This window comes from Haemaphysalis longicornis, unplaced genomic scaffold, assembly GCF_048455015.1.
Source record: "Haemaphysalis longicornis isolate Haplotype H1 unplaced genomic scaffold, Haemaphysalis longicornis Haplotype H1 scaffold_5, whole genome shotgun sequence".
Lineage (NCBI taxonomy): Eukaryota > Metazoa > Arthropoda > Arachnida > Ixodida > Ixodidae > Haemaphysalis > Haemaphysalis longicornis.
In genome coordinates this window covers 106,918,738-106,972,629 of record NW_027526385.1, presented here as the reverse complement: position 1 = coordinate 106,972,629, position 53,892 = coordinate 106,918,738, and the positions used below count along the sequence as shown (strand labels likewise).

Sequence of the window (53,892 nt, the reverse complement as noted above, 5' to 3'; positions counted from 1 at the left end):
CAGTTGTAAACTTCCGATGGACGCAACGTTTTTCTTCGAACAATCTGATAGGAAATTGTAGACGGTTGTTAATTGAACTGTCAGATATATTTTGTTGTTATTTTACACATCTCAGCAATCAGTTTGACCACCGCTGTCAGCACGCTAATTAAAGTGGTGAATGTAAGGGATTCCAAAGAACTGTAGTACTATACGTGCAAGTATTTTATTTAAAAAAAACATGACTTTTCGCATTGAATTGCCAGAAATTATTCCTATGCTGATGTTGTGGATTCCTGCTTAATAGTAATTGACCGCCGTTAGGGCAGCATCGCATCATTGTCACTCGAATAGTTGATGCACGTCCTCTCGCAAGCGGCCCTCGTCGCAAAGCGATTGGTTCCCACGAGGCAGCGGTGGTTTGCGAAACTGATCATCGAGGCTGCCAGGCAGCGCACGTGGTGTCCCACGCTGTCGGCGAAGAAGCGGTGACGCAGCTCTCGGACATCGCAGGCCCTGGCGTTGAACAGTGCTGGCGCTGTAGACCGACAAAGTCGTCGTCCTCCGGGGCGCTTGACGCAGCGCTCGATGCAGTCGTCGAATGTGGCGAACATTCCCGTCTGGTTGCCAGGACACTTGCCCATGGGGAATGTCCAAGCGGAGCACGTGTGGCCGTTGAAGTACCATAGCTTCACCGTGACGTCGTCTCTGCAATGGCGAAGAGCATAAAACATGACCCGATACTCCCTCATTAAATCGAGGCGACGCACAGGAGGCTTTAAAAAATGCGAAGTCCTGATTACGCCCCACATTATACCAGCTTAGCGACAGAGACATCACTAGAGTGTGGGCTTAAGGCATTCAAATGTTAAAAGCAAGGCTGGAACGAGCAGAACGTCTGCAATATTACTGCAGGGGTTCAGGCGTAGCTCGTGATGTTAAGTTCGGAGGGCCGAGACCGGTTTTTCGCTGTCCTCTTTACGTGCAGAGCACTTTGGGGGCTCGCCTTGTGGTCGTAGCTCGCTCACTGGGCGAAGTAGAGCCCCACGGCGTACTGTCGTAGCGACATCCCACAGAGGCTTCTAAAACCAAGCGGTTAATATAGTCGTAACCATGAGAAACCCGTGAACCGCTGGCTCTTGTCACACATCTCCCAGTTACACCTTAGGAAATAGCGCGAAATACTAGAACAGACACAGCGCAAACAGACACGAGCGCTCGTGTACGAGCGCTCGTGTCTGTTTGCCTTCTTTCTGTCCAAGTTTTTCTCGCTGTTTCTTAAGGTGCCATCTATACCCAACGCGCTCAAAGTCAAGCTTTAGTGCGTTAAATCTCCCCGTGTTTTAGCGTAAAGAAAACTGCAGGTGCATTTGGGACAAAATATACTTAATTAACCGGCAGCACCCGCGCTCATTTAGTTAGTAAAGCTCGTTTGGTTGGTTTTTACGATAGTAAGCAAAAAAAAAACTGGCAATGCAGAACAAAATGGCGCGTTGCAAACTTCGCAGTAAGGTGCCTACGGCGCCGGCACCTGCGGAATAAAATCAAGCACAAAAAGAACAGAAATACCTCTGGCGCTGCTTCGGGTAGGGGGCGCACGAGCACTGCGAAGGCGGGAAATTTTGAATTACGTTGGGCAAACTTCTATTCCATTCGTTAAGAGAGGAGTGAGACAGGGCGGCGAAGATCGTGCGGGAAGGGGGGGGGGGTAGCAGTGAGTGTATAACGGCGCTACAGCGCATTATGGCGAATCACTGTTGTGCACATCCTACAGCTTTCACGTTCTGCCCTCCCGACAGCTTTCACGACAGCGTTCACCCTATAACTAAAAATTGAAGCCCTTCCGGCTTCACTTTTTTGGGGTTATATCTTGGACGGCGCAGGTTGGTTTTGAATGTTTTACGTTATGCTAGTTACGACCCGTTACGTTGGCGGGAGCAAAGTACTGGAAGCAAGCCATTTTCTTACGAATTGCCTCCGGACGTCCCTTTGGTGGAGTGCTTATAGCACCGTCTGACGGCAATCTAGACGAAGCGTTCACAAAAGGTCTAAAGGGACACTGACGTGATTTGTAAACATTCTAGGATTACTCGCGCAAAGTGTAGTTTGGAGTCCCTGCACCTGGAGTCTCCGTGTGCCTACGAGACTTTATGTAGAACGTCAGTTCCAATGTGCTTTCCTTCTGTCTGTATCCTCCTTGCTGATGTCCTGTCGCTTTTCGTATGATGGTGAATTTGGGTCTGTTGTGGTTACTGCACTACTGCACGGCTCGCGGAACCTTCGACCGAGTCAGTTGGTCGACTGCCCGCGGTTCGTCGTAATTCATTCGCTGACTTGAAACCAAGCCAAGAAACGAGTTGCGCCTGAACGTGCCTTTATTTTCCTATTTTGTTGACTCATCGAGCCTATTAAAGTCTAAGAAGTCCAAATAGCTCCACACAAATGGACATGTGACGCTTCGCTGACTCATAAGCCAGTAAAAAAAATGTAAGGCTAATAAAAGCGGGAGGGGAGACTCCGAAGTTATTATAGGTACTAAGGAAATAAAATCAATCGAAACTTTTATCGTACAGCGTAAAAGCAAGGTTCTGAAAGCACTTTTGGTGCTAGGTCTACTAGCACAGTGGTCGGAAGCACGACCACACATTTGCGATTGCTTTTCTACCTAAGAAATGCGTACGCTTGATACAGGATAGTCGTGGGAACATGGGCGACCAGCAAAGAGTAGGCATTGCTTATTATCACCCATACGCAACTTCCAATTTAGGTTCTCTGTGTGGCCAGTATCTTGAACACATTGCTAATTTTAGAGAACATTGGCATTATATACTCCGCCTCCACACAAAACGGAAACTCTATGCTACAAATTTATCCATATGTGTTTAGGCATCGGTTGACATTTTCAAACAATAGGACCTGTTATTAAAGATACTCGGTACAACAATTCATGCCTTATGCCTACCTCACTGGGTGGTTAGGAATCGTAATGTACAAGTTTTTTTCGTGACAAAGCGCCTGGATATTGAGGCTTCGGCTTCCCCTTTCAAAATAGAACCAACTTTGATCACTTTGATGTTCATATGTTTCCTGGGAAGAGGGAGAATTGGGCAAACGCCGCTGTACAGAAAATGCATTCGTGAAGAGAGCGGATTTCGAACGAAGGACTACGTCACCAGCGCAGCTTTTTTGGTGTCCACAGCCTTTCAAATATGCGATATACCTTTGATTTGGCCCGACCCGGGAATGACGCCAAGACAACGAGACTATGTACGACAATGAAATAGTTCACTCAAGAACGAATAGTTCCTCATTGTATCTTTGCTGTGGCTTTAGGCCTTTAGCTCATGCTTCAATAGGAGCGGAAATGCTCGGTAACGTGTGGTTTCTTTACCGCCACTACCTGTTGTTTTGGCAAATGCTTACATGTGCGCAAAAATTAAGTTCACCGCCCGCAGGTTTCAGAGTACAGATGTTGCGCGCCGGCTCGTGCGTTCGGAGTCGATGCAACCAACGGAAAAAGAGCGACCGCAAAGTGCAATGGCTGATTAATAAAGGTGATAATGAAGAGTGTGGGAACAGATGACTGTAGGAGCAAACAGAAGATTTCAGGCACCGGAGAGCACATAGAAAGAAAAACGTGGACTTATTGCTACCCTCCTTTATCCTTGTTCTATCCCCGAGCTGACTTATCCCTAAGGTCATCACTGTCGTTAAGAGTACAGCACGTGGAGGCAAAGGCTTACAGGGTTCACTGCTCTGGTAATTCCGATAGTGAAAAAGAACGAGTGGATCTTGTCTGTGATACCTGTAATGATAACTGTACAATCAGTTGCAAGTGGGGTAAGGAGCAGGCATTTCTAAGTTAAATAGGCCCTTCAACCGCCGTTACAAAAAATCTTGTCCGAACTTTGTCGGGGCCCTTTTTGTTTCATCTTGATTCGAAACTATTCAGCATCGAAATAAAGAAAATATATTCGCAATAGGATATATCACAATCTGCCCGAAAATTCACATTCAATACGTGCGCAGTCGTCGACCATCTTTCCCAGAAGATTGACCCAACACTGACGCCATTAGGAATCGTAGCAATGCGGCTTAAATTTTTTTCACCACCACCGGCTATTACTTTTAGGAGCCCTAGCATTTTTTATCCTAATCCAGCATTTATGTGCGTTTTTATAGTACCAGAGTTTCTCCTTTCCCTACAGTACAGGGCCTTACCTCCCGCATGAGGAAAATATGGGAGTGTCGAGACATCTCTCGGCAGGCGCCCCGCTGTGAACGCAGGCTTTCAGGCAGGCAAACTTGGACACGAAACGGTTTGGACTGTGGTTGCATAGCTGCCCTTCGACATCCACGCCCTCGTCTGTGCCCCGGCACTCCCTGCTCCGTACGTCGTAGTGGAACTCGGGGAGGGCCCTCCGGCAATACGTGTAGAAGACGCTGTCACAGATTTTCCGCGCCTGGGAAAAAGCGGTCCGTGATAACGAGGACACGAAATGTGAGGTGCCGCCACAATTAATTTTTGCGAAGTACATGTGGCTGAAACAAAAGACATGCACTGCAGAAGAGAAGGATGTAAAAGAAAGAAATTTAGAATTTAATGTTGTGGGAATAATGACATTTCCGTCCTTCTTTGACGCTTCATACGGAGCGCAAATAATGCGCTCCAGCTGCCCTAAAAGAACTCAATGCGGCACACTCTTTCTTTTTGCAATGGCTAACATGCGTTTTAAATAGTACTCAAGGAGGGCGTTTTCGCGTTGCCTCAGGTTAAAGCTTCGCTTGTTCTCGTAGTCTACAGGCTCGATTCCCGCTTTTCCCTTCCATCGGACCTCTCACTTTATTCCCGAATCCCGGAGCACCGCTTTCACCACTCCCTCCATGCCTCTGTCCTGGTCTCATATCAGGTCGTGTGACCATCAGCAACGTGAGTGCCTTTCTTTGCCCGAAGGTCAGGGGAAAAACCTCAAACCTGCTTCAGACCAACATGTCGCAAGCCTTGGTGTTTCGTACAGATGTTTCACGAAAGAAAAATTTGAAACAGCAACAAACACTCACACATGCTGAGCTCTTCTTGTAATGGTTTATCCTTCGTGGTAAAAGAACTCAACATGACGGCACGCCACGCCTACAATTGCAAAGCATAGTTGCCTTGTCATGGTGGATGAGCTTGCCAAATTTATGAAGTCATGGTTATTTGACAGCATGGGCAAATATTGGAAACGCAAGCACATGAAGGTGTTCTACGGCCGTAACACCCATGTTTTCAGCCAGTTGGAATAAACACTGGTGCCACTGAGTTGATTTTTCTATGGAGTATCGAGGCGTTAAGAAGATTTCACGATAGAAATTCCATTTGTAATGTTTGTTTTCGAACCTCAATGTGGCAATCATTCCATAGTTTGAGGAAATGCCTTGAATTTAGGTGGCGTTTGGGTACCCGGATTCGATATTTCAGGGTTATGCAAAAATCAGGCAATCTTTTGCCCCATAGCAAAAAAAGTGATTCCTCGTCAATGTTATGCTTGTGGACGATTGGGGCCAGCCAGTCAGAGGCAAGAAGAGGTGTTCGGGTAATTAGCTCTCATCATCAGAGGTCGCACGCAAGTCTGGTGTCACTCTCCCTTTTTATGTTTTACAGTGCCTATATAGCTCTTTTAGCGTAAGTTTAAACACGTAAAAGCACTACTCGTGAACGGGTATTCATTCCAGGGAGAAAAAAAAAGGAGTGAAATGATATGGACAACTCATTACAACACAATGATAGTGCGAACACTAGGGGTGTATACGGAGGACGCGGTGCGCGCACTGGAATGTGCTATCCCGACTCCACCATATACCACGAAGAAAAGTTACGCCTTGGCAACAGCCTATGTCTCAGGCCCAACCGTAAAGGTTTGTTTTCGCAACAGTTCATAGGCCCACATCAAACTAAACCACAGTATCCTTACGATAAACTAACTTCTCACTTTTGCAGTATATGAAAAAGACAAATTAGGAGCTTAGCCTGAAACGGAGTTCTTTCACATGCGAAGTTAGATATGTAAGTAATAATTCTTTATTTGTGCCGGCTTACCGTTCTGTGCCGACTGTCACTGGAATGATCAGATATGATTGAGTCGGCTCCAAGAGCTTCCGCACTCGCTGACGTCAGCGATGTTTCAGCGGCAGCTTCTTCACTGCTAAGAGTACTGCTCTCATTCAGAAGCGCTTCGTCCTTGCCGGAAAACGTTGGAGACGCCGGTGGTTTCATCAACAGGGGAACGTTTATGGCGGCGTAGAAACGGCGCTGTTCTTGAATGGGCGCATGGCTGACTTCCTGCAAGTAAGATATGAAAACCGTGAAACAGTGTGTTAAGCAGGACACTGCATTTCATTCTAATGCAGCCTCGCACTACCAAGCTGCGCCAGTGACGTACGTCGCTACAGTAGGTCACTATTTCCTCACACTGCAATCGGGCTTACGCAACTTTGTGAGAAACTGGCCCGTGTCAGGTTCGGGGACAATAATAAAAATAGAATAAACTGTGGAAACGAGACTTTCTGTTTATGTAACCCGAAACCCAAGCAAATACACACAACAAACAGAGAAAAACTAAGGAACAGCGGGGAACTAATAAACACTGAAGAACAGTGAAAGACCGGTATAGAACACGTTCAAGAGTTCAAGCAAATGGGGAGTGTCCGAAGTCAGAGAATGAAGGGCAAGGACTAAGCACGGTGATGAAATGTCCACAATAAGTGTTTGCTGCCGGAACGGGGTTGCCCTACCTCACGTTCCAGAGGCGCAGTCGTGATGGTTCGGTGTTCAAAGGTCCAGCTGGCGTGTTCAGGCCGCAGGGGTAGGGCGCGCTCCGAGCTCCCCGTCGTGTAGCAGAGGACGCAGCTCTCTTGGGCGTCGTGTTCCTCTACCGCTGCCTGACGACCTGACTTGTTTGTGGAGAAGGTGTCCTTGAGGTTGTGGCTGTGGAGGACCTCTTGGGGCACGGCACGGGTCCGGTCGCCCGACCGCCGCGCATCCCGGTCTCGCTCCACACCGCGGAGTTCTTCTCTCGTTCCTTTCTGCCCGCCGGCCGCTGTCGCTGGCAGCTTCTCATTCGCCGGTGGCCGGCGCGAGCTCGTGCCGTAGTCGCAAGTCGATAAACTTAGCGCCGCGTGCATTGCGTCTTCTTCTTTGTCGCCGTTTTTTTTTTTCGTCTTTTCGTCTCGTGCTGGTTCTCTTTGCCGATGCGATTTCTTCGCATGACATGTCCCCCCACTTAAGCATTTTTCACAGAAAAATGTCTGCTCACTCATGTCCGACACACCATGCACATAGTCCTTGGGGAGCAGTCACAGAATATCTAGTAATCACGAATGCACTCGAAATTTCCAGAAGAGAAAATACGAGTTCACAAAACACTGATCATAGCACATGAGTCAAAACACAAACCATAGTTACACACGACATTCAAGTGAGATTTCGGACCAGACGTCAACCATAAATGCAAACCGGCAGGTGGTTCGTGCCTTTTTCGACAGTGGCTGCGGTGCCATCCCCTGCCTTTTCGATACACGCTACGGCATTGGTCGTGATTGGGTTCCTTCTCACTCTTACTAGCTGACAAGTTATATAAGCATTCAAGGGAAGAGTGTGAATGCGGTGCGGGCGACCTTGTGTTCCCACTGGCCGATTCTTCGCGTGAACTAAGTTTTGCCTTAGTTCTTTTTCTTGCCCCTCCGGGTTTTCTTTTTGTTCTCTTGTTTCGCAAGTTCCGCTGGGCTAAGCCTCTCCTTCGGTGCTTAGGCGGTCCATATTTTCTCCTCGACCCATGGACACTCTGGATTAACATATGAGGCGGTGGAAAGTCCCTGTCTGTGATGAGGACTTCTTTTGGTACAGAGCTTCGCTTTTGAGACGGGCTGTGCTCCAAACACGGTTTGTGGTCAACATTAACCTCATCAAACCCTGAAAGAGTCAAGTGCAATGCCGCCACTTGCGGACTAAGTGAAAGTGAAGTTTCTTTATCAGGTGATGAAAGGGCTGCCTGATGTTCTACAGTTACGTCAAGTTCCCTGTGTTCATTGGCATCTCGTGCCACATCAAGAGGGGGCGACAGTTTATCTGCAATACAGCGCGGGGGCGAGACCGCCTGTACGTTATCAAAGCTTTTCCCGCCATCCTTAGATAGACGGGCCTCACTTCGCCTAGCCTCAAGCTCCTCGAGTCGTTGCCGCAGCTTCAAAGTTTTGTTTTCAATTTCCGCGCGCTCTTTTTCTATCTCCGCTAGCCTTTTGGCCGCCTCGATATCTAGAACTATTTCTTCACGCCAGAGCCTTTGCTCCTCGAGTGCCCACTCTGTCAGCTCGTCGCCACTTAATCGCAATCGCTTCCCCAAATCAATTAGCTCTGCAAGGTCCATGCCGGGTGTTTAGGAGTATACACAAATGAACTAGCCTCGTCCTGCCGTGGACGCCAATTATTGTCAGGTTCGGGGACAATAATAAAAATAGAATAAACTGTGGAAACGAGACTTTCTGTTTATGTAACCCGAAACCCAAGCAAATACACACAACAAACAGAGAAAAACTAAGGAACAGCGGGGAACTAATAAACACTGAAGAACAGTGAAAGACCGGTATAGAACACGTTCAAGAGTTCAAGCAAATGGGGAGTGTCCGAAGTCAGAGAATGAAGGGCAAGGACTAAGCACGGTGATGAAATGTCCACAATAAGTGTTTGCTGCCGGAACGGGGTTGCCCTACCTCACGTTCCAGAGGCGCAGTCGTGATGGTTCGGTGTTCAAAGGTCCAGCTGGCGTGTTCAGGCCGCAGGGGTAGGGCGCGCTCCGAGCTCCCCGTCGTGTAGCAGAGGACGCAGCTCTCTTGGGCGTCGTGTTCCTCTACCGCTGCCTGACGACCTGACTTGTTTGTGGAGAAGGTGTCCTTGAGGTTGTGGCTGTGGAGGACCTCTTGGGGCACGGCACGGGTCCGGTCGCCCGACCGCCGCGCATCCCGGTCTCGCTCCACACCGCGGAGTTCTTCTCTCGTTCCTTTCTGCCCGCCGGCCGCTGTCGCTGGCAGCTTCTCATTCGCCGGTGGCCGGCGCGAGCTCGTGCCGTAGTCGCAAGTCGATAAACTTAGCGCCGCGTGCATTGCGTCTTCTTCTTTGTCGCCGTTTTTTTTTTTCGTCTTTTCGTCTCGTGCTGGTTCTCTTTGCCGATGCGATTTCTTCGCATGACACCCGACCAAGACAGAAAGAGCCACACAACATTGCAGCGCCAACCGTATTTGCAGCTAGAGGTACAGTGCCAGCCCGTAGATGTTTACTACACGCCTTTCTTTGTCCGCGGCACATGTTGAGGCAGGGAAACATGCGGGCAGTTCATTGACTTTCGGAGAGCCTTAATTATATCTAACTAAAGCGGTTCTGGTTGCCTGCATGAAGCACAAATATTTCAATACGCCTTCAGTTAATTGTTTTTAATCAACTCGTGCGCAGGACCCACGGCTCCCGTATATGTAAGCAATTTCTTTTTCTATTTGTCTTTAACGAGAAATGGGTCAATATTTGCACTTATCATATCAACCGAACTCTAGCTTGCGCTAAAGAAACTACACATTTTGTGAAATGTGCATGTAGTAGACGTGTTAAACTATTCCATCCATTCTTTCAATAAACGAGTGAGTGTGTGAGTGAAGGAGTGAGTGAGTGAATGAACGACTATAATTGTGTGCGAAATTTGTTTGTCCAGTATGGTGTTTTTGGCGAAGAACAAACGTTCCGCCAAAAAGCGGGGACTGGTGTTTCTGATTTTTACCATTTTGGTTGCCCTACAGAATGTCGCACGTTCGTGTAGAAAAAAGATGACGCTACTTCGTCAATTTTCTATCACTGTCCTACCTATAGCAAGAAGAATTTCTTCATACAATGTCGCGACAACTTGCATCATGTGCCTCAAGAAGACGCGTTTTGGTGCATGCAACAAGATAGAGCTGTCATTTGCGGCACGCATTTAAAAATATGGTCTCTTAGTGATCCTGTATTGCTGTGATAGTTGCGGTAAACTTTGCCAACTGCGTACAGTTGCGCGAAAGTTTTTGGAGGGTTGCAAAAAACAGAGGCCTCAATCACACCATCATCTAATATTTCTTTTATTACACATGCTTTACGTTCGCAATGCTGCTAAGGGGACCAGAAGCGAACTATCGTGTTTAAACACCGAAAGCCAATTACTTTGTGCCGATCCTTTTTCTTTGCCCCCACAAAAAATTCCGTCACATATCGTCGTTATGCGATACCAGTAATAAGCAATGACCATCTCGTTAACTACTGTGTAGGTTAGTGAGTGTAATGTAAATTAATCCTTTCATGAGAAGGCCGGGTACGTTATGCATTCTAGAGTTGCATTTCGGGATAGATCACTCATTGCCACGGTGATGGATAGGATCATTTCTCGTTCTTCCCTGTGTTGTTCTCTTTTACTGGTCTGGTAATATGTTGTGCTTGTAGCAATGAATATTTGTCGGAAGTTGGCAACAGACTAACAGAAATTATTTCAGCTTTCTTGATCCTTATGCCGTGCATAGACTTCAGAGATTACTTGCTTCGGAGCACCTATGACCAGGCTGTTGTAACGCCAGGAGCCCCGCCACATTGGCCACATTTACTAGTTTAGCAACAGTGTTTATATAAAAGTCTCAAGCATTTCGCAATTTCCCGCCTAGCCGCGACATTTGAACCCGTTACAAAATGTTCTAGCGATGTGGGGACAATGCTTTAGGTGGCATTCTTTTACATATACCCGGTTATCAGAATATACCAATGATTGATCTTTCTTGCATGTGACTTCCATCAATTACAAATCACCGCACCAGCAGTCGTGGTGACATCCCAGAGAAACCACCATCGTTAACATGAAGCCCAGATGCAGGATGCATCCATTCTCGACAACCTGCATTTTTTTTTCTTTTTCACTGAGGTGGTTCCCAAAGTTATTACGAAATGCTCATGCCTGCGATGAGGCTACTAATAACGCCGTGGCCAACTATCTCAGGAGCAGTGTGCTTTTTCTCCCCTTCTATACGTTTAAACTATTCGCCATTTTGTGAATGGGAACACAGAGGTTTGACGTAGCTTCTGTCTTTACATGAGCTTTTGACGCATTTCGAAGAGCCGTTTCATTATTGAGCATTTGTTTAACACCCGCACTTTGCTGCTCTAAGTACTCCATCCATTTCACAAATATTTCACTTTGTTGAATAAGTATTCCATATGTATGCACAGGTAACAAAATACAGACGCACACCACTTTAATTTTTCCAGCAAGCAGAACAATTATAACATCAGTGAAGTGGTCAAATGTAAAAGAAAGAGCCAGGGAAGCAGACGAGGTGGCGGGAGACGAGTACCGCTCCATTATTAGTCAACTTTCCTCGTTAGCTTCCTCTTTCCCATCATAAGGTTTTCGCCCTCACCTATACGAATAAATTCATTCATTCACTCTACGGTCTGTGCCCTTGCCGCTACTTCGTTTGAAAACGATCCTAAAATACACCAACATGCATACTTAAAGCATGTTTCAAACAAAGAAAGAACACTAATGGCACATTAAACCCTCCAAATAATCTGCAACAGACCAGGATCCTTCATTGCCTCTTCGTAACCGTTTTCTTCAAGGCCACCGTTTGTCTCCGTCTGTTGCACGCCAAATTTCTTGGTGGAGTTTTATGCTGGAGACATCAAATCTCGCAAATTTTAAGAGAAAGCCGTGTGAAAGTGCCACTTAACTGGTCTTCTGTCGGCGAGCGAAGAGGCTTCGCCGCCACCGTTCTTAATGACCTCAGTGGCCAGTACAGTGGTAAAGGCGAGCAGCAAAATGGCTACAAAAACCGTGAGCGTCTGGCACAGCGTGACCTCCGTAGTTCCTTCGCCCGCTGCAGGGCGAGACTCCTCGTAGCTCCACGAGGACCCCTCACTCAAGGCCGATGAAGACTGGTCTGTGGTCGGAGGCGCCGGTGGCAATGAAAAACCTGCGGCGACGTCTGTCTTAAAAGGAGGAAATGCACCTAGATACCATCCTTTCCCCGTCAAAAAAAAAAAACATTTTTATAACGAAGCTGCTAATGGCTTAACAATCCAAGGTTCTCGAGCCGGCGGTAATAATGCGCTCAGCGGCTTGTGTCCAACGAATTGAAAAATAATTAAAAATGAGAAAACGTTAGAGGGTCTCCATATTTTTGCATAACACGAGATATATTGTCTAAAGAATAAGGTCTTTCCAGCAAATCATCCCTCTTAGGCGTGACGTGTACTTTGAAGGGAATGGTGTCAGCCTGGTTTTTGTAAGCTGACTTTCCAACAATATGTTTTCCCCCTGAAGCATGGCTAGCTACAACGAGAGCATGGTTGAAGCCCCAATTTTACTTCTCCCCACCACCACCAAATGTTTCCAGAGTAGTGTATGCTCGTCTCCACGCTGGGCGTTTATGCCCCCCGGCTATTGCGGAATGTCACGGGCTGTTCGGTGACAACCTGTGCGGCGCACTATAGCCTGCGTCGTGATTGGCTTAGCCATGCCGCATTGAAGCGTCATTTGCTCCACCCACCAATCGTGTGTGTCCATAGTCTGTGGCGCAAAGAGGGGTACGCTGTCCTCATAACTCAATTAACAAAATCCAAAACTTAGCTAAGCCACAACATAGAAAATCCCCGAACAGCTTCGCTTGGCTTGCGTCTTAAGGGTGGAAGAGGTCTTTTTTTAAAATCAAGCTACACCCGAAATGCCAAGTAAACTGTACTGGCCATCTACGAAGACTCTTACACCACTTGAAAACGTTGCGCGCACTTGAAATTAGGACAACTTTTTTTTTGGCTGCTTTATGTACAACGGCCGCGGAGGGCATGGGGCCCGTATAGTCGTCTGAGCAGCAAAAACCCCTTATCCGTGAAACCACTATGGGTGTTTCATTTAGATACAGTTAACATTCTCTGCCAACTAAATAAAGGACATCAGGTACAGATATTTCTGGACCTTTTTGCGGAAAATAGTTGTCTAGATACGCCATCGGGTAGAAAGAAGAGCTCTCAATAGCGGTCCGCACAATTCGAAACACCTATAGCAACGGTTGTTTAACTTTTTCTGAGGACCGGCTACGATCGGAACTAAGAACCAATTTTTACACCCACAATTCATTATTACTTGCTTCTACCTTCAAGACTACTTTCCATCGTGACCACAAATGCTCGCAGTCATCCCGTGATGTTTATAATTGTATACTGCTGCCGAATTCACATTTGTACATGATGACGTCAGTTGTTAATTCTTGGGTCCGTTTGTACGTGAGCTCAATTTTTTTGCTGTTCTGTTTTATTTCATTTTCATGCACATTGTTACGATTTCTTCAACATGCCAATGACGACCGGGTTTAGTACTCCAGTACTTCGCGCGTAAATAGGGGTCATGACTGAGCAACGACGACGAAGCAATCCGGCGTTCTCTATCCACGGTATTCGTGCTTGAGGACTCCAAACCAGCCGCTGAAGCTCTTGCTATCTTCCTGCCCTCAATTATCAGCGAAACTAGGCGGAAATTTAAAATACCGTTATGTAAAAAAGTTCCGGAAACTTTGGTATTGAACGGTACATGAAATATTTTGAATGCTAATGATAGTAATATTCTGATTATCTGCTAGAACAAAAATTGCCATATCGCAACTTAAAACTACATGACAGGTCTTAATAGCGGACGAATAATTATATGTATTAGCACACGAACATTCTTAATATTTTCCAGCAATTTAGCTGCAAAATAAATCGAACACCTAGCGTGATGCTTAGGACACGCGGTATCTGAATCCTCGCTTCCCTAACACAACTATCGCACCATCAGAGCCCCTCACTACATCACGTGGCAATTTTCACGATGCATATACCGCCGGCGTTGCGCGTGCCTGCTCACTTCCTTCGTCCATGTAATCGGCGCATCTGACCTCTGAACATTTCGGGTAGGCGATACGAGTGCCCGAATCCTCCTACAAACAGCCTTCCCGTTACTAGGAATGCCGAGAACAAATTTTGATTGATTTGTTATTCATTTATTCATTGATTGATTGTTTATTTGACATATTATTGATTGATGGATTGGTAAAATGACTGATTGATTGACTGGCTGACTTACTGAATGACAGACTGACTGATTGATTGATTGATTGATTGATTTGTAGAATGATTGATTTTTTGGAAGAATGATTGATTTAATGACTGTCTGACTGATTGATTGATTGGTTGATTGATTGGTTGGTTGATTGATTGATTGATTGATTGGTTGCTTGGTTGATTGATTGATTGATTGATTGATTGATTGATTGATTGATTGATTGATTGATTGATTGATTGATTGATTGATTGATTGATTGATTGATTGATTGATTGATTGATTGATTGATTGATTGATTGATCGATCGATCGATCGATCGATCGACCAAATGTTTATTGAGAAAAGCCAATAAAAAAGTCAACTTCTCAATGTGAAATTCCTTGAGGAAAGCCGGAAGTACAGCGAAATATCTTTGCGCAGCAGGAGACGTCAAGCTTTGCAGGCTGCTAAATTCCAAATCCTATTTGAGGTTTCACAGCCTGCAATACTCTCCGATGTGTTCTTGCAATGGGTACCATCTCAAGGGCAAAACAACAAAACCTATACAACCTTGACACGGCCCAACTAACCCGAAGCATAAATTGTTAATGTTAGCTTCGCCTAGTAAGAGAGGATACAATATGGCTAGCCTGAGCTTTCTTAGTTTTAATGTGTGTGGAGTTTATCTTGCTGGAAAGAAAATGACGTCTCAATGACAATTTAAAACCGTGCACCAGGGGGTAAACGAGAACTGGGGACCAAAACCGCCGCTTGGTGTGAAGGTCTCGTTACTAGCGTTGGCTAGGTGACCTTGTCAGGTACAACGCTATTGCCGGGTCACGGGGCGGATTCTTGTGTTTCTCGCCCCGAAATGTCAAAGAGGGGCGCTTTAAGGATGCGATCGCAGCGAGACACCTAAACGCTGTCATTAGCATCATTTGCCTTGCCAGTGCGGCAAAGTCGTTATTTTTCAATTATAGAGCTTCTTTTTCCCCAATTTTTGTAACTATTCCGGTTGTTCTAATTTGTTTTGTTTAAAACGTGGTGATTTGAATACTTCAACACTAGTTCCCTGCTCCGGCACCGATGTTCACTGAATTTCCGTATCCTTAAGCAAAGTTTATTTGATTCATCTCTCACACCAGCACTAATAGAGTAAAACCGTTTTGCATATGTATGGCTTCTGCTCAGAGGCTCATTTGCCTAGAATAACCGCAAGTAATGCTGCCTTCCCCAAAAGTACACCAGACTATGCGGCGCAAAAATACACTAAAATAACTTCCCATGTTAGGCGAGATATGGTTGGCATATGAAAAAAATTCCGTTGTGGACGACTTTGTTTTGCCACGTACCATCGTCTACGGAGAATCCCGAGTACGGGAGCGGGCGAGGGTGGCGTTGAGCTTCGTGCGCCATGTCGTTTGACGAGGTTGTCTCAGAAGCAGTGAACCCGCGCCCGAATTGTCGCGTCCACGCCGATAGTATCTCGTCTGTGTTTTCAGAAAGCGAGGTCCGGGAGATAGCAGCAGGTCTTTTGTTGCGGCGACCCATGGCGTCAATGTCGGCTCGGCTTCTTTCTCTTCAATGGCAAGTCGATTTCACTGACGATAATGGCGCTAGTAAAGGGTGCGTGCTTGCTCATAAATATTGACCAGATGAAAGCACAGCGAAGTGAGATTTGAAGAAAATAATTGAAAGAAAGTTGAGACCGACGACAACCAAGCACTTTCTCCCGGAAGACCCGAATGAAATAGAGGACCCGTGACGGTTACCTGCAGGACGAAGACAACGGGGTACATCTCTTCCAATATTTAGAATCTGCACCACTTTTTCTCGGGAAAAAGGCTTGCGGCGAGTATTGAGTCTGCTTTATGAAAGCAGAGGTGGCTATTTCTATTTTGCAAGGGTTGTAGCTCCAGCTTTTTCTCCTAGCAGATGACCGTGGCGATTCAAGCCAGCGCCCTTTGTTCCCGGGTATCGAGAACGGTTTGAACAGTCCACGCCTGCTTACCTCCCAAAGCACCACAGAGCACTACCACGCTCAATACCTCTTGCCCTCTCAATTTCTAACACTTTTGTCCACCCACTCAATACCTAGAACATTGGAAATTTTCCTCTCAACCGGGCAGCTTAACCAACATCATCATCGGGAGAGCTCACAGTCCATTGTTCTCATTAAAATCTATGATACGTTCTGTGTTTGGTGCATTGTCTTTTGCTCGCGTTCCTGCTCGTGTCGTCGGTTATCATAAGCTACCTGCTCTTCTGGAGTAAGCATTACGTATGAGGTACTCCCGAAGTAAAATGCAGCCGAAGTTACCCGGTGCCGCGTTAACGGTTTGTAAAGTAAAGGTCTACCGCTTTTATTCAGAGGTTTTGCGGGGGATGCGCAACTTAACATTTTGACTGGTGACTCACCCCCGCGACACACCCCTGAAAGCAACGTTTATAGAACCAAGGTCCTGAAAGCGCATCGCGTGATTTCCCGGCCGTGCTTTTGGCGCTGCGCACAACGCCTAGTTTTCAGTTGTTCGGCTCATATGAGCGGCCACTGCTGCCGACATAAGCAGCCGACAAACCCCACAGCCTCCCACGCATGCGCCGCTCAGCCGTCTCGGGATACGTGACTCGCCTGGCATACGGCGAAGAGGAACGGTGCGTTTCCTCCGGCGAACGCCGCTTATTCCCGGCCTCCTTCTGTGAGAGAGAGAGAGAGAGAGAGAGAGAGAGAGAGAGAGAGAGAGAGAGAGAAACACTTTATTGGTGAGACACCGGGTTCAGGTTGGGGCGGTGGCCTCAGCCCAGATGACCGAAGCGACCTGCAGCGCCCGTTGCGTGAGGGTCCGTTGATCCACGAGGCGAGAGCTACCCAAGGCCTGCTCCCAGTGGGTGGGGGTGGGGAAGAGGGGGTAAGGGTCTATGGGGCACTCGCACAAAGAGTGGTATAGCGTTTCGAGGCTGCTGCATCTCGGACACTCTGCGGAGAGGAAGAGGCGTGGGTGGGAGTGCTGTAACCGCGTGCGATGTGAGAAGGATGGGTTTGTAGAGTGCGCCACATCTGTGCTTCCTCTATCGTAAGTTTGGCGTTGGGCGGGGGTAGTGTTCCGCGGGTGAGGCGGTAGTGCTGTGTCCTTCTGTGAACGTTGCACGGGACCGAACGGCTTTGCGGCGTGGTCGGCAATACAGCTACATCAAATGTTATCAAACCGAAATTAGGACTCAACTAGACTAAGCCAAGCTTTTGCTTTGCACGTCCTGGGTTCACTGAGCTTAGCCGTAGCCATTTTTTTGTTCGCCCTGCCGGTCGCCACTGCCCGCCGTTGTCGCTTTATCTGTGTTTCACACTGTAACTGGCTTTGCGCCCGCTTCGCTGCAACAGCACACAAACGCAGCCACGGTACTTCTCCTTACTTCTAATTTCTCTTCAACATGTTTATTACACATGGTTTCCCGGTTGAACCCGTATTTTCTACCTACACAGGAGAGCAGATTTTCCTTTTGCCGAGTAATATAAAGTTTCGCTTTAAAAAAACAGAGTTGGGTGTATTAGGGGGAAACGTTTGTCGGGGAGAGAGAAATAAAAGTTAAACAAACATTAAATAAATTAAATCTCCAATGTTATTCACAGCATGCTTACAAGAAGTATTCAGAACGTTGGATTGGGAACAGGTGGGAGTAAGGGTTAATGGAGAATACCTCAGTAACCTCAGATTTGCTGATGACGTTGCCTTGCTAAGTAACTCGGGGGACGAATCGCAAAGCATGCTTACCGCACTGGGCGAACAGAGTAGAACCGTGGGCCTGAAAATTAATATGCAGAAAACTAAAGTAATGATCAATAACGTCGGGACAGCACAGCAGTTTGAGATAGGTGGCGAGGCAGTGGAAGTGGTAAGCGAATATATCTACTTAGGCCAAGTTGTGACCCCAGATCCCAACCATGAGGCAGAGATAATTAGAAGGACAAGAATGGGGTGGGGTGCATATGGCAGACATTCTCAGATAATGAATACCAGCCTACCATTGTCGCTGAAGAAGAAAGTGTATGACAGCTGCATCTTACCGGTACTCACCTACGGGGCAGAAACTTGGAGGCTCACTAAGAGGGTTCAACTTAAATTGACAACGACTCAGCGGGCAATGGAGCGGAAAATGATAGGTGTAACATTAAGGGACAAGAAGAGAGCGGAGTGGGTCAGAGAGCAAACTAGTGTTAAAGACATATTAGTAGAAATTAAGAAGAAGAAATGGACGTGGGCAGGGCATGTAATGCGAAGGCAAGATAACCGCTGGTCATTAAGGGTAACAGAGTGGATCCCTAGAGAAGGCAAGCGTTGCAGGGGGCGGCAGAAAGTTAGATGGGCAGATGAGATCAAGAAGTTTGCGGGGATAAATTGGTCACAATTGGCACAGGACCGAGGTAATTGGAGAATAATGGGAGAGGCCTTTGCCCTGCAGTGGGCGTAGATAGGCTGGTGATGATGATGATGGTGATGAAATAAAGGGAGGAGAAGCTTAAGAGAGGCGTCCTCATTGTTGGACGCCTTGAGAGCCGAGTCCACAGCCCTTTCGATGAAGCGCAGCCGAATTTCGAGGCCGGAAAAGGCACGGCTCTCCCGCTAACTTCTATGGAAAGGTGGAGGAGGACGAGCAGCTGTATAGGGTAGCTTTGTCGCTGCCGCTCACTATGTGTCTAAAGGTTGCAGGCTCTGCACAGAAGCGAAAAAGTGGAGCAAAGTTTGCGTGGTCACTGAGGGGCAGTCTGGCAGATTGGGAGAAGGCGTTCAGCTGCAGGGCTCAGAATAATCTTTTATGGTCCCCTTTGTATCTACTTCTGCGACAAAGAGTTCGACCTACAAAAGAGGAGGAATGAACGTTTATTTTTTTTTTATTGCGGAAGTCAAAATAAATCACGCGACAAAAAAATTTAATTGAATGTGACAACGACGTTAACATGCCTGCAGAAGAACGTCCAAGGAGCAAGGGAGGAGGCCGTCGTCAAGGAAAAGCAAATATATTTACTTGATGTACATGGAACCATTCGTCTATGCAGCCATCTCGTCGCCTCTCCTAGTACTCTTCTTCTTCCGAGTATATGTCTGTTGAGTGCTATGCCTAAACGTCCGCCTAAGAGAACATGCCGCTTAACTGAAGGGCGTGCCGTCCTCTCACTTGTCCCGTCACTGTAAAGAGTGCGGCTGCGCTCCGCAGTTTAATCGGACAATCGTGATTATGAGAAGCAAGAGCCAGCGAACGCGGGAAATTGTCGAAGCTTATAAGATTATAAAGAGCGGAGACACGTGCGTCAATTTCCGTCCGTCAATTTTGCTTAGGGATGATGAGGTTGTCTTTCTAGACAAGTCTTGTGTTTAGGTGGTTGCGCGGCTTAAGTTTTTTGAGCCGTTTGTGGTTTTTATCTCACTATTTGCCTATATAACACGTGTTCCTATATTAATAAAAGTTCAGTTGCTAGACAGCGCTTGTGTCGTCCTTACTCTCCTTGTCCGGTTTTCGTATGCGCTGACCATCATGAACGCATTCCAACTCGCCCATTTCGCTACCTAATAAAATGGTATTTAATATTTTCTCGGCACTTTAATATTTTGGGGATTCAAATACGTTGGAGCGCAAAGACAAGTCGGGCATGAAGTAATTCCGTGTTTTAATTTCTTGTAGTTCTGCAGCACTTTTTTAAGTCCCCACATGTGCCAAGTCTCGGAACTGCCAACACGATCGTGCCTTGACTTCGAGTATTCTCTTTGTACCATGTTCTTTGCCTTTTGGCGAAATTAACAGATTCATCATGTGTACATTTGATGACACGTATTTACTTCCAATAATCGTTTTTTTATATTGCCACGGCGATTCCGCCTGCGTAATGTTTTAACTCCAATGTAAAATACAATAAAACTAAAGGAGCAGTAAACATTACGGTGCAGTAGAGCCAGAGGACGCCGGTGCAGTCATCGACCACAGCAGGAGTAAGACAGGGAAATCTTAAAAAAAAGAAAAGTGCTCATGAAACGGAAGCAGTGTACGTTGGACGAATTATCGTGTACGGACGAAGATTGGACTAAATTGTATACCGTAGGTTTCGCAAAACGATGATGATTGTACGTGGAGGCATATCAAGCACCTAAAGAAAAAAGAACTTCCCGTTGTCATGTGTCGAACCTGTCTCCCTCACGTTATGAAGCCGACGTTTATTTTTATTGTGCCGTTCGAAGAGGTTTGGGCTTCAGAATCAGATCCTGGCAAATCTGAAAGCAAACGTCCTAGCCTACAACACACGGTCACCGGAATTTCGGCACGTACCCTGCCCACGAACCAACTACGGTACTCAAATGACAAGATTTACCCTTCCCATCTTACTGAATAAACTTCACTTAAGTAGTATAGACGTCACATCCACGTCCTTATCAGCCCTAAGTAGGTACTTTCTTTACTGACACGCCTTCAGAACCGCCAACACTTCTTTCCTTTTTCATGGCTGTCTTAAATTTGGAATGCGTTTCCTCAGCGCAAGAACCCATTTTCTTCTGTTACGCTCATGTCATTTTATATCTTGCTCGCCCCACCACACCAAAACGGCATTTGTCTTTGAATTCTCTAGTAATGCGCCTTGTGTATCATTGATGTTTGATGCCTGTAAACTGTATTCTTCTTGTTTTTCTAGAAGTGCTTGTCGCCTTGATTCTGTTGTGCCCCAAGATTTAGCGGTCTACTTGTCACTAACTTGAACACTGCCCCGCTCTAGCCGTTATACGTGTGACATTGGATTAGATTACCCTATGCCTTGAATTTACATCTTGTGTGCCCAGCTTTCGCCACGCACCGTACATTTAAATCTCCCCAACTTCAACTATTATATGAAATAGCGGTTTATTCAATTAAAAGCGGTCTGGCACGGGTTGTTTGAGCGGGTCCTCCCCCGAACGAACTGGCGAACGTGCACAAACCACTGATCTCCACCAGAGTTGCTGGATAGCGCTTCGAGCTCTCTGGCGCACAGCCGCCGGAAGTTCGAGCGCTCGTCCCGGAAGTCGGGCCGTTCCAGCATAGCTCATGCTACGCATGGGCTGGTTTCGCACGCATTCCGCCAAAAATGCCTGCTTGTTGCGCCGTAAACTGCTCAAGCAGACCAGAGAAGTCGTCTGGGAAGACGTTCTACTTGGAAGTATTACAATATTCTGAACGACGTGCGTGATACGCAGCGAAACGCAAATGTCATATCAATGTCGTTTTTAAGCTGGGGCTCTTGTTACGCAGATTCCCTCGCTCTAAGCCGGATTTATACCGGCGTTGGGTGGCAAACTTATACCCTAGTTACACGGCGAAAGTAACCGCAGTTAAGTTTAACCGTGGTTACTAAACTTTAACCGCAGTTATCGCGAACTGCGGTTTTGGATGTTGCACGCGAAATTGCAAGTTTGGTAACCGCAGTCACTTGATTATGAGCGCAACAAAAATAAATTACACACTTTAGCTTCACCATAAAAAAAGAGAAGCAGTGTAGACAAAAAGAAATATTGTTAAAGCATTCGCTTCTGACACAAACGCAACGCACTCGTGCGCGGCGAGAAGAGGGGCTTCCCCAAGAGCTCGCAACCGGCTTGGTGTTTGGAACTTTCAGCTTAGCATCGCGGTAGATATTTGACCACCGCTATCTCTACAACTGCGAATTACAATCCATAGCACAATTTTTCACCGCACTAACATCCATTTTCTCGAATGCGGAAGTTCTTTTCCGCGATCAGATTGATTTCGAAGAGCGGCGATGCGATAAGCTGTTGCTGCCGTGGTCTGGGACGGTTCGGGCCGCAAGCAGTGCCGTGCGGGCAGGCGCGCCGGCGTGTTTACAGGCACGGCCGACGCGCGCGCCTATCGTTACCGTGTGCTGAAAACGCTTCAAGATTGCCTGCTATATCCATTTCTGGCGGACGACGCGCGGAATTTACAAATTTAGCACGGCGTGTCGTAGTTGATCGGGTGGATCGGGAAACGAGCCGCTGCTGACGGGCAGTCGCGCTGGTTGCGAGAGCGATGCAAAGAACGTAAGCGCGTCTTGGGGACAGCTTTTGGGCGCCCGCTATTTGAGAACCTTTGTCTCTTCCGAACGCCAGGTGATTTTTTTTTTCGCCTCCGCTGATGCGCCGCCACTTGCGTCCGAACTGAATTGTGCGATTTTGAGCACTGCGGTTGCAGAAAGTGCGGTTTGCGTGACCGAACTGAGGTGCAGTTTGCGCTAACCATGGTTAGCGACGTAACCGCAGTTTCGTCTGTCGTGTAACGCAGCAAACTGCGGTTTTGTCTAACCACGGTTTGCTTAACCGTGGTTAACTGTGCCCGTGTAACTATAGCTCTCCATCCCCAGGCAGCAGGCTCTGCAGTCACCACTTAACTGTTTTGACAGAACGGGCGCACGAACTCGGCTACAGCCTGTCACCGTGCCCACGTTGTTTTCTTTCTACCATAAATCCCAAGCATAAATTTCTAGCATAAATCCCGTTACAGCTGCGTCGTCTCTCAAACCAAGACCCAAGTGACATTTTCGTTCTCCTTTGCAATTAAATTCTGCTTCATATTAACGTCGCATATTTCGGTATAGCATATGTTGCGATCTGAACGCAATGTGTATAGCCAAAATGCAATAAAGTGAGAACAAAATGCCAAAATCCGCCAATCGGGACGCTTATCAGCGGTTGAAAAGCATAGCAGACGCCCGACTTCCGGGACGAGCCGTTGGACTTCCGGTGGCCGTGCGCGCGCCCGGCCGCGACAGCGGCGAAGCGCCATCCAGCAACTAAGTGGAGATCAGTGGCACAAACCCTATTGCGATCACCATGAACTGGCCCATGAATCGCAGGTTACAAGAACTGGCCCAGTTATTGAGTCTACTGAGAACGACCAGCATTAATTTGTTTATTTTCTTTTACCCTCCCTCTCCATTCCTTTCCCCCATCGTGACCAGTGGTCATCCTTTTCTATTAAAGGTTGTCTCTCTTTCTCTCTCTCTCTCTCTCTCTCTGTTGTTGTTCGATTCCCGGCCGCGGCGGCCGCTCTTCTGATGGAGGCGAGAAGCAAAAACGCCCGTGTGTACGAGATTTCGGCGCACGTTAAAGATCCCAAGGTGGTCAAAATTAATCCGGAGCCCTCCACTACGGCGCGCCTCATCGCCTGCGTTGCGTCGGCGCGTTAAACCCTATAATCAATCAATCAATCTCTCTGTTGTTGTTGCTGTTGTTTCTTGCATTAATAGCGCATACGCAATCAGGGAATCGGCCAAGCATCAGTCGTTAAACCGAAAAAGATTACTGGCTAGGTACATTACTCGATTAAAATTAGAAAAATTTGGAAGCTTTGTTGTTCTGGTGTTTGAGGAATCAAGTTTGAAAGTTAGTCATTTCTATAATAAAACAAAAAAGGGAAAGAAAGAAAAAATAAATCTCTAGTACCAGTTTTATCGTTTCTTCGGTTTTGTAGATGTTATTGTAGTAGTAGTAGTAATAGTAGTAGAAGTAGTAGTAGTAGTAGTAGTAGTAGTAGTAGTTGTAGTAGTAGTTGTTGTTGGTGTTGTTTCTTCTTTTTTGAGGGGAGGAGTCATTCTTCTCTTTCCCTGTTATTATTTTTGCTTTTCCTTTTTATCGAAAAGTTTTCTTTCTTTGTTTTTCTTTTCTTTCACACTCAACCCCTGCTGCTGCCTCTGTCAATGGATATTAGGGCTTGTCAATCTGCCTAGAGCGGCCTTTTTCCCAACAAATACACCATAAAATTATGTATATTTTATAAAAATAAAGCAATTCAATTCAATTCAATTTGACTTTCAACGAGTGTTCTTGCGACAAAGCCTCGGGTTTTAACTATTTTCCTCTTAAGAAATAAATGTCACTTTTGTGGTGAATTTGGTTGATTGAACTTTGAAACATAATAAAACAGCACCGTGATGGATCAAAAAAAGGCAGACGACAGATAGCTAGGCACAGTGAGCCGTAGGAGGGCTATACTGCCTAGTGTGTCTAATATTACAGACACCAGTGGACTACGAACTCTGTTTCGTCGGGGAAAGTTACATACTTAGCGTTGGACTCCAACTAAGAGGCTTGTCCAGTGTCTTCTTCTTTCAATCCAGACCTTACTGCGTTGTTTGAAAATTTGAACAGACAATCATAGTAGTTCTCTCTTAGCAATGACAACTCATAGCTGGAGCAGACGCCGTTAGCCACATAGACCAAAGAATAAGCTAATTTTTTTGGTGTGTTCCACACGTGTTTCAGAACATAGTTACCTCGATCGCTTCTTGTAGATTTTATTCAGTCTTGTGTATTGCTTGCAAGAATGAAAATGAACTCTGCATATCCGTGCCTCCCTTTGAGTTTAACAACGTATTCACGGCTGACAGACGAGTCAAACCAGAGCTTACATCTTGTGATTCCGTGCTGGAAGGGCCCGGGAAATAAAGTAGAAGCGAATGTGTAGATTTGTAGGTACTCATGGTTTTACTCAGTGATATCCCTTGTGGCTGGCACGAGAAATCAGCCTAGATTAGGCTGATTTCTTCCAGACGACAGGAAATCTTGCGTGCACGTGGGGTAGAATTTTTTCTTCGGAGCTAAAGGCGGCCTCCATCAGGGGTGAATGAACCTTGCATTGTAAAAATATTATGTAACTGTTTGACACTGTAAGGAATATGGAGCGAAAGCGTGTTTTTCATACCATGTCGGCCATTTCGGCTCACCAACGCAGTCATTCATTTATGTATTGCTAGGCGGATGCTCGACCGAGTTCTAATTTCATGGAGTGCTTAATGGGTTTATGTTGGTGTGGGTATAAGCGCAGGAGTTCTTATAAATATAGTGTGGGCTCTTGGGTAAATATTTCGTGTGGCATTGTGTTATTTGTGTGATCGCGGCTCTGGCGTGAGGATACCTTTTTTTGAACATTTTAGGCAACCATCCCTATTCGCTCACAGAGTTTATTTTATAAAGTCGCTAGGGGGCGTTGCTGCGCCGATGCGGGGAGTAGCGCCTGCTGCAAGGCACGTAGCGCACGCCACGCGAACATGGTTCGAGGGTTCCCTTGTACCTTCGGTGTGCAATCGAGGAATCCAATCCCGGGCACTTTTTCCTGTCAGGGTCAATGAGGCTACGTCCCTGGCAAACACCTTCTATATGGTCGTGACATACATTCGCGTCATCAGTGGTATGTTTAAAACGCGCGCCTTCTTGATCATTTTTCTCGTTTGGCATGTGCTGCCACACTGGGGAAATACGTGAATTTTTTTTTCTAGCGCCGATGGCTCTTATTTTTTTGCGCTTTACTACAGTGGTGCCCCCACTATCACTTGCGCATCGGGATAGGCGCAGGCGCGCGCCGGCGGGTTTCGGTTTCGTCCCCCGTGCGCATCTCTCTTCTAGGGCCCACGAAACGTAATTCGAATTTTTATGTTACTCACAAATAAACACTATTATGTAGCTACACAAGCGATTTTTAAAAGCGAAGCTTTCTACCTCTATCAGTCAACCGTTGGGAGTTTCGTATCACGTGCGCGATACGAAACTCCCAAGGCTGCTGGGAAGGGGGAGGGAGGCTATCACTCACGGAGCACAGTGCAGAAGGCGGGATGAATGGTTACCAAGCGCTCCACGCGCGCAGGGGCTGCTCGATCCGGCAGGCACGACGGCAGGATGGCTTTGTCGTCTGCTTTAGCGACGGTTGTTTAGGAGCTGTTCTGGCGCAGCTTCGCGTCCCTTGCGCGCATCCTTCGTACGGCTTGATGAATTTGTTCGACAGCACCTCCTGGGTATCCCGGACCCGACAAAATTAAGTGTTCGTACGGCATAGATACGTTACAATTGGGTTGCAGAGCGGGCAAACAAAATATAGAGACCACACGCAGTCATCTGGCCGCTAGAGAAACGCTACCTTTTGCGCACTGCTTGCCAGGAATGGACTTCGTTTTCTAAATTGGTGAATAACAATTCGGTTGTGTTTCAACAAGAGCAAATGGTTCTGATGAATAGCGATTTTGAAAAGTGCGCTCAGTTTTCTCGCGAAACTAACTAGTTTCAATCGGTATCAATGGATCACTAAGCACACAGGCGAAATTTGTTCGATGTCTGCGCTTGTATCGCACGGTGGGGTAGTTCCAAGATAGCACATCAGGATTGCTAGATTCTGCTGTCTCACCGTTTCAAAAACGCTCCTTTCGATTTTCGTTCTGCCGACGCACGGCCGCGCTACACCGGCGGCGTCCACCGATCTTGCCCGGCCGTTGCCGACTCTGCTGCTGCGTTCAGGATGCAACCCCCGCGAATTCAAGGTAATGGCTGGCTCAATGTCTGGTTTCAAGCTTTGTAGAGCCACGTGTGTGAATTCAAGTGACGTCACGTGGGAAATTGTTGTGGGTATCGTTTCAAGCTTCGCTTACTAACCACTTTCACAGCGTGGATTGGAGTCAATTTTCTTGTCACTTTAGGATCACTCCAAAAAAATTACGGCTATTTTTTTATATAGATTCGTTCGAACAATTTATATCAGCAATAATGAACTCGACCTCGGGGAGTCAGATTTTGTCGAAAAAAATTGACCCTCAAAGCGTTTGACGACCCGCGCATCGAAGCTGGAAATTAGGCATTGTACATTTCTAGCATAGCGGCTCGCACACGCTACGCCAGCGGCGGCGCTTACGGGACCCTTCTGCGCATGCGCGCGCCGTCACAACCAGGCAGTCTGCCCCTCACCGGAACGACGGCGCACATGCCCACGTGGGTTTGGGCACCCATCGCCCTTCGCCTAGCGCTTGCTAGCCGCTATGCTATAAACCTCTATTGAGGGCCGGCCCCGCAGGAGGAGCATGAAACACTTCGATATTTTGCGTCTGGTCAAACGTGAACAATAACGCACATGAGCCACTTGCACAGCCTCTAACGGGGTCCTTTCAAGGATACTTACTCTCAGTGCTCAACTTCGCGAAGACTGGCGGCAGCAACAAAATGCTTGCTTTTTGGACGATAACTGAGATGCTTTTATTATCATCATCAACAGCTTACTAGGGTCCACTGCAGGACGAAGGCCTCTCCTGCTAACCTCCAACCACTCCTGTCCTGCACTTCTCGACTCCATTCTTTGCCTAATAACCTAACAATATCGAGGAACTGGCCTTGCTGTATTTCTAGACAGGTCTATCGTTATCATATCTGTCACCCTGTCATATCACCCCGGTTGTCACCCAGGTTATTGTTTCGCCTAATTACGGTTCCAGTTAATTTCTTTTTCTTATTTTCACTGTGATATCCTGCACGGTAATTTTTTCCTGATTCAGGAAGCTCGTTCCCAGTCTCAAAGCGTTACTCCGATTATTACTATCCGTCGTATGACCCGTGGAGTGCAAGCGTAGTTTGAATACCGGGGGAGGTCGCAAAGTCAGTGGCTGCGGAGGGACTTTTCAGGACACACTTTTGGACTACTGGATCCAGGAACCTTAGTGGCGTTGTAGATCCCAGCTTGTCTGGCATTCTGAAAGCCCCAGTTTCGATTCCCATCCCGACACATATTTCCTTATTATCTTCGCAAAGTTTGTCGGCAATACCTGTTAGGGTGCGACAGTTAGAGGAACCCACTCAACTAATGCTGCTACATTAATACCGCTGCACTTTGGTTGCCTTTACTCAAAAACAGTTCAAAGGCTAAGATTGTGATCGTCCGAAACCATCAAGAGCATGTTGGGAGCTATTCTTAGACCTTTTGAATTTTGTGTAATAGGCTATCTAAAAACCAGGGCACGGAACCCAGCGCACCACTCGAATGTAGGCGAAGAATTGCAAGGTAAACCTTCTTTTATAAACTATACAACAACGAATCCGGTTTAAATAAAGAATGTTCTATACTGCCACCTCCCCAGCGCTCAGGAAGGTTAAATCATTCAAAAACTGTTAGACCATATGCTCCTAAAAATAACACGTTCAAGTACTCCTTTTTTGTACGAACCATTGAAGACTGGAATTCACTGCCTTCCGACTGCGTGCACGCTCCGACTTCTAGTTTTGACCTCTGTGTTAAGAACCTTATGTAACCCTCTCCTGCTAGGATGGTGAAAAACCATCCGAAGTATTCCTTAAATAAAAAAATGAAATCTATAAACAGGCATACAGCGCCAGTGGATGTTTTTTTAGCAGCGGGGCTGCGCTATTGACACAGCTATTGCAGCGGTTACTATTCCCCGTGCGCGGCATAAATATCACCACCCATATGTTCTATACAAACGCGATGCCCTATTCACCAGTTACCGTTGCACTGCAGTTTTTAGCTCAGTTGGAGACTTTCGACGGGCGAAACTTCTTGCAGTTGACCATCTGGAAGGGTGGCGTAGAAGGCTTCTAATTTAACTCCCAGGCTTGTTTTGTCGTTATTTTACACATCTCCACAAAGGCTTCGACTACTTCTTTGAGCACACTTTTAAAATGTTTCAGGTAAAGATTCCCAGGAACTGTAGGCAACTACGTGCAAGTAGTTTATGAGGAATACATCATTTTTTTTTTCAGAAACGTGCCAGGAAATATTTCTACGCTCATACGGTTCATTCCTACATAATAGTAATTCGCCGCCATTAAGGGACGAGCGCCTCGTCGTAAGTCGAATGGGTTATGCATGTCCTCTCGCAAGCGGCCCTCGTCGCAAAGCGATTGGTTCCCACGAGGCAGCGGTGCTTCGCAGGACTGGTCACCGGGGCTGCCAGGCAGCGCACGTGCTTTCCTACACGGTGGGCGAAAAACGGGTAACGCAGCTCTCGGACATCGCAGGTCCTGTCGTTGGACGGTGCTGGCGCTGTCGACCCACAAAGTCGTCGTCCTCCGGGGCGCTTGACGCAGCGCTCCAGGCAGTCGGCGAATGTGGCGAACAATCCCGTCTGGTTGCCAGGACACTTGCCCATGGGGAATGTCCAAGCGGAGCACGTGTGGCCGTTGAAGTACCATAGCTTCACCGTGACGTCGTCTCTGCAAAGGCGAAGGACAGAAAACATGACCCAAAACTCTCTCATTAACTCTCGTTGACGCAGTGGAGGCTTTAAAAATGCAAAGTCCTGATTCCATCGCACGTTCACCTAGTTGAGCGTTAAAAACATCACTAGAGTGCGGCCTTTGAGGCATTTGAATTCTAAAGGCAAGGCTGGAAAAAGCAGACCTCCTGCAATGGTGCTGCGGAGGTAGACGCTTAGATCGTTATGTTTAATTCGGAGAGTCGAGAGTCGGGGGGTCGAGACTGCCTCTTCGGTGTTCGCTTTTCAATCATAACTTTGACGGCGCAGGCTGGTTTTGAATGGGTTATGTTACGCTATTTACTACACGTTACTTTAGTGGGGGCAACGTACTGCAGGCAAGCCATTTTTTTACGAAACATCCATTTAGTCGAGAGGTTATAGTACCGTATGACGTCAATCTCTACACAGTGCTCGCAAAAATTTGTAAGTGACATTGAAGTGACTTGAAAGCAATGTGGGACTACTCGCGCAATTTGGGAGCTGCAGTCCCCAGGCTATGTTTCGAACACTCTCGGTGGGTTTACTCGAGTTTATGTAGTACAAAAATGAATTCAAAAGTGCTGTCCTTCTCTCCGCATCCTCCTTAGCTGTTTCCTGTGACATTTTGTACTGCGCTCAATCGTGGTGGCTCGACTAGACTGCGCTACTGCACGGCTCACCCACCCTTCGACAGACAGAGTCAATCGGCTAGCTACCGGCGGGTCGTCGAAATTCATTCGCTCAGTTGAAACTAAGCCGCTACATGATTTGTGCCTGGAAGAATGTCCTTTAGTTCGTGGAACGTAGACTATATCAATCTTACTAAAATCTATGATGTTGAAGTACCTCCCCATAAACGCACCTGCCACGCTTTGGTGACTGGTAACATTGTAAAAAAATCAGACCATTTGAAGCGGAAGAGGAGCCAGCAAAGTAACTAACGTTACCAAGCAGTAACCTGAACCGCAACATTTATTGTAAAGCGCAAAGCTTAGGTTCTGAAAGCACATTTTGCGCTGGATGAATAGGGACAGCGATCAGCAGCACGACCCCACATTTGCGATCACTTTTCTGCCTGAGGAATGCAGTCGCTAGAGACAGAACCGTTGTGGGTACATGAAATACGCATACTCTACGAGCGTTATACAAGAAATAGTCATTTAAGCTGTTGGAACACTGAAACTAAATAAAGAATGAACAGGCTATATGATACCTACTGTATATTTCACACCGCTGTCGCGGTCTGGTTATGGTAGAGTAGTTAGGACCACTAGCTCTATTGTTCTGCAATTCGCGAGTTATTGTAATTGTTTTACAATTGTATAATTGCAACTTGCAATTCGCAGGTGGGGCTTTCGCAATGTGCGCATAATAGTTTTTCTCCTTTCAGGCTTTATGAAACAAATACTGCTTTATCGACCGGAAAAACAATAAAAAGTGCGTTTATTTGAACCAGTATACATGATGCTCAGTCCCTCAGTCCCCATGATGCTCATGATCCTCAGTCCCCAGCGGCTGCGAAGCAACTGACCACGGCGGCGGTCAGACCTGTGACGCAGCAGAGGGTGCTAAGAATCACTGGATCCGGACAGGCCGCCAATGGAATCTGAACCTGGCAACGCTTAACGTGCGAACCTTATCTAGCGAAGCAAGTCTCGAGGTGTTGTTCGAGGAATTAGAGGGCATTAAATGGGATGTAATAGGGCTTAGCGAGGTTAGGAGGGCAGGCGAAGCCTTTACGGTGCTGAAAAATGGACACGTCTTATGTTACCGTGGTCTAGAGGACAGAAGAGAACTGGGAGTGGGATTTCTAGTCAATAAAAGCATAGCTGGCAACATAGACGAATACTACAGCATTAACGAAAGGGTAGCAGCTCTTGTAATTAGGCTCAATAAGAGGTACAAGCTCAAGGTGGTGCAGGGCTACGCGCCCACATCTAGCCACGACGACCAAGTAGTGGAACGCTTCTATGAAGATGTGGAATCGGCAATGGCTAAAGTAAAAACGCAGTATACTGAAGTTATGGGGGACTTCAATGCTAAAGTAGGCAAGAATCAGGCTGGAGACAAGGCAGTTGGGAACTATGGTCTGGGCTGTAGAAATAGCAGGGGGGACCTACTAGTGGAGTTTGCAGAACGGAATAACCTACGCATAATGAATACGTTCTTCTGTAAACGGGAGAGTCGGAAGTGGACCTGGAGGAGCCCGAACGGGGAGCACAAAAATGAAATAGACTTCATATTATGCGATAACCCTGGCGTCGTGCAGGATGTGGAAGTGCTCGGAAGGGTAAGGTGTAGTGACCACCGTATGGTAAGATCTCGAATAAGGCTAGAGTTGAGGAGGAACCGCAACAAGCTAGTACGAAAGAAGCCGATAAATGAGCAAACAGTAAGCCGTAAAGTAGAAGAATTCAGGATCGCGCTGCAGAACCGATATTCCGCCCTTAACGAGGAAGCCGAGCTTACGACACAAGAAGCCAGCGACAACCTTACACGCATTCTCACGGAGTGTGCAGTAGAAGTCGGGGGCACTATGGCTAGACCGGATACTGGTAAACTTTCACAGGAGACGAAATATCTAATCAGGAAACGGCAAACCATGAGAATCTCCACCGCACCTGACAGAATAGAACTAGCAGAGCTCTCGAAGTTAATCAATAAGCGCAAGACGGCTGACATACGGAAGTATAATATGGAGAGGATCGAATACGCTGTAAAGAACGGAGGTAGCCTGAAAGCAGTAAAGAGACGTCTTGGCGTGGGGAAAAATCAGATGTATGCACTTAAGGATAAGCAAGGCAATGTCATCACAAATAGGGATAAAATAGTCACAGTGGCCGAGGAGTTCTATAAGGATCTGTACAGTAGCCGGGACATACAGGATAATGCCGAACGAGACAGTAGTTCAGAGGAGATAGACATCCCACCAGTAACGACCGAAGAAGTAAGGAAGGCTTTGAAAGAAATGAAAGGGGGCAAACCACCTGGTGAGGATCAGATAACAGCAGACCTCTTGAAGGATGGCGGAGAAATTGTACTTGAAAAACTGGCAAACCTGTATACGCAATGCCTAATGACCGCAATTGTACCGGAATCTTGGAAGAACGCGAGCATCATCCTAATCCATAAGAAAGGCGACATGAAGGACTTGAAAAACTACAGGCCGATCAGCTTACTGTCAGTCGTCTACAAGGTATTTACCAAGGTAATCGCTAACCGAATCTCTGCAACCTTAGATTTCAGTCAACCTAAAGAACAAGCAGGGTTCCGTAAAGGTTATTCAACAATGGACCATATTCACACGATCAATCAGGTGATAGAGAAGTGCGCTGAGTATACTCAACCCCTATATATAGCCTTCATAGATTACGAGAAAGCATTTGACTCGGTCGAAACCCTAGCAGTCATTCAGGCATTACGCAACCAGGGGGTAGAAGAGCATTATGTAATAATACTAGAGGATATCTATAATGGGTCTACAGCTACCGTCATCCTCCATAAGGAGAGCAGTAAAATACCTATAAGGAAGGGTGTAAGACAAGGAGACACAATCTCTCCAATGTTATTCACAGCATGCTTACAAGAAGTATTCAGAACGTTGGATTGGGAACAGGTGGGAGTAAGGGTTAATGGAGAATACCTCAGTAACCTCAGATTTGCTGATGACGTTGCTTTGCTAAGTAACTCGGGGGACGAATTGCAAAGCATGCTTTCCGCACTGGGCGAACAGAGTAGAACCGTGGGCCTGAAAATTAATATGCAGAAAACTAAAGTAATGATCAACCTCGGGACAGCACAGCAGTTTGAGATAGATGGCGAGGCAGTGAAAGTGGTAAGCGAATATATATACTTAGGCCAAGTTGTGACCCCAGATCCCAACCATGAGGCAGAGATAATTAGAAGGATCAGAATGGGGTGGGGTGCATATGGCAGACATTATCAGATAATGAATAACAGCCTACCATTGTCGTTGAAGAAGAAAGTGTATGACAGCTGCATCTTACCGGTACTCACCTACGGGGCAGAAACTTGGAGGCTCACTAAGAGGGTTCAACTTAAATTGAGAACGACTCAGCGGGCAATGGAGCGGAAAATGATAGGTGTAACATTAAGGGACAAGAAGAGAGCGGAGTGGGTCAGGGAGCAAACTGGTGTTAAAGACATATTAGTAGAAATTAAGAAGAAGAAATGGACTTGGGCAGGGCATGTAATGCGAAGGCAAGATAACCGCTGGTCATTAAGGGTAACAGAGTGGATCCCTAGAGAAGGCAAGCGCTGCAGGGGGCGGCAGAAAGTTAGATGGGCAGATGAGATCAAGAAGTTTGCGGGGATAAATTGGTCACAGTTGGCACAGGACCGAGGTAATTGGAGAATAATGGGAGAGGCCTTTGCCCTGCAGTGGGCGTAGACAGGCTGGTGATGATGATGATGACATGATGCTAGCCAAAACAGAAGCTTGACAAGTAACTCCGTTGTCCCTTTTAGGATTCTCTAAGCTGGTAACTTGATTGAACTTGGGTGCCCGAACGCATCATAATTACCTTTCCCTTAGAACCTTCATTGTGACAATATTATGACCTTCTTCCGTCTGGTTCGAAGTGCTCTCCTAACCAAGAGCAGTGGGATGCCTATTACGCAAAAATTTTACATTACCTACAGTGGTCAGCTTGTTTTGCGGTAACCACCGGAACCCATACAGGTGTTGCGGTGCTGCCTAGTCTGTGGAGTCCGTGTCTGTGGAATTGAGTTCTCGGTGCAGCGGATAGTTTTCTGGTGTAGGTGAAAAAGAGAAGCACCCGGGATACACAATATTTGGCTTTTCGATTTGCAATTTCATAAAACGGCCTTTCAACACGCATGCTAGCTTCCGCCTATGATGCCCCCATTTCACCTTTTTAAGTGCGGAGCACTATTGGGGCTCGGGTTGTAGCACGTCCGGGGTCATGGTATCTAGTCACCCTAATATTACTTAACAGTCCCCCTAACCAACAGTGGCTTCTGGAAGATCGCTGTTTTGCCTAATCGAGGTCGAACCTGGGTCACAGGCGGTACGCAACCGATGTAAATTTATTTGGCCCACGCAGACACAAGTTCCTTATCAGCAAAGTGTTGGTGGCGATCTAGGCGCTCCGCCGCTGCCACCGAGGCTGACGTTTCTAGGTCGCAAATAAATACACGAAAATATAAAATAAAGACAATTTATGATTCAACGCACTTATTACCCCAAATAAGAAAAACTCTATTCAGTTTCAATTATAGCATTTTTAGGGACTGAGGTGCCGTCTCCTCCCTACTTTCTGAAGCTAGGCTGACACTGAAACTGGTCAAGAGGGAGCATGACTGACCCATCCGCGAATCACTGTTTCGCACATGCGGTATTCACGTTGACCCGAACTGCTTCATTTTTTACTACCAGACGAGCAGCGCAATTAAGCTATCTCTAGAGACACCACAGAGATACACCGACGCAGCTGCATACCATAGCCGCCAAGCTCCCACTCTTGTAGCCCTCAATACCCAAAACCCTCCTGACGTCCTCCACGCTACCCTCTACCACCTGCACGACAGCAAAAGAAACTGCTATAGCTCTAGCTGCAGCCTCAGTCATGACAGATTACATTGTCATCATGACAGACTCCCAGGAATCATGCTGTCACTATCAAGAAGGATGCATATCGCCTCAAGCCCTTCGCTTACTGCGACGTAAGAAGCTGTCCTCCATCTACACCGTATGCACACCAGGCTACGCCATCCTTACAAGGAATCAACCGGTACACGCCGCTGCCCGGGAAATAACTACCCAGGCACTTTTCCCTGAAGCCAGAGAAGACCCACAGCAATCTCTCAATCCCGCCGCAGTCCAGAGTTGCACTGATATCTTGTACCACAACCGCCGAAATCATCTCATTTACCCCCCTTCCCATACATCCCTCAACACCAACGACGAACGCATTTGGCAACGACTACAAATTCACACAAATCAAAATACTACAACGTTGGACAACATACCACCAACCATTTACCCCTGCGAATGCCCATCATGTAAACCCCCCCACACCACATACCCCGTCACACCCCTCTCTTCCCCCTCCGCGGCGCGGTGGGTGTGCGAGCTAACCAGATGCCCGCCCAAAGCGCAGGTTAACCTCGTTTCTCGGGCAAGAGGGGCGGCCATGACTCGCGGCTGTCCGAACTAGGACGGCCGCCCAAAACAGCATTCTCGACTCATTTAAACGTTTCTCTCCTGCATCTCCTCCTTCTACCATACACTGTTTTGAGTTACCTCGTCACGCAATGGTTTAGAGCATTTCACTAGCCACAAATGAGACACACTGGGAGTATGTTTGAGGAACACATTATTGCATTGCCAAAGTTCGATGCATGCCGACCTGTAGGTGCAGTTCTTGAGTAGGAAAGGTTGTAATGCTTGAGGTAACGAAATTCTGAGGGCATCGAAATGGTCTACATTCTGCGAAGCATTTCCCCATGAGCCTATCGTTGCTGTTAAGCGCGATCTGCGCTAGACACATCTTCCACCCAGACAAGTACACTCAACCATGTCAATGAATTCTACTTTATACTGGCGCTACGAACCACTCACATGCTAGATCTCTGGAATTTGTAACCTATTTTCGTAAACGCTGTATGGGTAATATCTTAAACGCAGTTGCGATTTCAGAGGTCATTGACATTAAATACTCTCCCTCTGTTTAAAGCGGTAACCCTACGCTTCAAATTTAGCGATATGCTCTTAGGAATCGATTGAGGTTTTTAACACAACGGCCAGTCGATAAAGGCACTACGACAAAATGTTTATCTCTGATGTGTACCTTACTAGGTGGTTAACAACCGTAACGTGCCAGCTCTTTTCGCGAGGATACGTCTGAACACTGAGGCCTCAGCTTGTTCTATTCGAGATACCGGGGAATTAGATGTCAATACATTTGCTCTCCAAACGGATCGCTGTGAAGGCGGAGCTTTACAGGAAATGCATCCGTGAAGAGAGTGTCTTTGGAATGAAGGACTCCGTCACCAGCGCAGCTTTCTTGGTGCCACAGCACTCGAAATACGCGATAAACTCTAGTTTAGGGCCTAACCCGAGCATAACGCCAAGAGAACGAGACTACGAACGACAATGGAATAGTTTACTGAAGAATATGTAGTTTCGTAATGGGTATTGCCTGTGGCTCTAGGCCTTCAGCTCATACTTCGATAGGAGTGGGGATGCTCACTAACGACTGTTCGCTTAAACACCGCTACCAGTTTTTTTTTGGGCAAATGCTTGCGTGTGTTCTAAAATGAAGCACAATGCGGGTAGCTTTTAGAGAACAAACGTTGGGCGCCAGCTCGTGCATTCCTGACCGACTCAAGCAAATGACACAGGGGAACGGAAAAAAGAGCGACTGCAAAGTGCAATGGCTGATTAATAAAGGTGATAATGAAGAGAGCGGGAGCAGATGATTGGGGGAGTAAACAGAAGAATTCAGACGCTGAGGAGCAAATAGATAGAAGAGCGTAGACTTCTCGGTACCCGGTTTTTCTGCGTGTTCTATTCCCGAGCTCGCTTATCACCAAGGTTATAACCATGGTTAAGTGTAGAACGCGTGGACCAAGAGGCTGATAGGGAGTTACTGGTCTAGTAATTCTGCGTGTGAAAGGAAAGCGCGAGTGGATCTTGTCTGTGTTACGTTTGATGATAAGCGTACAATGAACTGCAACTGGGGTAAGGTCAAGAATTTCCCAGTTCAATAGACCCTTCAGGTGGTTACAAGAAAGGCTATTCTAAATTTTGTGGCGGCTCTTTTTGTTTCAGCTTCATTCAAAGGGGGCAGCACCGAAATAAAAGAAATATAATTACAAAAGGACATATCAGAAACTGCCCTGAAAATTTTGAATTCCATGCGAGAGCAGTAGCCGCCCATCTTTCGCTGAAGATTGACTGCGTAGTACCGCCATTATCGATCGAAGCAGTGTGTCTAACACGTTTAAGAATCCTACCACTTTTCTTCCTACTGCAGCATTTTCGGGCACATTTATATTAGGAGATTTTTTCCTCTCCTACTGTACAGGGCCTTACCTCCCGCAGGAAGAAAATATGGGTGTGTCGAGGCATCTCTCGGCAGGTGCCCCGCTGTGGACGCAGGCTTTCAGGCAGGCCACTTTCGACACGAAACGGTTTGGACTGTGATTGCATAGCTGCCCTTCGACGTCCACGCCCTCGTCTGTGGCCCGGCACTCCCTGCTCTGTACGTCGTAGTGAAACTCCGGAAAGGCCCTCCAGCAATACGTGTAGAAGACGTGGTCGCAGATTTCTCGCGCCTGGAAAAAAGCGGCCCGTGAAAGCAAGGATACGTCATCTGAGCTCCCTTATCAATGAAGCTTTGCGAAGTACGTGTGGTTGACGGAAACACGAATGGCACTGCAGAAGAGAACGATTGAAAATATAGAAACTATTTAGGATTAAAGGTGGTTGGAGTATAAGCGATTTCAAAATTATTACTCACTGCACCTTGGCGTACCCCTTAGATGCTACATAAGGAGCGCATTTAGCGTGTTCCAACTTCCCTGAAAGGACTGAAGGTGGTACACACTTCCTTTTGCAATGGTTAACATGTGTTTCAAATAGTACTTCAAGGAAAACGTTTCCGCGTTGCCTCAGGTGAAAGCTTCCCTGTGTCGCGTAGTATCGAGGCTCGATTCCTCTTTTTCTCTTCCATCGGCCTTTTAACCTTATTCCCGAACACCGGAGCACCGCTTTCACCATCTTTCCCTCCATGCCTCTGTCCTGGTCTCATGTCAGGTCATGTGACCATCTGCAACGTGACTGCCTTTCTTTGGCCAAGGGTCAGGCACAAAACCTCAAACCTGCTTCAGACGAGCATCTCGCAAGCGTTGGAGTTTGGTACAAATGTATCACGCATAAAAAATTTAAAAAGCCACAAACACTCACACATGTTCGAAAGGAGTTTATGAGTTTATGAAGGGAGGGTTAACTAACAGCTTGGGCAAATATTAGCAAATGCAAACACATGAAAGTGTTGTACGGCCATAACACGCATATTTCCAGCCTGTAGGAATAAAAAGACGCGGAACTGAGTTCATGTTTCACGCAAACTCGAGACGTTAAGGGGATTTGAAGATAGAAATTCTATTTCTAATGTTTGTTTCCAAAACTCAATGTGGCGATCATTTCATAGTTTGTGGGAATGCCGGGACATACAGTGGCGTGTGTGTACAAAGAGTCTATTTCGCAGGCTTACGCCGGGATCCTGCAATCTTTTCCCCTATTGCAAAAAAAAAAGTGATTCCTCCTCGAGGTTATGCTTCTGGACGATTGGGGTCGGCTAGTCAGAGGCGGGAAGAGGTGTTCGGGAAATTAGCTGTGATAAATTCAGAAATTGCACAACTCTAATTTCAGGCTTCCTCTCCATGCTTTAAAGCATGTATGTCTCTCGTAACCTACATTTGAATAATGAAACGCACAACTCGGAAAGAATTATTGATTCCAGGCAGCGAAAAAAAAAACAGTGAAGCGGTACGGACAACATTATTCAACACAATAATAGCCCAAATACTGTCACGAGTGCGTCTGCTATGAGACCGAGCCAGGAAGACGACGACGACGAAAGGCTCCTCCACGTGGCGCGTGTAGAAGAGTTCGTGGAACGGCTCGTGCTTTGGAACGCTGATTTGGCTGATCGGCGCTTCGCGTGAGACCACGTCCTTTTGGTGGCTTTCTTTCTAGAGGCACAAGTTCGCCTAAATAAATCTCCGTTTGTCTTTGCCCCAACTTCGCCTGCTGCACTTCTCGCAACGGAACACTGGTGAAGGTGCGGGGTATATCCAGTAGTCCTTCCGGCAGCCGCTCATCTAGCCCCGTCAGTCCTCATCTCATCGACACGTCTGTCCATCGCAGCAGCCGTCGCCTTCTGGGCCTAACCCCTGAATTCGGCCTCGTGCCCGGGAACGCTCAGGCGCGTCAAGCTCGCGAAACGCAAACCATGGAGTCCAACAACTCACATGTGATTTTCCAACAACCTCGGCAGCCACCCAGCTTCCATGGCGAAGTGTACGAAGACGTCCATGACTGGCTAGACCAGTACGAAGGAGTCGCTTCATGCAACCTCTGGAATGCTGTCCACAAACTAAGAAACGTGTACTACTCGCTAGAGGACGGCGCCCGTATATGGTTTGAGAACCATGAAGCAAGCCTTCGAACGTGGGACGACTTCCGTCACGACATTCGCGAGGCATTCCCGAACGCAGATCGTCGGGACAACGCATTGCAGCTCCTTGAATCGCGCGTGCAGAAGCCAAACGAAAGTGTGGCAATGTTCGCTGAGGACATGGCGCGCCTTTTTCGCCGAGCCCATCCCGACATGTCCGAGCCGAAAAATCTCGGTACCTAATCCACGGCGTGAAGGCGCAGCTCTTTGCCGGACTCGTGCGAAACCCGCCACAGACTGTGCCGCAGTTTATAAAAGAAGCTACCGCCATCGAACGAGCGCTGCGGGATCGCTGCCGCCAATACAACCGAATGGACAATGCGACTTCTGCGCACGCCGCCATTGTTTCACCAGCCAACGAAAATTCGCTGCGTGACCTCGTCCAGAGCATTGTCCAAGAAGAACTGAGAAAGCTTACCACGAGTTCCTCGCAGCCAGCCATTGCTACCATCGCTGAGGTAGTCCGCGAAGACATTCGTGAAGCGATTGTCCCACCTGAACCCAGCCACGAAGTTTTACAAGTGAGCTATGCGAATGCCCTGGGTCGTCCGTCGTCTGCACGGCCCTCTTTCCCAACGCAACGAAAGCCGCCTTCTGGGACATGGTCCCGCACTGAGCCAATCTTCAAGCCACCGATACGCAAGACCAACGTATGGCGCACCGCAGACCAAACACCACTATGCTACCACTGCGGTCAGGCGGGTCACGTTTACCGTCGCTGCCCATACCGCGAGATTGGACTTGCCGGTTTTTCACCCACCGCTCGTCGCCCTCCTCGTTTCGGGGAACGACCACCTGAAATCGACGCCTATCTCGCGGCGAATAAAGAGCAGTCTGTGAGACAGCGACCACGCTCGCCCTCGCCAGCTCACTTGAACACTTCGTTCAATCGTCGAAGCTCTCAGGATGCGTCAAGGGGGAGGTCTCCAAGTCCCCACCGGGGAAACTAGAACCGGCAACCTCTGGAGGCAAGGTTGCTGCCGATGGAAGCTGCGAAGACCCTCCAATGTCGCCGGCGGTCGATGGGCGTACGGCGGAAGAATGCGCTGATGAAGTGGTGAGCGCCGATCTTTCTGTTTTAATCGACGGGCAGGACGTAACTGCTCTGGTGGACACTGGCGCAGATTTTTCGATAATGAGCCAAGGACTCGCAGACAAGCTTAGAAAGGTAAAAACGCCGTGGACTGGTCCACAGATTCCATCCGCAGCAGGCGATGTAATGACGCCGACGGGCAAGTGTACTGCGAGAATCTGTATAAGTAAGACGAATTTTGTCGGCACTTTCGTCATCCTTTCCCAGTGCTGTAAAGACCTTATCTTGGGAATGGACTTTCTGCGGGAATATCACGCCATTATTAATACCCCAGAGCGCCTAGTCACATTCTCTACCGACGTCACGGCTCGAGACCTCGATTACGAACGATGCTCGTCGACCTTGCGTATAGTAGATGAAGACGTCGTCTTGCCACCGAGGTCGTGCGCCTTGGTTTCCAGGAAGTGCGAGGGTTCCTGGTGTGGTGAAGGGATAGCTGAAGCAACAAGTGACCTTCTTTTTACCCGTGGAATCTCGATCGCGCGAGAAGTAGTGCACCTAAATGATAATTGCACCGAAGTACTTCTAACAAACTTCAGCAACAAACGCCAGCAAATCTCGAAAGGAACCGCCGTAGCACGCTTTGAGAACATTGAAGAAAACTTAGAATGTCTACCCTTACAGGCCGAAACAGCGCCAGGTGGCGGTGAACCCTCCGTCTTCGACATATGCCCTGGTCTACCATCCACGAAGCAACAATGCCTGCTGGAGCTATTACAACAGTTTATTGATTGCTTCTCTTCTACAACCAAGGTACGGCAAACGCCCCTTACGAAGCATCGGATCATTACCATGGACGATGGGAGACCTGTTCGCCAAAACCCGTATCGTGTCTCTCCCAAGGAACGAGACACTATAAGGGACCAGGTAAAACAAATGGTGGAGGACGATGTCATACAGCCATCGCAAAGCCCCTGGGCTTGTCCTGTTGTTCTGGTGCGGAAGAAAGATGGTAGTCTAAGCTTCTGTGTCGACTACCGCAAGCTAAACCAAGTCACCGAGAAGTATGTTTACCCGCTACCGCGAATCGACGACTCCCTTGACAGACTGCGCCACGCACGGTATTTTTCGTCGATGGATCTCAGGAGTGGTTACTGGCAGATCAAGGTCGATGAGCGGGACCGGAAGAAAACTGCATTTGTGACACCGGATGGACTTTATGAATTTCATGTTCTCCCTTTTGGTTTATGCTCAGCTCCAGCAACATTTCAACGGCTCATGGACACTGTCTTGACCGGCCTGAAATGGCAAATGTGCCTTGTGTACCTCGATGACGTTGTTGTTTTTTCCGCCACTTTCGAGGAGCACTTGGAAAGACTTTGCTTGGTCCTCCAGGCATTACGTTCCGCCGGACTCACACTCAAGCCGGAGAAGTGCCATTTCGGGTACGAGAAGCTCCGCTTTTTGGGCCACGTCGTTAGCCACGAATGAGTACAGCCAGACCCTGACAAAATTGCAGCTGTCACCGATTTCCCGAAACCTACGGACAAAAAAGGCGTACGACGCTTTTTGGGACTCTGCTCGTATTGCCGCCGATTTATTCCAGCCTTTTCCCACAACGCAGCCCCCTTAACCCGCCTAACCCGAGATGATACCCCATTTGTGTGGAACAAGGAACAGCAAACGGCATTTAATGAGCTGAAGTAGCCCATGCAAACAGCGCCGGTTTTATCCCATTTTGACGAAGACGCAGCGACCAGCATCCACACGGACGCAAGCAATATCGGATTAGGAGCAGTTTTAGTACAAAAGCAAGATGGTGCCGAAAAGGTTCTTGCTTTCGCAAGCAGGACGCTCTCCCATGCGGAGTCGAACTACTCGGCAACTGAAAAAGAATGCCTTGCGGTTGTATGGGCGGTGTTGAAATTTCGGCCTTACCTGTATGGACGGCCGTTTCAAGTCGTAAGCGACCATCATTCACTATGCTGGTTGACGAGCCTTAGAAGCCCTTCGGGGCGCCTTGCGCGCTGGAGCCTGAGGCTCCAAGAATTCGACATAACCGTCGTTTATAAATCTGGACGACAGCACTCCGATGCGTACTGTCTCTCCCGAGCTCTAGTAACGCCTGCAGACGATGAAGAATACGACATTCCGTTCTTAGGAGCTGTGAACACGACCACCATGTCCCAGAAGCAGCGCGAAGACCCAGAACTGCGGCAACTCATCGACTTTTTGGATACAGACAAGTAGTGTTCCAAAAGCCTTCACAAGAGGGTTGTCATACTTCTCGTTGCGGAACAATGTGCTCTTTAAGAGGAACTTCACCCCTAATGCAATACTCACCTCCTAGTCGTCGCCGCAACGCTACGCAATGAAATATTACAAGCGTGTCATGACGAACCCACCGCGGGTTATCTGGGCTTCACTCGCACGTTGGCCAGAATCCAGGAGAAATATTATTGGCCAAGGCGTTCCCTCACCGTTAGACATTATGTCCGGACGTGCCGTGATTGTCAACGGCGAAAACCGCCACCGGGACGACCAGCCGGTTTGCTTCAACCAGTTCAGATTCCTGAAAAACCTTTTGAACAAGTTGGAATGGACCTTTTGGGACCTTTCCCACTTTCATCTTCCGGGAACAAATTCGTAGTCGTTGCAACCGAGTATCTCACCCGCTACGCCGAGACAAGGCCCTCACAACGAGGAACAGCTGCAGAAGTGGCCCACTTCTTCCTCGAGAACATCGTGCTGAGACACGGCGCTCCATCGATCGTAATCACAGACTGCGGAACAGCCTTCACGGCGCAGCTCATGGAAGCTGTCATGACGCTCAGCGGGACTTCCCATAGGAAGACAACCGCATACCATCCGCAAACCAACGGTTTGACCGAGCGCATGAAGAAAACAATCGTGGACATGCTCTGCATGTGTGTAGATGTCGAGCATAAAACCTGGGATACCATTCTGCCGTACGTAACTTTCGGATACAACACGGCGCGACAGGAGACGACCCGAATGTCACCCTTCAGGTTACTCTACGATCGCGCAGTGTCGACCATGTTGGACGCTATGCTACCACATGCCGACAGCGACGACCATGTCGACACGGAAGAGTTTACACGGCGAGCGGAAGAGGCACGGCAACTTGCTCGCGTGCGCACAAGCAATCAGCAACGCCATGACGCCAACCGCTACAATCTCCGCCACAGGCACGCCGACTTCCAACATGGCGACCATGTGTGGGTATGGAGTCCTGTTCGTCGCCGCGGGCTCTCAGAAAAGGTGCTTAGACGATACTTTGGACCATACATAGTTCTGCGTCGGCTGAGTGACGTTACGTATGGAGTTATCCCGGTCAGCACTGTACCCGCAGGACGTCGTAAACTTCAGCCTGAAACCGTTCACGTGGTGCAAGAGGAGCCGACGTTCACGCCGCCACACTCCGGGACTGTGCCCATTTTCTAACATTTTCTACGGGTACCCACTACCCTGAGCATCGGGACGATGCCCTTTAGAGAGGGGGGCAAATGTCACGAGTGCGTCTGCTATGAGACGGAGCCACGAAGACGACGACGACGAAAGGCTCCTCCACGTGGCGCATGTAGAACGGCTCGTGCTTTGGAACGCTGATTTGGCTGATCGGCACTTCGCGTGAGACCACGTCTTTTTGGTGGCTTTCTTTCTAGAGGCACAAGTTCGCCTAAATAAATCTCCGTTTGTCTTTGCCCCAAGTTCGCCTGCTGTTCTTCTCGCAACGGAACAATACTGCGGATGTATACGTAAAACGCGGTGCGACCTTTGGAATGTGCTTTTCTGGCACCAGCTTATTGGAGAGAGGGGGGGGGATGTTTGAGGGGCGACCCTTGCCTCTGACGTATATAGGCTTAGGGACTCGCGTCGCTGTCGTTTTCTGCGCTACACTTCTGAGGGGCAGCAGTGCCTGTGATAGATATCGCCCACTTTGAGGCTTTCGTGCTTTAAAAAGCGCATTTCTAGTAATTTATAAGTTGTGCAAGCTTCTGACACATCTGAATAATTTCAAACTGTATCCCCCGCAAGTTTGCAATAGACAAGGAGAGAGAACTTATTCAACGCGTCGCTCAGGAAAATCGTCTTTAACTCGTCTTTTCTAGCTTAATCGCGAGGTTCTGTGCTCGGACTTCCTCCAAAAGTATTCAAAATGCGTAGACTTCTCTGCAGTACTTTTGAGATGCTCTTATGAAGGCTCAGATGTCTAATGCTACGTACCAAGCAGCGAGCCCTTACACGTGCATCGCACAGTAGGAAATAAAGCGGCTGTCTTCTGTTTCTTTCGTTGTTGTTGACCTGTATCAGATGAATGTTTTTTCATGTGTCTCTAGCGCAATAATTTTTCTACACCGCCACAAACGTCTTATAAGTAGGTTTGGGAGGGTTTGAGAGGCTCATGGAGATCGTGTGGATATTTTCTTCAGGCTGTATGGCATACATTCCCTTCTTCACAAATTGGCTTTAATTACGGCTGCGCGCAAGAAGGTGCATATCCCCAGCGTGCGTTGTTTGTTCACGTGAAAATACAACGAGAAGGTTTGTGCTACGCCACCGCGATCACGCTCCTTGCAACGTGTTCTGAGTCCCCGAAGGCGGCTTTTGTGCTCCGAATTTCTATCGTAACAATCGTTACCCTAGCGAACTGACTCTCAACCTCAACATTTATGGCATGCCTATGGTTTCGAAGGCGTGATATACTGGCTAATGAACACAATAAATAATATACGTGCTTATATTACAAGAATCAAAACCTATGAATATTTTCAAGGAGCTCTTTATTGTTTTCCAAACCTTCCAAATGTAAAGAACAAATCCTCGTCTAGGTGGTGGTGGTGAAAACATTTATTGATCATTTGTTAGCCGAAGAGCAGCCTCTATGAGTGGGGTCCTCAGTCCAGGACTCCAATGGCGGACGCTATCCGGCGGGCCCGCTCGATCAGCCGTTGTTGGCCTTGCGGGGCAGTGCTGGACAGAGCAGCCTCCCAAGAGGAGAGGGTGGGGATGCATATAGGGGTGAGCTCGTCTGGTGGACGCGGACACTCCCATACAGAGTGGTAGAGGGTGGGAGTGGGGCTCTGGCAAGCCGGGCAGTTGCCAGCGTATTGGGTGGGGTAGAAGAGGTGTTTGTGGTGTAAGTTTGGGAACGTGTGTGTCTGGAGCTGCCGCCATGACGTGGCGTCGGCGCGGGACAGGGAGTGGTGGGGTGGAGGTAGTGTTTTTCTTTGTGTGCGGTAGTAGGCGAGTGTGAGTGTATAGTTGAGAGGTTCGTGGGATGGGATGATGGAAGCTGATGTCTTGGAGCCACCCCGGATCTGTCTGTCCGCTTCCTCTGACGCCCGGTGGGTCATTTCTCGGGCGAGCGCGTGTGCGTGCTCATTTCCAGGAAGGGAGGCATGGCCAGGGGTCCAGACGATACGAATAAAGGGAAGCTTGGATGGATCGGAGTGTCGAAGAATGTTGTTTGCTTGGATGGAGAGGATTCCAGAAGAATATGCCCGGCAGGCGGCTTGCGAGTCTGTTATAATTGCCCAGGTTTCGTCGTCGTCAGCGGTGGTGATGTGGGACACAGCCAATGCTATGGCTGTTTCCTCGGCCACCCTGATGGAATCGGTGCGTAGAGAGCAAGTTGTTTGCGCATTGCCAGCAACTGCAGAGGCCACTGCCACTTTAGCGTTGGGGTTGGCTGGATAACTGGCTGCGTCGGTGTAAATCACATGTGGGTCCTGACCGTACCGGCGGGCTAGCGCTTCGACTCGGGCGCGGCGTCGGCCCTGGTTGGTTTCCGCGTGCATGTTCTTGGGGAGCGGGGCAACTTGTAAACGTGCACGAAGGAAAGGGGCGAGAGCCACAGGGTTTGGTGGGAGAGGTGACGACGGCTCGGGGTATCCCAGGCTGGCGAGCACGTGACGACCGGTGCGGGTGGTGCTAAGGCGGATAAGCTGACCAGCTCGTTGTGCCTCAATAATTTCCTCTATCGTGTTGTGGACTCCCAATTGAAGGAGACGCTGTGTAGAAGTGTAGGGGGGAAGTCCCAGGGCTGCTTTGATTCCCGTCCGTAAGGCAGTGTTGAGGCGCTGGAGTTCGGAGCGCAGCAAATTGTGAAAGGGGACGTGGTAGGCAAGGCGGCTGATGAGTAAGGAATGAACTATGCGGAGGGTGTCTGCTTCCTTGAGGCCGGCGCGTCTGTTCGAGATGCGACGGATCATGTGCGTGATTTGCGTGATTTGAGTTTTGAGGAGGTGAACTGTGTGCGTGGCGCGGCCGTTAGACTGTAGATGGAGTCCTAGGACTCGGACTCGGGTGACGCACGGGATCAAATTACTGGTAAGGTAAACGGATATTTCTGGCTTGGTTACTGGTCGCATGCGGGGAGGCAACACAAGAAGGCCGGACTTCTCCGCTGCGCAAGACAGGCCCCCCAGAGAGGCATAGTTCAGAACTACATCTGCTGCCTCTTGCAGGGCGTCCTGTATTTGGCCGTCCGATCCGCCTGTTGCCCACATGGTCACATCGTCCGCGTACAGCGCGTGGCGAAGCCCCGGAATTGCGTTGAGTAGAGGAGGCAGCTTAGCCATGGCCACATTGAAGAGTATCGGGGATAGAACTGAGCCCTGGGGCGTTCCTCTTCCAGTCAGTTGAAAGGGTGGTGAGCGGAGCTCACCTAACCCTATGGTGGCTGTCCTATCGGCCAGAAAGGCTCTGACGTAATTGTATGTGCGTTCTCCACAATTTGATGATGCCAGATTGTCAAGAATGAGGTCGTGTGCGACGTTATCAAACGCACCTTTTAGGTCGAGTGTCAGGACGGCGCGTGTTTGGGCTCTGTTGGGATGATCCAGGATGTCGTGCTTGAGTTGGAGGAGCACATCCTGTGTGGCCAGGTGGGAGCGAAAACCGAACATTGTGTCGGGGAAAAAGTGGGTGGCTTCGAGATGTGGTTGCAGCCTAGCAAGAATTATATGTTCGAGAAGCTTGCCCAGACACGAAGTAAGTGAGATGGGGCGGAGGTTGCCAAATGAAAGAGGTTTGCCCGGTTTGGGTATCAGGATGATGTCCGCGTGCTTCCATTCCTGTGGTAGAGTGCCCTTGCGCCACGCATCGTTGTAGTAAGCCGTCAACTGGGTTATGGTGAGGTCGTCCAGGTTGAGAAGTAACTGATATTGGATGCCGTCCGCTCCCGGTGCGGTGCTTTTTGAGAGGTGTTGAAGGGCCGCTCTCACTTCTGCCTCTGTGATGTCAGCATCGAGCAGGACATTCGTGTCAGAGGTGTCTGGGTAAGGCCGATACTGGGGGCGGGGACCGACGCTGATATAGCGCTGTTTCAGTGTAGCGAGAAGGGTATCTTTGTCAAGGTTTCCCTGTGGAGTAATGTACGGATGGCTTTGGTGGTTTCTGTTTTGGTCTGCTTGGGGTCGAGGAGACTGCGTAGCAGCGACCATGTCTTTGCTGTTCCAAGTGTTCCATGTAGCTGGTTGCAGAAATTTTGCCAGTTGGCCCGTGTCAACTCTGCTGCGTAGCGTTCGGCTTCGGCGGTGAGCAAGGCGATCCGTTTACGAAGTTTCCGATTGTGCCTTTGCCCTCGCCATCGTTTGCTGAGGCTACGGCGGGCATCCAAAATATGAAGAAGGTGGCTGTCCACGTCTGGCATGTGAGCTGTTGTTTGTACGGTTCTAGTAGTGTCTGCCAGATCACTTTGCATTTGTTTAATCCACTCTGGGAGGGAAGGAAGAGGCGATTGCTCGGGGTCTCCAGTAGTTGACGTAGGGTCAGTGTCGGGTGAGCTATTGCCACTCGGTTGGGCACGACGCTTGCGGAAGGCGACCCAGTCGGTGATTGCGACCGATCGGTTGGAAACCTTGGCGCCGAAGTCCGCTATCTCAGTGAAGAGGATGCAGTGATCACTGCCGAGTGTCTCCCCAAGGTTAGACCACCTGTGGTTGCTGAGGCCACGGGTTAGAGTGAGGTCCGGACATGTATCCCGTGTAACGCTCTTACCCATGCGAGTGGGCTGGCCAGGTTCTGTAAGAACCGTAAGGTGGCATCTGGCTATTGTCAGGGCTAGCTTTCGTCCCTTGGGAGTTTCTGTCATGTAGTCCCAAGTAGGGTGAGCCGCGTTGAAGTCGCCCACTATAAGCACGGGGCTGTTGGTCCGTTTTGCTAAAGAGAGGGTGCTGTCGAAGAGGTGGTCAAATGTGTCTCGTCTGGCCTGGGGCGTACTGTAAATGTTGAGGACGTATACACTTGTTTGCTTGGAGGTATTCGGGATGATTTCTAGTAATACGTGCGGGATGTGATGGGGACTGCTTGGAGAGTGATCAATGACTGCAATCCTCTTGTCTACAACTGTCGTCACTAGAGGCGCCTGGTCGTCATTTCTGGAGTTCGAGTACGGAGAGTAGCCTGGTAGGGTGGGATCGCATCTGACTTCTTGAAAAGCAATTACGTCCGGCGAATTTGAGTGCGTGGCTATATATTGCAAAAGTGCCCCTTTCTTGCGGCGGTAGCCTCTACAATTCCATTGCCAAATGCGCAGGGGTTCGGGCGTATGGCGGGTGTGTGGCTTTGGTGGTCTCGACTTGCTAGCCGTGTTGAGGGGGTGGCTGGGCGTAGTTTAGAGCATTGCCGGGACGATCCGTCGTGGGTGTGAGGCAGGGGTGGACGCGGCGTAAGTCTCGGTGATCTCTGTCTCCTCCATGCGTGTCTGCGGGCAGAGTAAGTGGGAGAATCGGCTGGGGTTGAACTTGTTTGAGCACCTCGCGGATGGCATCAGTTACGAGGGTTCGGAGTTCGTTCTGAAGGGACTCGTGATGCGTCCGCAGCTGGCTCCGGATTTCATCAATGGTGACGGTGTAGTGCTGTAAGGCTCGTGTGTGTTGTTGACGGAGCTCGTCGACGTCTGCCTGCAGTTTTTGTATGGTGGCCGCGAATTGGGCTTGGAGATCGGTTCGCATCGCCTGGAGCGCATCGGGTATTGGGGGTGCGTGTGTGGGTGTGGGGCACGGTGTTGTGATGGGGTGGGACGAGGAGGTGTTGTTAGAAGGGAGGGGAGGAAACTGCCCTGTCCAGCTCACCTTGAGGTTGGTGCTCTGCGGCCGGAAGTTAGGTGGAGCTTGGTTTCCGCGGCTGTCGCTGGCCTCCCGGCTGCACCCTGGTACCCTGGATTGACCACGGCTCGCTGACCGGCCTCGGTCCCCGCGTCTCCGGTCGTGGCTGTTGCTGCGGCCGCACGAACGGGACTCCGTGGACGGTAGCTCCGAATGGGCAAGCGGGCGCTCGGTGGTTGCACAGGACTGCAGGGATCCCTGGCTTTGATGGGCAACAGTTTCACCGGTGCAGTTAGTGGTGTTACACTGTTGGGTAGTGGCGGGAGGGAAAAATGGTGGCGAGTGGTTTGTCGATGCCAAGGATCGGAGAACATGCGTCTTGTTGTATGGGCGTCGTTGGCGGACCGGGCAGCGGGGATCCGTGGCCGGGTGGTCTGCATGGCAGTTGGCGCAGCGGGGAACGCACACGTGATTTGGCACTGGGTTCGCCGTCCCACAAGCGCTGCACCTGTGCGTGTCCGGACTCGTCTACTTGGGATGCCGAACTAAGAAATAAAAAAAATTACTCTAAATCTCTTGTCCTGAACAGAGGACCCGGACCAGTAATCATCCCGATTTTACTGTTAGATAAAGTTTTCTCCTCTATCCCCACCTCCTGCTCCGCTTGAGTGTAGTTTTCCTATAACGCATACCTGAATATTGGGAGAATATGGCTGTGCGAAATCTAGTGAAATATCCCTCCACGTCTGACCAATGGTAGTGCCTATATGCACGGTGCGTTAGTTGTAACTCAACCAACAGTTTTTTCGGCCCACAATGCATGTCATGGTACATAGTGCATACTTTCATGCCATGACAACGAAAAGTGGTGTGATGCAAGCTCGAAAAGCTGTTTTACCTTAAATTCGATTACCGGAAATTGTAATGTCTTCTTCCAAAGCCGAGAGCCCAAAGTAGTGTACTTTGGTTTGATCTTGTATTTCGCTGTTGTCCGTCACTAGAAGCAGGCTGCTCCATTTGATCGAAAGATTGCTTAATACAGAATCTAAAGCCTAGCTCTGACTCTTCGTGCTCCGCTTCGCAAGGAACGGGGCGACGCCGGCAATTTATTTTCTGTAGCTGTATCTAAAACAATAATTTAACTCATGCCTTAAGCTTGTGTATGTGATTTTAAGTATGCCTTAAGCTTGTGTATGCGATTTTAAGTCTATTATGATAAAAAGTTACACACTCGCAAAATCTGGTGCGGACAAGCATTAGACATCGACCGAGCGCAAAAAACAAGCAGGCACAGCGAGCAAGAGTGAAGCAGATGACAAATGCGAGAATCTCTAAGCCGACATCACAGAGGCGCGCTTCGCAGCGCCGTCCGTGGTCGCGCTCACCGCCAATACCACGACAGCAAGTTACGTATTCGCACCAACTTACGTCTCGGGCCCAACTTGGCCTGTATGTTTGCTTTCGCTACACTTCATAAGCCCAAATGAAAGTGAATTACAGGATCCTTGCGATCAACTTCTAAATTTTGCAGAATATGAAATAGTCAAATTAGGAGCTTAGCGCCTAAAAAATACTTATTTCACATATGAAGTTAGTGATGTAAGTAATAGTTGTTTTTTTTTTGTGCTGGCTTACCGCTCTGCGCCGACTGTCACTGGAATGCTGATCAGCAACGATTGAGCCGAGATCATGAGCTTCCGCACTCGCTGACGTCAGCGATGTTCCAGCGGCACCTGCTTCACTGCTAAGAGTACTGCTCTTATTCAGAAGCCCTTCGTTCTTCCCAGAAAATGTTGAAGACGCTCGTGGCTTCATCAACGGGGGAACACTTACGGCGGCGTCCAAATGCCGCAGTTCTTGAATGGTCGCATGGCTGATTTCCTGTAAATAAAATGTGAATACAGTGAAACAGTGTGTTAAGGAGAACACTGTACTTCGTCCTATAGCTGCCTCACACAACCGAGCTGAGCCAGAGACGTACATCGATACAGTAGGACACTATTTCCTCATACTTCAATCGGGCCTACGCCACTTGGTGAGAAACCGGCCCGGCCAAGACAGAAAGTGCACAAAACATTCAGCGGCAACCGTATTTACAGTTAGAGGTGTAATGACAGCCCGTAAATGTTTACTACACGCAATTCCCTGTCCCCGGCACGTCTTGAGGCAGCAAAACATGCGGCCAGTGCATTGACTTTCGGATTGCCTTATGCGCAACTAAACAGCTTCTGGTTGCCTGCATGAACCACAAATGTTTGAATAGGCCTGCAGTTAATTGTTTTTTATTGAACGCGTTCGCAGGACCTACTGCATCTGTAAATGTTAGCCATTTCTTTCTCTTTTCGTTTTGTAATGAGATATGGGTCAATATCTGCTCTTTCCTATCACCAGAACTCTACCTTGTGCTAATGAAACGACAATTGTGTGAAAGGTGTATGTGGTAGGCGCGTGTTAAACTCGATCATACATACCTTCAGTAAACGAACATACAAACGAAAGAAGGAACGAACGAACGAACGTGTGAGTGAGTGAGTGAGTGAGTGAGTGAGTGAGTGAGTGAGTGAGTGAATTTATTACTGTGAAGTTTTTGTGTAGTTTGTGATTTTTCCGGAGAACAAACTCTCTGCCAGAAAGCAAGGACTCGTGTTTCAGATTTTGTCTATTTTGGTTGCCCTCCAAAATGTCGCACGCTCGTTTAGACAACAGGTGGCGTTACTTCATCAATTTCCTATCACTGGCGTACCTACACCAAGAAGAATTTCTTCATGCAATGTCGCCACACGTCGCTTCATGTGGTGTCGTGTCTCAACAAGACGCGTTTTGTTTTACGCAACAAGATGGAGCTGTCGTTTGTTGTACGCATTCAAAAGTGTGGTATGTTGGTGATCCTGTAATGATGTGATAGTTTCGATAAACTTTGCCAAATGTGTGCAGTTGCGGGGTGCAAAAAACAGAGGCATCAATCGCACCTTCATCTAATATTCTTTTCTCACCCCTTTACTTTCGAAATGCTCGTAAAGTGATCACAGCGCACTATCGTGTTTAAACACCACAAGGCAATTACTTTGTGCGGATCCTTTTTGTTTGCCCCCCCAAAACAATTCAGTCACATATAGTCCTTATGCGATATCGGTAATGAGGAATGACCATCTCCTTACTACACTGTAGGTTAGTACGTGTATTGAAAATGAATGCTTTCGTGAGACGGCAGGCAACGTTACCTATTGTCAGGAGTCAAGGTGCGAAGACGGCGGGGACGACGACGAAGAAGGGATAAGAAGCGAGAAATTTCTGGAAGCTGGTGGAGAAAGAGGAGAGGAAAAAGGAGAAGGAAGACGACGAGCGGGTGGACGAGGAGATCGTGGTTCGAGGCGACCGAAGGAGGCGGGACCCGAGGTCTGGGAACCCGCAAGGCACCAGCGGCACTGCCCCGTTGGCCTCCTCAAGCATTTGACGCGGGTGCTCCTGGGCAACGGCGGCTCCGCTCCGCTGGCTTCAGCACCGGCTTGCACGGGCACGCACGCACCAGTGGCTTCGCCCCACTGGCCCCGTCACCATCTTCACGGCGCTGCGCTCAGGGAGCCACCTTAGCGACGACTGATGCCCCGCTACCCCAACGATCCAGTGCAACGCAACGACAGAATGTGCGGTAGGGAGATGGCGTTTAGGAAACTATAGGGACCAATAGATATGCGAGAGGACACTATTCTAGTTGACGAACTGAAAGCCATTTGGGTTCTTTTTTGCATGTACTGTATTTCTAGCACTTTTATTGTATATTTCTCTTACATTCTTCTTCCTTAAAGTCTTATCTTAACCTGATCCCTTTGGGTCCGGAGTCCATTCTTTTACCGACGTGACGCGTGACAAAAACATTGGCGAGCCCGCCAGGATCCCTTTCCCCATTGTCACCTGTTTACCGCGGTGGAAGAGATGGATCTCGAAAAGTTAATGACATTGGCGAGTAGCTTGGGGTTGACTAAGGAAGAGATGTTAGACCTGTACGAGAGGGAAAATCAGAGACGCCGAGAGGAAAGAGCAGCAGTGAGGGACGCGAATCGAGAAGAGGAAGAGAGAGCGAAGCGCATGGCGGATGTAGAAAAAGAAAAGCTAGCCCAAGAGAAAGAGTTGGTCGAGTTAAAGCTACGTTTAGCAAATGCCAGTGCATCAAACCAAAGTGGTGAACAATCCCCAGTATCTCCAGTACCACAGATGTCCAAGAGTCCGGAAATTTGCCCAAGAAAACTCATGGCTCCTTTCGATGACAAAAGAGATGACCTCGATGCTTATCTCCAACGCTTCGAACGAGTAGCACTAGGGCAAGGTTGGGAGAAGAGTCAGTGGGCGACAGCATTGAGTCTCTGTCTGGTCGGCGAAGCACTTAGTGTCTTCGGGAGAATGCCGGCATCAGAGTCTATGGACTACGACACTGTAAAGACAG

General features: G+C 48.3%; 1 protein-coding gene across 1 annotated transcript; it reads right to left on the bottom strand.

The window, feature by feature from the left end:
- Positions 1 to 299: 299 nt before the first annotated feature.
- On the bottom strand, positions 300 to 26,881 carry LOC144139846 (uncharacterized). Its single transcript, XM_077672092.1, has 3 exons — positions 26,840 to 26,881; positions 4,201 to 4,442; positions 300 to 687 (listed from the first exon to the last, which is right to left on the bottom strand). Exons 1-3 carry the CDS (start codon positions 26,879 to 26,881, stop codon positions 300 to 302), a joined length of 672 nt encoding a protein of 223 aa, XP_077528218.1.
- Between the last annotated feature and the right edge of the window lie 27,011 nt (positions 26,882 to 53,892).

Coding starts and splice junctions, on each gene's coding strand:
- LOC144139846 (XM_077672092.1), bottom strand. CDS start 26,881: ATGGGTGCCCAAACCCACGTGGGCATGTGCGCCGTCGTTCCG. Junction 4,443..26,839: donor GCATGTGCGCCGTCGTTCCG/GTGAGGGGCAGA, acceptor GCTTTTTCCCAG/GCGCGGAAAATCTGTGACAG. Junction 688..4,200: donor ATATTTTCCTCATGCGGGAG/GTAAGGCCCTGT, acceptor TCGCCATTGCAG/AGACGACGTCACGGTGAAGC.